Here is a 72,089-nt window from a genome sequence, read left to right on the forward strand (position 1 = left end):
TAGCTTACTGGGTCCAACTCATGTTTAACAAGGAAGTCCATAAAGGTCTTACCTAAAAACATAATTTTGTTGGATTGGATGATAATCCTTCCACTTCATCAATATACCGATGCAGGAATCTGTGTACTAGATGATGCCGACGCATCAATAGGGAATTCATATATAATTCTTAATCTCTATAATAAGTGTGTTCATTTGTGGTACAATTGGTACTAATACCATATTCTCTAACATTATGTTTCTAGGTATATGATTCATAATATGATCCTCCTATAGATAAACAGAAAGTGTAAACAATCAACTTTTATCATTGAGATCATAAAATAATCCATCTTAGTGCCTTTAGAGTAGCCATCACATCAAGTATACCTATGATCTGTTTTCAACTTACTTGTCTATATCAAGCACACATGTACAAGACTACCCCATATGTGCATGTGATTCAAACTAATATTTAGTAAAAAACACAGCTCAAAAAGTATCCTTGAGACAGACTAAGATGAAATGCAATTCATAATATGCATTGATATCATCAAAGCTAAATTCTAAAATGAAAGAGATAATGTAGCATAACAGATCATAGATCTAACCATGTTAAGCGGAATTCTATTATTCCTATTTGACACCTCAATTCAATGAGCGTTAATTGCGGAAAACTGGTACACAACACCCTTATTGATCATATAGTATTTGCACTATCCCAAGAAATACTCATATCCATGATCAGATCGAAGTGTTTTGATAAGTTTACCTAATCTGTGCTCCACCTCAATCTTGACACTCTTGGAATATACCAAAAGTTTAAGACATGTGTCGCATCAGGTAAATTTATCCAAAACATGAGTAATTTTGCTTGGATGTTCAGAAGACTACACATCTCTATGTGTACCAACTCCAATTGTTCTTTATGTCTATTTCATTTGGCTAATTAAAGCCCTTAGGGTTATTTATCATTCAATACAGGATTCACAAGTTGGTTTAGGCTCTCCTGCCTCACTAAGTAATTGTAATACCCCTAATTTTAAAAGGATAGTCTCAGTAGTTTATTTTATGGTTTTATTGTAATTTTTGCATTTTTATGTGTTTATTTGGCTGGTTGCCTATTTGTTTTAATTGTGGTATTTATTTGAATTATTTAATTGCGTATTTGTTTTGATTATTTTCTGTCTTAAATATGTGCTTGCGTGGAAATTTGATTTAATTGTTTCATGGGAATTGTAGTATTTCTTTTATTTAAATGTCTTGATTGTTTTAATTGATTTAATTAGTTTTATTTTTAAATTGTTATTTAGGGTTTTCATATTCATTATAACTCTAGGGTTTTTATTTTCACGGTTTAGCCGATAAGGGTTATATTTAGTTGAGGGTTCTGTATCCTAATATAATAGGGTTTCCTTAAGCTTATATAAATATATCATTGGATGTTGGATTAGGATTGTACACATCAAAAACCCTATTCACGTATATAGTGAGACTGAGAAAAACAGAGGGCAACAGAAGGGTCGGGAACTGTAGGAACCGCCGGGAAATCAAGGAAGACGGCGTAAAGATTTTAATTCACGATCTTACAGGAAAGTTCTAATCCTAACTCTTTTTCTTTGGCTCGTGTTCTTTGCATGTCTAACACAATTCCAGGAATGTTGAAAGATTTAAAAATTAATCTCAATTGTGGTCCGTGATGTTTAAAACTGAATGCGTTCACAAATTTCATAATGTTGCTTTAAATTCTTCCTTACATTAATATTGATGTATATTCATGTAAACTGATGTATAAAGAGTTGAATTAGTTTATAATACTCTGGGAAGCCTTAATATTACTCTGGTTTGCATGATTAATTTACTTAGAACAGTACGTGTTCTTGAATGGTAAACTGCTCGTTCTAACTTCTTGTTGCATAATTCTTGTTTCGATTGTTGCCGGTGAATAACTAAAGCATTAAACTATTTCTGGATCACACTGGGACATAACTTAAACTAGTAGTAGCCTTAGCAATTTAGGACGGATGAACTGGACGTCACCGGAGAGGACGCAGTTGAAGAAAACAAGCAGATAGGAAGAAAGGAGAAAAGAGACGGCTCCATCGAATTATGGAGCCGGCTCTAAATGCCTTAGAGGTGGCTCTAACATGTTTGGAGCCAGCTCCATCTTGTTTGGAGGCGGCTCCAACTTGGTTGGAGTCGGCTCCTTTAGGGTTTTTTAGTTTTTCTTGGTTTTCTACGAGTTTTGGGCTATTGTGGTTGGATTTTTAAAGTTTCATGTTGATAAAAGAGTTGTTCTAGGGGAGTACAGTGATGTCTAAACCCTTATTAAAGCTTCAGAAGGCATGGTAATACGTGAGATACTATAGGAAGCTAATATAGAAAATAGTAGAAAATTCTACAGAAAGTTTGAGTGTTAGCTTGGATGTGAATGATTCAAGTTGCTCATGTTTAAATTAGCAATTGACTTAAGGAATTCATGGTTTAAATCATGTTACAGTGTTATAAAAATAAGCATGCCAATTATGATAATTCTCTATTATGTTTAATGTGATACTCCCTGATTTCGGAACACGTGTTGATCAAGTCCGCGCACAAAATCAGAGGATATCAAAACAATTAAAGTATTTAAACAAGCACAAAATACACAGATGAACAATAAAGAATAAATAAACCGCTAAAGAAACCTAATAAATAAATATTAATTAATAATTCTCCAACAATTACAACTCGGGAATCCTGTAACTCAAGGACCCCTTAAATCATTATCCAATAGTCCAATACTACTTAATAGTACACAAAATGAATAGATGAATGACAGTCTCCCAGCTGCGAATCCTCAACCTTGAGACTGGAACCTCTAATAACCTGAAAAATAAATCGTGGGCTAAACCCTACGAGCAAGTTCTCTCTACCAGACCTTTGAAAACCAATAAACAAATCATCTCTGAGCAAAACCAAACCTAATAAAGTATTAACTTTAATAAAGCACGATATACATATCTATATATAATTATATATACTTTACTAATCACATCCATTAATAGGTTTATTAAATTTCCGTACCTATTAAACAATTATTAAAATAATAATCATTCTTAGACCAATTCCTATTTCTTTTAAAAAGAAATTAACTCCTTTAACCTTAATCTCATCCTAGCCAGTTGTATAATAATTTAAACAATAAATTATAATAAAAGGATATTATATTTAATCCTAAAACACGATAATGATTTTAATTATTTAAATCATATATCCAAAATCTAAGTTTTGACAAATCATCCATGTCTCCACTAATATTATTTTATTAATATGTATAAAATAATACATTAACCTGTAAGTACTAGACTATTCTAAGTTAAGAATATCTAATCCTAATCTAACCTATACATACAATAACCATAGATGATATTTTAATCATCTAACATACAGCAATATAATTATGCTTTGGCAAATCAACCATGCCATTATAAATATATTCATTTATATATTGGCAACTCAACCATGCCTCCTTAAGTATATTTATTTATACTTTAGCAATTCAACCATGCTTCCATAAATATATTTATTTATACATCGGCAAATCAACCATGCCTCCTTAAGTATATATTTATTTATATTTTGGCAATTCAACCATGCCCCCTTTAAGTATATTTGTTTATACATTTAAACTAGAAACTCATTCATGCTTCCTATGTATGTCTTTTATTCATACGAATATTTAGGCAATATATTTACGCTTATGGTAACTCATCCATGCCTACAATTCAACCATGTACCAACTTTAGACCCAACGATAATTAATTCATACATATACATGTCGTGCAGATTATAAGCATATCACTAATTTAATAACCTACCTATCCAGATATATATTACATAAGAATAATAATAATAATCATCTTAAATAATATATATACCTATTCACATATATTATTTAATATAATTATATGTACAACACCTCCCATAATCAACCTTGATTATTTAAAATCATATATATATATAAATATATATATATATATATATACCTCCTTCCATACTTATCGCATACAAACAATTCATATATATATATATATATATATATATATATATATATATATATACGCATCCTTCCATAACCAATTGATTAACTAATTATAATTACACCAATTAAATGCAACTAAATATTGTAGTAGCATCCTACAGTGCTAAAACATCTAAAATAAATCCTTTAATAATTAATTTCAACATTAACAAGTTTGAAATAAATTTTGGGACATCACCGGCACCCACAAAAGCTTTCCGGGACATCACACGCATCTCCACGCGTCGCCACACGCGCCTAGAACACCCACACGCGCTTCCCTTTACTGGCAGGTGCGTTCACGTGCCTACACGCGCTCCCACGCGCCAGCTACACACCCGGCGTGAGGTGGCGTCCTCTGGTTGGTTTATACTCCTCCTTCTGGTGAGCCGCGCTACACTGACTAATAATCCTATTGACTAGACCAAGTCAATGGTTTAGATGCCCATGCGCACCAGATCTCCATGCACTGCACCACACCTAATCAATCCACAATCCATCAACACTACCTACAGTTCAGATTAGCGTGTGCATCCTTTTCCTTTGCACACGCCCACACCAGATCTTCCATTATTCATCAGGACCATGGAATGGTTCTAATCTAAGCACACCGCAAGCTTTGTACACCGCATCACACCGAATCTTCGCCCATAGTGGATGCGCCGATTCACACAGCAGCCTCATATATGTATATATGTATATATATATATATATATATATATATAATACTCCAAAAATAAGAATATAACTCAAATAAATTTCTATAAAATATATATAAAAATACCATAAAATTCTACAAAATTTTAGAAAATTCCCAGAAGTACTATAAACCCTAATTAACCTGTTTGAGTCACAGATCCACCTATAGATTGATTTTAAAATATATATACAACACCTATATATATCAATTAGATTCCAATAATCCAAAAATTAATTATAATAATTTATAATTTTAATTATTCCAATCTAAACATTATTTTAAACAAATAAATTTAATCTACACATTGAAACTCAAGGTGAAATCCTTATGAGTTCTAAGAGGAAAGATAGAAAAAAACTCGCCTGAAGGTTTCGAAACGAACCTGACGCTTCAAGCCTTAATTGTCTCTTCCAATTCCGGCATCCTCTTTCTCAGATTCGGCTTCCTCCTTGTCAGTCCTCTCTTCTTCTCTTTCTCCAGCTCTCTTATTTTTCTAATGTGACAAACTTTTTTTTGATAAAACTTTAAATGTATATTTATACACATTAATACCAAATCCTATACTAATAATGACTACTAAATAAAAGGAAGCTAATAATCCTTAACTAATATATATATCTAGGCACGCATATTTTATATAATATATATATGCATATTTCCTTCCATAATTAATTATTAATTAATTAAATCATATATACATATATATATCCATAGACATATATCTATATATATATTCTTCCATAACACTAATTAATTAATTATATTTATAATTATACAAAAATAATTATTTAAATAATCACAAAATCATGGGCTTTATTAATTAACCCAATAAAGCTTCATTCAAGCCCAAAACCATATCCTTTAGTCCAATTCCCTTAAGCCCAAATCCAATTAATATAAAATAATTAACTTAATTAAATTAAATCTAATAATTACAAATAATTAACAAACAATTCACACAAGCATAAATACACACAATTCAAACAAACAATTCACTCACGTCATCAAAACAAAACACCATATCAATTCAACAGCTAAAATCACAAAATATATAAATTATATAAAAATAAAATGAAATCAATTAAACCCTAATTAAATCAAATAAATCATTTAAAAATAGAATCAAACAAATTATTTAAAAATAGAATCAAACAAATCATTTAAAAATAGAATAAAAGTAATTAATAAATCCCTTAAAATATCGGGGTATTACACTTAATGGGAACTTAGTTGCTAACTATACAGTATTGTATCTTATCAACTTACTGGATATCTGGAATGGTTTAAAGTGAGCATGTTAATTCTGATATTGTTATTATTATGCTCATGGTGGATTGCAGGATGGAGTATACCTATTCTCTGTGTTTTAAAATTATTGGAGAATCATGTATCGGTAGTACAGAACAAGCATATTATATGCATATTCTTATCATACTTGTGATGGATTCTTGTTATATTTGTTATGGACTAGTTGGTATTTACTTTCGTTAGTAGTATTATCAACTACTAGATGTTGGATTACATGCACCGGTATGGGACGGTGGCATGCCTAGGTTTGGATTAATTTCAAAATACTAAATCCTACCTACACAGAATAAAGGAATGGATTCTAAAATAAATCCAACTTATACTTAAGTCAAAGAAGCTGCACAAGCTGAGTGACTAACTCGATTGCTTATTATCTATGTTAAGTCAAAGAAGCTGCACAAGCTGAATGACTAACTGGATTTCTTGTGGATGGATAGGATAGGACTTTAAATATATTTTTATGATACCGCGATATAAGTTTGAGTCTCAGAATCGACGGTTAGGGAGCGTATATGCAGTAGGATGCGTAGTTGGCTATATTGGTTGAGGTATACCCTGTTAGGCTAAGGTAGTTATGCCCACTCAGGTGCGTTTTGCATGTTGCCTTCTACTAAGGTTGAGACCCTCATTATAGTCCAGTGAGAGTCCCATAGTGTGGATATATATATATATATATATATATATATATATATATATATATATATATATATACGGATTATGTAGCTATTGTTGAGTTGGTTAGAATGTACATGCGTATCGAGTCTCTGCTTGGATTGTAGTTGGATAGAACTTGTTCGTGGGCCTAGCCCACTTCTATTTTTCAGGTACTCGTCAGTTTCAGACTTAGACCTGATCGTGCTGAGCAGAGACTACTACTCACTCTTCCGACGACATAGGACACTTCTCTCTATGGTTCCATTTCAGATGTTCTTTTAAGTATTTATACTTCAGTTTGGATTTTAGTATTAGAGGTCCCATGGATGGATTCCCGAGTTGTTTAACTATTGGAGGTTTTGGAATTTTAAGTATTTAATTTTAAGGATTCTCTTTTAGATTTCTTCTAGCTTTTATTTATTTCTTGTTTCATTTTGTATTCCGTGTTCGTCTTAAATATTAATTGTTTGATATTCCCTCGCGTTTGGGCTTGGGCCTGATCAACCCGTGTCTCAGATCCGAGGGGTATCACAGTAATAAACCTTCTTTTACCAATCTTTGAATCTTATTTTGACTGATTATAACCCAACAATAAACACTAAAAATACAATGAGTCAGGAATAACAAATTTTCTCTTAACATTCAATCTAGAAAATGCAACATTAATTTCTACATCATGCAAATATTTAGAGCTTGAGATTATAGTATATTAACCATCTTCAATGCACCAGAAGCAATCGCACATCTATTCAATTTTATAAAAGCAGTTTTACCAAAAGTAACAGCACATTTTTTTATAAACCAAAAGTGAAACAAGAATAAGATTGCATCTAACATCTGTGCATAAAGATAGTTATCTAATACTAATATCCTCATACTCTCTAATTTCAAATGTAATACTCCCACTGACTTAGTTACAACCTTGACATCAGGTCAAAGGACAAATATATATATCTATATCATCAAGACTTCTAGAATCCTGAAATCCTTGCAACGAATTGCAAACACGTTTAGTGGCTCTAGAATTTATCCATCAGAAATTAATAAATACAACCACATAACATGGCTTAATGATGAATATACATTTTCCTATGCCAAATCTTTGCTAGACAGTTCGTCCTTAAGTGTCTTAGTTGGCCGCAAAAGAAACAGTTTCATTTGCCCTCAACATACACGACCTCATTTCCTTTAACCTTTTGGATACCCAGGTTTTGTGCTAGCCTAGTCCTATTATCATCATTCTTCTTTCCTTTACCTATCCACTTGGGTCTAGAAGAAGATTGTATAGACTAGGTTAGATTGATAGGAATGCCCATACTTTTGATTATCCCTTCATATGTTACCAACTCTATAAGAATATCAACGAGTATGAACTCAAACTGGTTCCTTATTTAGTTCAATCTAAAAGAGTCGAACAAGTTTGGTAACAAAACAATAATCATGTCAACTTGAAACTTACCACCTCAGTCAGCCCTATTGACTTCCAGTTAATTTTTAAATAATAAACAATCATTTTCAAAATACAATCTCATATTGGAGTTCCTTAGGCTATCTTGATGGTATTCAAGTCTGACATAGTACTTAGGCATACGCTCTATCTAATCTCACCAAAATATCTTATTGAGATATAATATGATGCTTGAAGCAAATAAAATAATACAAATATTAGCTTTGGAGCGTATTTGAGATAAATTTTAGAATGTTGCACCGAGCCATATCATTTGTCTTATTTCACTTATTAAAAACATTAATGTTCTCTTGGATATCTTAAAGTAAAAGGATTAGGTTTATGAGTAATAAATACATTTTGTACTTCTACGTTGTGAATAAAATATCTAAGTTCATTTTTCAGTCAATATAAATGAGGTCCAACTACATTGAATATGTTAATAAGCAGATTAAAATGGATTAGACATAATATCTGAATATAAATGCATTCATACAATATGCAAGGTGAATTATTTAATACTATCATGCATATGGGTCCCTCAACTCGTAGCATAATAAATCACACAATCAATACGTCAATAACTTATCCTGATGGAGGAGTTCATTATTACTATTGTTGAGATTCATTTGTTATTAGGCGAGCACTTCCATTAAAATAATATGTGGGTCCCTTAACCACTGCGCATAAAAAATCAGATAACCAATACGCTAATAACTTTTTCAGTTGGCAAAGTCCATTGTTGCTATTGGCAGGCAAATCCCATTATTCTCATATCTCTTAGGACAATACCTTATCTATCTATATGAAATGATTCCCGATTATGTTTAGCCTTTCTAAAATCACCTAGTGTAGACCACTCCGTTGGAGAGTTAACACTATTGATTTTAGATTGAATGCATAACGTTATTAATACTCCAACAAAAAATAAAACATTAAATATCCTGTCATTACAATCTAAACTCTTTAAATCATGCGTATGACCTTATTTTTAAAGATCTAATTACAATGAACATTTAATATTTTTATTTTCATGAAACAACCATTCTTGTAATTTTTAGACTCTTTAAATTATGCTTGGGTCCTTATTTTTAAAGATCTAATTACAATGGTTATAATAACGAAGGCCATGGGGTAATGTATAAAAATCCCACTCCTACTCAATTTTTAATTATTTACAATTAGGGTTTTCAATTAATGATTTAATACATGCAAAACGCATTAATTTTAATCCAATTAAATTTAGAAAATATCTGGACTTTTAAATGATTCACTAATATTTAATGTGAGGCGTACTTTAAAAATAATTTACAAAAATAAATTTTCAATTCCCAATAAGTGCCTCTAACTAATTAGTAATCAATTATTCCATGCATCACATAAAAAATTAAATTATAGGCAAAAATAAATAAATAAAATGGCTAATGGATTTAGCTTTTAACATAAAAAAACTAAAATTATTGCGTGAGTGTCCTCCAAAAACTTGTGTACACCTATAAGAGGCTGTAACACAACCCTAAGCCCCATTGGATGCCATTGGACGCCGCTACGCACCATCGAAAGCACCAAAACGCGCTTGTGAAGGTTCCCAGCGCGTGCCACGCGCTCCCACTCGCCTGCACGTGCTGGAGGGTGGTTGCGGCTTGTGCCACGTGCTCCCACTCGCCAGCACGTGTGTGAGGGAGTTGCCAGCGCGTTCCACGCGGCGACTAGCGCCTACTATATTGGCGCATGTGTCTCACGCGTCTCTGGATTGGGTATGCATGAAGCGCACCATTGGCTGCGAAGCACCTGATCCTATCGCCACTTGATCATGATCCAAGGGCTACCAGTGCAAGCGCATGTGGACCGCGCCGCACCAGATCAGTTGCAACCCTTCTGGCGCCTCCTCCACCGCCGCCATCCCTCCGATCGCCGGAAATTCGCCGAAAATTGCAGAAAATTAATAAAAAATTTCTATAAAATTAAATTAAGCCCAAAATATTCTAGAAAAATTCCTAAAGCCTAATTTAACCCTTTTGGACCTTCTTGAAGCTTCATAACATCCTTTGATGAAGATTACATGGCTTTAAAAAATATTTACACTTGAAATACAATGGAAAAAATTAAATTACATCATTGAACTTTCAAATGGCTAAATTAAAGCCTTAATTACATTCATCCAAAGATAAAATTACATTCAACCTATAAGCTTCATCTATGGCCCAAAAAAAAAAAAAAAAAAATTATACATACATCCATTCACAATTATACATACATCATCATCATATATCAATATATATCAACATATTAAATCATACATCAACATACATCAATAAATATATATATGCATATATAATTTGGATCCATGAATGATGATTTTGATAAAAACATGATCTCTAATAATGAATCAAACCATACTTTGATACCACTGTTGGGGAAACGGAAGTTTTTAAAACTTTATGAGGGTTTTTCAAAAAAAGATCTTAATTCATGTATAGAGACAAGTTTTATGCATGAAGAATATAATGATAAATTTAATAAGAGATAGAATACTTACATCAAGGTTTGAATAAACCTTATATCTCCCCTCTAAAGTGAATATTCTCACTTATTGCTGATCCCTTTGCTAGATGCCTTCTCTTTGGATCTCCATCTTCTTGGTAATGGTTTTACCTTTAGCAATCACCCATAAGCCTCCATGAATGACATTGGAAAACTAGGCTTATGGGAGCCTCCATTAGATGAGAACACTAACCATAAAATTCTAGAGAGAGAAAATATTCCTTTTTCTCTTCCAAAAAAATACCTATAAAATATATATGGACCATGTATATATAGGCAACATAAAAATAAGAGAAGGAAATAATAAATTCTTCTCAATCTCTAATTCACATATCTCAAATCTAATAGGATTCCAATATCAAGTTGGGCTATTGGTGAGAATCCTTTGAGCTTATTATTTTCTTAGCTATAATGAATTAATAATTGGTCCGATCCATGAACCCAATTCAATTAATTCATAAATTAATTTATACTCTACTAAAAGAAATTAATTGAACTCCAATTAAATAATAAATAACCTCTAAGTTAATGTTGCACTTTGACCCCTCTATGCATAATTAGTTATCGGATAAATAAAGCCATCAATCCGACTACTTAATTAATATATTTATTTGATACCTTTGATTATTTTCGGCTTGATCACAATAAAACATTTGTTTGACAAAAATAATAATTTAACTAAATAAATATATAATAAATCATTCTGTCTAAAAACACACGAAGGCCTTCGAATTTACTTTGTGATCAACCATAATCAATACAAAATAAATACAAGTAGCAGTGATGCAAATATTGAAAATATAACCTTCTAACTATTAATTACATAATTACCCAAAGTGCCAGTTTAAGGATTCTGAAGATTCCGCCGAACAAATCAAAGTAATTACTAATTAATAAAAGAGTTTATACTTCTCTCATACTTAAAAGTCAAATGTCATGACGGTGATAGGGAGTAATTGCATACGATGGCTCTCGCAATATATCTCAACCTAACGCGGATCCAGTTCAAGTCTTAGTTAATAATGAGTCCATCCATAATTACCGACTATGAACAATTTATGATTACTATTTATATTCATGTATTGATCGTCATCACAGACATATATAAATATCTCTTAAAATCAAGTGGACACTATCAATTCTATAATGAATCGAAGCATAATACATTGAAGTCACCAATTATATAAATCATAAATATTTCAGATATATCAAAAACATATGTCACTATAATCCAAATAAGAATTTGCTATGCCAGGACATATAAATCCCAACAGTGGGAACTATGGTGAGATATAGCAAATTAAAGACCTTTTCAAGGTTAAGAGAAAAATATACCCAAGTGTCATTTTTCTTTTCTCAAGTTACATACATTCTGATATATCATATAAGATCATTATATCTCCTTTTTGAATTTTTGAATTTTCAAAAATAAAAAAAACCAGAGAGTGGATAAGTGTACTTTATAATATATTCTTGGAGTGCCCCAAGTCTTCTCTAATAAAAAAATTTGCTATTTGCATTCTCTAACTTAAAACATTTGGGTTAGGAATGAGATCTATTGAGCTCGTTTTCTTCATAATTCTAATAGGTTAATAATTGACCCAGTTAATCACTATTGACCCAATTCAATTAGTCCCCCATTAACTAATCTTAATTTCGCTAAATTACAATAGTTAAACTACATTTAAAAAATGATTAATCGGTAAGTCAATTTGTATAATGCGCATTTATGTTTAATCAGCAATCGGATAAATAAATGTCATCAATTCAACCACTTTAATTAATTCATTTATTTTTACTTCTTGATTATTTTCTATTTAATCATGTAAAATATTATTTTGACAAAATATTATATATATATATATATATATATCGAAACTCATTTTCTCAAATCACTGAGGCCCTAGAATTTCCGTGATCAAACTAATTAAGTCAAAACAAATAATATATCGCAGATACAACTCTTGAGAGCATGTCCCAATGCTATCAACTAATTAATAGCAATCCAAAGTACCAAATATTAAGTCCTTGAGGTCTCGCTTTCGAACTGCACTCCTGACTTGAATGGTGCGTGTGTTGTGGGGTCGATACATGTGCTTAAAAAAAAAAAAAAAGTACCAATTGTTAAACCCTAAGGCCCACCGAATATATCAAAACAACTACTAATTAATACAAATGTTCATCCACTTTTGCCATAACACTGACAAGGAGCAATTAGTACGACGGCTCTTCCAATCGCCTCAACTTATTGTTGATCCAGTTCCATTCTTTTCAGACAGAGAGAGTCCACCCTCTTTCTTCAAATGTAAACATTTTATAATACATTTTCGGTGTCCCTGTGCATGAACACCCATCACACATATAAATCCCATTATTCCCATGTACAATCAAAGGAACACCCAAGATCCACAAGGGATCATATATAACATTCACCATATATATAGAGCATTTAATAAAGACAGATTCTAATAATAAATGCCAATTACATCACATTTATTGGCTTAAAGGGCACATAATTCATATTTAGTCAAGTCCTTGAAGGAACTATAGTGATGATTGAATTTTGAACAGATTGATTATTCATTCAGCATAGAGTTCTTAGAAAGTAGGTTAGAGAGTAAAGAATGTCTTCAAATCATGGTCCATCATCATTTGCCTAATTGGCCCAACGTATTTATTCACCAACTCACTAAGAATTCAGATGGAAAAAATTGGGCCCATATTAGCTCATAGGAACTTTGCTGGCTTAACTTCTTTACTTTCCATTCTTTACGGAAATTTTAAAATTGATTTTCTTATTATGAAAATAGTTTAAAAAATTAGGAATAAATTACACTTACCTTCCCACTAATTAGAGTTTATTACACTTACCTTCCCATTATTATTATTATTAGGGTTAAGTGCAAAAAAAACCCTTACTATATACAAAATGTACAAATAGGCCCCTGTAGTTTAAAAAACACCCTTACATTTTTCATTTTGAGCAAATAAAGACAGTCTATCGATTTAGTGTTTAAAATATCTAAAATACCCTTACAACAAAATAAAAAAGTTAAAATTAAAATCAATAAAAAAGTAAAATGTCCAAAAAGAACATTCATCACTCCAAATTGCAATTGACTTTTTTTTTTTAAACTCGTCACCACCATATTCATCTTCAGACTTGAATCTTCAAAATTTCTCCACACCATCCTCTCCGACTAGAAATTCCAGTGAACCACCACCACCATAACAATGGTTACTAATTTTACATAACTGAAACATTAGTAATTTAATCACAATTATTACACATATATAACTAATTTTATATTTTATATACATCTTATATTACACAATTTACATTGTGTGTCTTCATCTCCCTTAACTGGAGTACCACCACTCTCCACAGTCCCCTGTTTCTTTACTTGGACCACTACTCTCTCTCTCCAAATCAAGTACTACTTAAAATAAACCACATATACAAAACAAAAAATGAGTAAACTGAATACAAACATAAATTGAGTCTCAATTTCAGACCCATAACGAACAACGCTGCCACCGCCTGCACGATAGGCGAACTAACCACCACCATCCCCTTCCGCCAAAGCAAGATCATCAAGGTCTCTCTCAACACTATCAATGATGACAAAACCCACCAAAATAACGCTACCTCCAAAACCCACATCAGCGATAACCCACCACCATATGGGTCCTATTCGAATATGACCCAAATGGCGACCATGCCAACACACCACCATATGTGATTTGTCCATACCCTCGTCGCTACCTTTAAACTCCACTCGCGAAATTGCCAAGCAAGTTATCGATTCCAAATAGGTTCTTGCCTTCATATAAAAATACATACAAAATACATATATATATATATATATATATATATATATATATAATATTGGAAGCTACCCACACATTTTGTTGAGATTTTTGGGTTTTGATTAATAATCCTTCTTGTCCTTAGGAACTCCTTATTGTTCAAATTCTCTTGTAATTGGAAGCTACCGATGCGTTTTGTTGTGATTTTTGGGTTCTGATTAATGATCCTTCCAGTCCTTCAGAACTTCTTATTGTTCAAATTCTCTAATATATATATATAAGTGAGAAAATAATAAAGAGAGAACGGAGAGAGATTTGTAAAGAGAGAAATAAATATAATGAGAGAGAATGTGTAAATGTTGTTGAGAGAAAAAATAGTAATTGTAAAACATAAAGGCATCCAAACATGTACAACTCTGTGAGGGGTATTACGGTCTTTTAAAAAGGGTATTTTGGGGTTTTAAGAGTATTTTTTGTCAAAATTAGTCGGGGTAATTTGCTCCAAATGTTGATAATATAGGGAGTTATATGCACTTTTTTTCTAGTAAGGGTGTTTCTTGCACATTTTTTATATAACGAGTGTGTTTTTTGCACTTAACCCTTATTATTATTATTTTTAGAAATTCAAGTAAATGCGTACATACCCATAATATTGCTCCCATCGACCTTGAACTCCCAAAGGGAGATGTCATGCCATCTGAGCTCTCAATATTGATTATTGAGAACAAAATAAGTGCAAAAATTTATATAAAGGGAAAACTTACACTACTATTTGAACGAAAAAAAAAATATATATATATATATATATATATAAAGAAAGAAGAATAGAGGTTACACCACCTTATTTCTAAGCATGAATGAGTTTTCTACTTTTTAATCCTGGTATATTTATCATGATGATACTTGACAGAGGTTAGTAATATGAATTCAGCCCTTCAAAATTTAATGCCAAAGTTTATTTAGGTGTGACACTAGATCAAGAATCAAAATTGGTCCTGATACGATTGTAATGGATTAGACAGTCTAACGTTCTGATCAAAAAATTAAATTATTAGGTAGTGCTGATATCCATCAATATATACCGATAATCTTTTTCATTCCTATTTGTTGTGAGGGACCTCAAATGTCTACCAAGGGTTTGTGGTGAAAACTTTCCAAAGCTTGAAACTGATCTAGAACTTGTTTGTATGCATAGACAACTTTATATGTGAATATATATAATGAGTACTATATATATTTATAAGGATTTTAAATCCTTATACCTCTAGAGATTATGTTCAATCCCTACTTCCAATCTTGAAAAATGAAGATGCGTAGAGGTTGAATCTTCAAGATCTCCTTCTCCTTTGTTCTTTGAATTTCTTTGCTCTTTAGAATCATCCTGTGACCCTTGTGATAAAAACCCTAAACTTTGTTTACGGAACCATGATGAGATATAGCACAAGGCCTTTTTTTGGGTTAAGAAAAAAAATATATGCAAGTCATTTTTTTTTTCTTTCTAAAGTTATATATATTCTGATATAGAGTAGTATACTCAAACCGATCGAACATTTGGAGTAAATTGCTTAACTGAATAATTTTTAATTGGCTATTTATACCAAATACAACTAACTGGATGGCTTCACTTTCTTATTTGTTGCATAATTGACCAATTAAAAGAATACGCCTAACAATTCACTGCAACTATATATTTGGTGTAAAAATCATTTTTCTTAGGGTTAAATGCAAAAAAAAAAAAAAAAAAACCCCTAAGCTATTGACATATCTGCAACTAACCCCCCTAAACTACAAAAATTGCAACTAACCCCTTGAAGTATTCAATTTGTTACAGATGAGTCCATCCAGCAGGAATCCGGCAACTTTGACCGTAAAAAATGGCATATGTCATCACGTGATGTAGATTTGTAAAATAAAAGACCAGAAAACCCTTATTCACATAAAAGGACAAAAATGCCCTTACTTGTTACCGTTATAACCAAACGGTCATATGTCAGCCTATATCAGCGTATAACGTTATAACCAAACACAGCCTTCTAATAAAAATCAAGAAATTTGCTTGCCCTAGATTGATAGAACCTTTCTTCCCAAAATCAGTTAAGCTTCATCTGTGGCCTTCGTCTTTGGAAACATCGATCAAGTTCTTGGTAAAGGTTTATATTTATCTCTTTATTTCTTTGAATGTTCATCTGTGGCGGTGGCCTTCGTCTTCGAAATCAAGAAATTTGCTTGCCCTGAACCTCTGTTCCCAAAATCAGTCAAGCTTCATGTCTGGCCTCATCTTTGGAAACACTGATTAGGTTCTTGGTAAGGGTTTGTATTCATCTCTTTATTTCTATGAAAGTTTATGTGTGGCCTTTGTCTTCGAAAAAATCCAGAAATTGCTTGGGCTATGAATGTTCAGTATATATATATATTGTGTGTGTGTCTGTGTGTCTATGTATATATGTGTGTTTGTGTGTGTTTGTGATTATATATATATATATATATATATATATATATATATATGTATTGAGGCATGATTTTTATATTTATGTGATGTTATTTGCAGAGAATGAGTTTTGTATCATCGACCCGTACTTCCCATCGAAGGGGTCCCTTTTGGAACAGAAAATGTTTTTGTGACCAAAGGGCAGGCATATTCATTTCTGAGTCAAAAACAATCAAGTGCAAAGATGAAATCTGTAATTTTTTTGTATGGTGGAATAATCCAATAACTACTACAGCAAATGAAGATAAAGCACATCCAGTTCCTCATCTAGCACCTATGACTGACATCAATTCAATTGCCAAGTTAATGTTTGTTGCAAGCTTGTATTTGTTTGGGTTATCAGTTGTAATTCTAATTGCTTCCCTTTTGTTAAAGTGAATTTTCTGTTTTGAGAGTTCAGCTTGTGTGTTGAAGATGGTGTTGTGGAAGTTAAGGTTGTGTATTGAAGGGTCTATTTTGGGAGCTGGGTTGTGTTGTAACTTTTGTTCAGGGTCTTCAAGTTCTTGTAATATTTTGATGATTAATTTCCTTTGATGTATATGGCTACAAATTGCTTCCCTTTTGTTCTGTTTATGGAATGGACAAAATAATTAAATAAGAGAATGAATGGACAAATTGTTTCCCAATACAATGACATGAAGGACTATGTCTTTGACAATGGAAATTGATAAGGCCGTGTTTACCAGGATTACAATTAGCACTCCCTCTTCAGCTAGAGTAGGATAATTAGACAGACCCATTTTTACTTGGACCTAATTTGAGAAATGAATGGCGTCAACACTCTTGCTAAAATGAAATAGTTTTTACTAAAAATCTGTTATGTATATTTAGGCAAAAGATTCCCACCACAGCTGTTCTATTAGTTCCAATGAGATTTGAAAGAACTTCTTTAAGAACTATTTTAATTCTACAAAAAGTTATTAGGAGAATGGCATGAAAAAGATCACTACAAAAATCTGCTTTCTGAAATAGTTCCATAGTTATAAACAAGATACTTCTTGTTTCATAGTTTAAAAAAAAAAAAAAAAAAAAAAAAAAAAGAAGAAGAAGAGAGATAGAGAAGGGAATGCTCTAACATTTCCCATAGTTCTTGCACACAAACCTACATATAGGTTTTAGAAAAAAGCATTTCTAAAATCAAATCAAATAGCCTAAAATCTACCTGTGTACAAAACCCAAATAACATCACAAATCAGATAACTGAAGCATAAAAAGTGCATCGATTCTACAAGCTAAATATCAGATATATATTTTCTCATGTACTTGTTTGGGTATCATAAACCCACACTCATTAAACATGATAAAGGTAGAATCCATTGCACAAAGTCTTTTACCAGTCTAAATGGGATTTTTTTATAAAATTTTTCAAAGAGTACAATTATAATAGGAGAATAAACTCCAATATAAATCAAAAAAACGACATAACCTTAAGAGAAACAAAGCATATACAAACAATACAAGAGCAACAAAAGAAACAATCCAATCTGCCCTGCTCCACTTGATCTATTCAAGAACCCCAAGGAAAAAACCAAAACATCAGCTTCTCCAAGCCTCAACTATTCTATCAAGACAAACAAAACTGTCAACACAACACAAACAATCCTCAACAAGAAGTCTGCTATCAAACTGCAAAGAACCAGAATATAAACTTGAGAGAGAGAGAACAATTCTGACTGCAAACAAATCTGCTTACAAGACTGCACCTGTCTTCAAACTCTCAAATTACTTCCCCAAAATTGAACAAAATCGTGAACTTTAAAACCTAAACCTGAACTTCAAAACCTAAACCTGGAAGTTACTGCCCTTTCCCTCAAGGGACACCACAAAAATCAATCCAAACAAATGTAACCTCCACTTCAGAAGAAATATTTTAACCTCCAAAAATTATTAAAAAAATCAGCAAGAGTAATATTCAGGTATGTAATTACATCCCAAATAATAGGCTGCACCACTTGAGTTAAATAAAATTCTTAAGATCACATAACACAACACTTAACAACTATAATGATGCAGTGAACAAAATAATAAATAAGTTCTTTAGTCATAGTAGCAGTAGCAACAAGAGAAACTTGAAGATTTTCAGATATAAAAGAAACAAATAAGTTCTTTAATTTCATAGATACTAATCTAATCCCATCTCTAAATTGTTAAGATTTTTAGCAACATGGAAGCATCAACAAAAGCCAAAAAAAGTAAGCTCCTACAGCAACTTAGAACCATCAACACCAGTAAAAAAAAAAAAAAAAACAACCTCCAATAGCAACTGGGAACCATCAACACCAACAAAAAAAGGAACCTCCAACAGCAACTGGGAACCATCAATATCAGCAAAAAAAATAACCTCCAACAGCAACTGGGAACCATCAACATCAGCCAAAAAACCACCTCCAACAGCAAGGGAACCATGAACATAAAAAAATAATAATAATAAAATAAAATATATATATATATATATATTCACCAGAAGCTGTAACCATCAGAATTACCAACATGCATACTCACTACCATCCATCATTGACCTGTCAATACATAGGAATTTATTGTAATTTATAAAAAATCATTATTCGCTTCAACAAAACAAAAATTGCAATACCTAGAAGATGATGCTTGAGTTGATTCTAGCTGGGACATTCTTATATTTTGAACCTAAAAATTGAAAGTCAATAGCAATAGTGAGGTAAATGCAATCCCAAGAAAAAAGAAAAAAAAAAATTGACTTCAAGATATGCTTTATGATTATTAAGTAACTTTACCTCTTGATTTGAAGGTACCATACTTGGAACTTCACTTCCTCTACCCCTTCTTAGTCTTCCTCTGCCTCTTCCCCTTATTGCCACTTCACCATCACCAATACCAACCACTTCTCCCCTTGCTCTTCCTCTTCCTCTTCCTCTGCCAAGAATTGGTTGTCTACCTCCCCTTTTTGGTGGAGGTTTTTCAATGACTAATGTTTCAGGTAACATACAAGTTCTTGAATTGTGACCACTCTCCTTACACTTTGAGCATTTCAGACTTTCCTTGGACCTACTAAAGTTTAGTTGAGCTCTTGGGGTCATCATTTTTCTTATTTCTAGCCTTCTTTGGTCTACCAGTAGGTTTTCTAAAGTAAGGTGGAAGCAAAGGGTTAATAGGGTATGTTTTCATCAAACTTCTCATAGGAATAGGTATGATTAACCCAGCATATGACCTCAAGTAAGTTTCCCTATGATAGAATTGATCAACATATGTTTCAGGTTGGTCTCTCTTGCTAAATATACATGCTACAGCATGTTTGCAAGGGATACCAATCAAACTCCAAACCCTACAGCTACATTTTCTATGGTTAAGGTCCACAGCCTCACTAATTCCATAGCATTGAACCTCATACTTGTTCTCACCAGCGTAATGCACCTTACAAATTCTAGCTGCTTGTTTCACCTTGTTCAATTGCTTCTGTATTTCTAGACATAATAAGCCAGGTTGTGATTCCATCCACTCTCTCTTAACTTGGAACCTTAGCATGAGATGCCTCCGGATCCACTCCAGCATGTACATGATTGGTTTGTCTCTTGCTTTAAGAATAACTGAGTTCCAACTTTCACACATATTATTGATCACCATATCATTTTTTGAAGTAAAATTGAAGGCTGACTTAGACCACAAATGAGGTGGGACATTTCTCAACCAATCATGTGCTTCAACATTTATCTACCTAATATTTCTCATATGTCGTTCAAAATCAGCTTCTGTACATGCCCTTGCAGCCTCCTATAACTCAATTTTCAGCTGTAACTAATTGAACCTGAGCTTGAAGTTTTCATACAGGTGTCTCACACAATACATGTGATCACTCCCTTGCAAGATGTTCTAAAATGTGTCTACTAAACCTTGAATTACAAACAAAACAACAAACATACTAAGTGATAACCATAATTTAAACAAAACATAATTAAATTCCAAGATTGTAAAATATTAACAAATTACTAAGCAAACATATGAAATATACTAACCTTTTGTCTATCAGATATGAATGTGATACCATAGTAAAGCCCTACAACATCCATCAGTTCTCCCACAAACCATTACCAAGAATCCCTTGTCTCAGCCTCCACTACTGCATATGCAACTGGGAACATTTGGTTATTTCCATCTGTAGAGATAGCACTCAAAAGATGGCCACCATATGGTCCCTTAAGGAAGCAACCATCCACACCAATTAGTGGCCTACAACCTTCTTTGAAACCTATTTTCATTGTAGAATAACAGATAAAAACTCTCTGAAATCTCCTAACATTTTCAATAGGAGTGGGATCAGTTGCTATCTTAACAACACTGCCAGGATTGGTTTTAAGAATCAAACTACAGTAATCCCTCATTTTTGCATACTGGTCTGCTTCATTCCCCTCAATCATTTCTAATGCTTTTCTCTTTGCCCTATACATTTTGTGTTTGGACACATTAATGTCCAAATCAACTACAATAGTGGTTCTAAGTGAATCTAAAGGCATTTTGGGGTTCAATCTCAGGTGTTCTAAGTACTTGGTTGCTAAAAAAGAAGATGAGGCTTGTCCATTATTATTAAACCAGAGGCAATTTGTATGTTCTGAGACGTATGTTTTCACTACCAAACAGTTTTCACCATCTGGTTTGCTTGCATGTATCTTCCAACCACAATCAGCCTTACACACTGCACTTACCCTATCTCCATCATTTTTTTTTTGAACTTAATATCAAACTTCTTCTGCAAACATAATTCTCTACGTGCCAATCTGAAGTCTGCAGCTGAACCAAACTTCATACCTAATTCAAGTTCCTTTTCCCCCAGATCCCTTAAAGGATAAAAGTCTTTGTATACAAAACTTGAATCAATTTCTTCACTATCATCAAAGCCACATAGACTGACCAAATCATCAACAGGACCATAATCTGATTGAACAGGAGCAATTGTGTCTATTTCATGTAGTGCATACTCCCACCCTACTTCATCTGAGTTTTCAATCCCTTGCATGAAGTCATCCTCATTTTCTGCACTATTCAATATAGGTGTAACAATGTACAACCTGATTTTATTGGTTACCCTATGGGCTTCATGGTCATAAAACATTCTAAAAACATCTAAGTCACACTTGACTTCTCTAAAGTTTTGCAGCTCATAAGTGTTGGCCTAAGGATTCTATCTAAAGGTCAATCTTATGTTTTGATGATTACAATCCTTTAATGATGTTTATGTACTAATATTTTCATTGAGTGAAGTATAGTTGTTCAATCATTCAACCCTTAATGATGAGCTAGAAGTTCCATTTCAAGCATTCCAAACACTCAAGCAATGATTTCAAAAAAGCATCAAAGTGCAAGAAAATAAAGAAGAACTCGGTCTTCAAAGATCATTCAAGCTTTTCAGCAAATCTTCATCAAGCCTAGACGATCATGATCAAGAAATGAAGAAAAGGGTAGATAGGATGGTGAGATACTAAGGTTCAATGTCAAAGTTTAGTTGAATATATTTTGAAGCTCAAAATTACAATTCATGCATATCATTATCATCTCATCTCTCAAAGAACATAAAATTAGCTTATTAGGTTTTTTTTAACACATTCATATGAGCCTTACAACATACTGGAATTCATTTTAAGCCTCCTACTGAAAGTAGAAAAGGCTCTACAAAAAGTAGAGAAGGCTCTAAAAATCTAGAGAAGGCTCCACTTTTCCATTGAGCCGTCTCCTTTTCAGAAAAAGAGCCTGCTCCACTTTTCTAATGGAGCCACCTCTATTTGAAATTGAGCCGCCCTCCACTTTTGCAAAGAGCCGGCTCCTTCTAGGGTTTTGATCTACAACGGAAACTTTTTCATTTATTATTATCCAACCACCTGCAACAGCTATATCGACCATTGTTTATCTATAAATACAGAGGGTGGTCTACATCAAAAATATACAATCACAGAGAGCATTCTACCATTCCTAAAAAAAAGCATTAAAGAAGCATTCGTTGAGCTTTCATTCCCTTTGCTTTCATTTCCTCTCTTCATTTCATTCTACTGTAGTAATTCTGGGCTTCAGATATATATTCATCTTTACTATAGTCGTGAGCAGAACTGTGTACTTCTATCTTTGAGAGATTTATTGTACAATTCATTTCTTTTCAAGTTATTGTAAAAGGGTTGGTGTGACCCAAAAGAAAGTCTAGGAGAAGGGTGTTCTCTTAGCAAGGAAGAGAAGCAAGGTCTTGCTTAAACTGAAGGTTTGTTCTCCACCATTAAGGAGAAGCTCTAGTGATTTTGGGAAGTCTCAAGGGGGACCTTGAGCCGAGGAGTAGGAGTTTCCGAACCTCGCTAAATCGCCGAGTCATTGTTTGCAATCTCTTATCTCTATCTCTCTTTTACTTGTGCCATACACTGCTTGAATATTTCAGTTTCTCTGTGATTAATAGTCTGTTAGATTTAATATTTTTAAATTGCAAAAATTGGCCCTTGACTCTATTCACCCCCCCTCTAGAGTCAATTAGTGACTAACAATTGGATCAGAGCCTAATCTCTAGAAAAAGATCTAACCATCTTAGAGAACGACCATGGCCAATACAAATTTTCATCAAGAAGGTCAATCTAACAATAAACCTCCTTGGTTTGATCGAAATGACTACAACTACTGGAAGATCAAAATAAGAGCATTTCTAAGAGGTGTTGATATAGATGTCTGGAAAGCCACAGAAAAAGGGGACCACGTTCCAACCAAAATTATAAATGGTGAAACTGTTCCAACACCTGATATTGAATGGACCCTAAATGATCATAGGCTTGTACAATGTAATGTCAAGGCTATCACCAATCTCTATTGTACTTTAAGCAAAGACGAATTCAATAGAATTTCGGATTGCGAAACAGCCAAAGAAATTTGGGATAAACTTGAAGTTACCTATGTAGGGACCAGTCATGTAAAGGAATCCAAAATGAATATGCTTGTCCATAAATATGAACTTTTCACTATGAACAACAGAGAAACTATTAGTGAAATGTATTCTCGTTTTACTAACATTGTGAATCCTTTAAACGCTCTTGGAAGATCATATACATCGTCCGACAATGTGAGAAAAATTCTTAGGTCTCTGCCTAAAAACTGGGAAGCCAAGAAGACCGCCATCCAAGAGGCCAAGGATCTCAATACACTCCCCATAGATGACCTTATTGGCTCATTAATGGCTTATGAGTTAGAGATGAATGATAAAGATGAAGACAAAGAAGCTCAAAAGAAGGATATAGCTCTTCAAGCCTCTGCGAAAGAAGTCACAATTGATAAAGCTCCTAATGATGAAGAAGAAGAAGAAGTTGTTTTCATTACCAAGACAGTGAGAAGAGTTCTTCAAATGAAAAAATTCCAAAAGAGTAACAACTTCAAAAGAAATGGTGCATCAAGTGAGCAAGGAAAAAGAGAAGCACCTACATGTTTTCATTATGGAAAACCGGGACATTTCAAATCCGATTGCTTTGCCTACAAAAATGAAAAGCAAAGGAAAAAGAAAGGCAAAGCCATGTGAGCTACATGGAAAGATGATGATTCAAATGGATCCAAAAGTGACGATGAACTCAATGAATTGGTCAATCTTTGTCTCATGGCCGATGAAGATGAGGTAAATTCTAATCATGACTCATTTGATTTAGAAACTTCATATGATGAATTAGTTGACGCACACAATTATTTGCTAGATGCTTTCAAAGAATTACATGATGAATTAGGCAAAATGGTTCAAAAGTGTGCTAGCCTTAGAAGAGAAAAGCTTATCATTTCTCAAAACCTTGAAAAATCTCAACTTGAAAATGAAACCTTGAAAAAGGAAAAAGAATTAGCTAAAGAAGCAGCCTCAATTGAGTTAATTTCTGAAAATGAATCATTGAAAGTCATTATTGAGGATCAAGTTGAAACCTTAGCCAAATTCACAAAAGGCAGAGAGAATTTAAGCATCATTCTTGGAAAGCAACGAAATACTTATGCTAAGGATGGGCTTGGATTTGATCCTCATAACAAAGATTCATGTTTATTAAAAAGGAAAAAGCCCTTGAACAATTACTTTGTTAAAAATTTCTCCTTTAGTCCAACATGCAATTACTGTAAAAAGATAGGACATAAAATCAATCATTGTCCTATTAGGCCATGTAGGACAAAAGAGGTTTGGGTTGTTAAAGGAACTTATGTGCTTCTTACTAACTCTCATGGACCCAAAAGAAGATTACTCAAATTCATTTTGTAGGTTTGCGTGAAGTCTTCATATTCATCCAAGGACAAATGGTTCCTTGATAGTGGATGCTCAAGACATATGACGGGAGATCAATCAAAATTTCGCTCTATCAAACCTCACAAAGGAGGAAATGTTACATTCGGTGACAACTCAAAAGGCAAGGTCATTGGCATTGGAACTATTGGTATCTCCTCTTCCTTGACTATTGATGACGTTTTACTTGTTAAAGGCTTAAAACACAACTTATTTAGTTTTAGCCAACTATGTGATAAAGGATATGATGTTTTGTTTAAATCGTATAAATGCATTGTCAAAAAGGATAATAATGAAGTTTTTCATGCTCTAAGAAATGGTAATGTGTATACTTTGCTTTTATGTGAATTACATGATCAAGATGTCAAGTGTTTTGTATTTTCAAATGAAAATTGTTGGTTGTGGCATAGAAGGTTAGGTCATGCTAGTATGGATTTAATTTCAAAGCTATCTAGAAATGAATTAGTCAAAGGCCTCCCAAAGACTAATTTTTCTAAAGATAAAACTTGTAGCGCATGCCAAATAGGTAAGCAAATTAAGACATCGTTTAAAAGGAAAAAGGACATAACAACTACAAGGCCACTTGAATTAATTCATATGGACTTATTCGGTCCAGAGAGAACTACTAGTCTTGGTGGAAAACTCTATGCCTTTGTCATCGTTGATGATTACTCTAGATTCTCTTGGGTATTTTTCCTTACACACAAAAATGAGGCTCATGCAATCTTTGCTAAATTTTGTAAGAGAGTCGAGAATGAGAAAGAGTGTAAGATTAAGTCCATTAGAAGTGATAGAGGAAGAGAGTTCGATAACCAAGATGCAGAAAGATTTTATGATGAAAATGGATACAATCATAATCTTTCTGCTCCTAGAACTCCTCAACAAAATGGAGTAGTTGAAAAGAAAAATAGGTCTCTCTAAGAAATGACTAGGACTATGTTAAATGAATATAAATCTCCTAGAACTCTATGGGCCGAAGCCGTTAGTACCTCATGCTATGTTATAAATAGAGTAATCATTAGAAAACTTCTTAATAAGACTCCTTATGAACTTTGGAACAAAAGGAAGCCAAATATTGGATACTTTAAAGTTTTTGGGTGTAAATGCTTCGTGTTAAATGACAAAGATAGTCTAGGAAAATTTGATCCTAAATCGGATGAAGGTATTTTTCTAGGTTATTCAACTTGTAGCAAAGCATTTAGAGTGTTCAACAAAAGAACACTAGTGGTTGTGGAATCTATACACGTCGTATTTGATGAATCACCATTGCCCCCTCTTAGGTGCTCATTGGATGATAATGAAGATGTGATTGAGCTTGAAAAGAACATTGAAAATCTTGATTTAAATGGTTCGTCTATTGAAGATCACTCCAAAGATGTTCCAAAAGATTGTCACTCTCATGAAGATACTCTTCCTAAGGCTTGGAAGCAAGTGTCCAATCATCCAATAAATCAAATTATTGGCGATCCATCTAAAGGTGTAAGTACTAGATCTCAAATAAATAATATTTGCAACTATGTAGCTTTTGTTTCCCAACTTGAACCAAAGAATATTCTTGAAGCCGAAAATGATGAATCTTGGCTCTTGGCCATGCAAGAAGAACTTAATCAATTTGAAAGAAATAATGTTTGGCATTTGGTTCCAAGACCTAAAGATAAAACTGTCATTGGCACAAAGTGGGTGTTTAGAAATAAAAAGGATGAATCGGGAACAATTGTAAGAAATAAGGCAAGGCTTGTTGCTCAAGGTTATAATCAAGAAGAAGGAATTGATTATGAGGAAACTTTTGCCCCCGTAGCTCGACTTGAAGCTATAAGAATGCTCCTTGCATTTGCATCTCATAAAAACTTTAATTTATATCAAATGGATGTAAAAAGCGCTTTCTTAAATGGCTTCATTGAAGAAGAAGTGTATGTTGAGCAACCTCCTGGTTTTGAAAGCTATAGTTGTCCAAACCATGTTTTCAAATTGACAAAAGCATTGTATGGTTTGAAACAAGCTCCAAAAGCTTGGTATGAAAGACTAAGTGATTTTTTACTTGCTAATGGATTCATTCGAGGTAAAATTGACAATACTCTTTTCACTAAAACCATTGACTGCAACTTGTTGGTCATTCAAATTTACGTTAATGATATTATCTTTGGATCAACCAATAGTGTTTTATGTGAAATGCTTGCCTCTTGTATGCAAAATGAATTTGAAATGAGCATGATGGGTGAACTAACCTTCTTCTTAGGGTTGCAAATTAAACAAACACTTGATGGTATTTTTGTCTGCCAATCTAAGTATGTTAAGGATTAACTAAAGAAATTTGGCTTGGAGGAAGTCAAACATGCCATTACTCCAATGAGCTCTTCTTTGAAACTTGACAAGGATGAAAAGGGAGTTAATGTGGATATTAAAAAATATAGAGGCATGATTGGTAGTCCTTATATTTAACCGCTAGCAGACCAGACATCATGTTTAGTGTATGCTTATGTGCTCGTTTTCAATCTTGCCCTAAAGAATCTCATTTATGTGCTGTTAAACGCATCTTTCGCTATTTAAGTTATACTACATTCTTAGGTCTTTGGTATCCTAGACATACATCATTTGAACTTGTTGGTTACTCGGATGCTGACTTTGGAGGATGCAAAGTTGATAGAAAAAGCACTAGCGGGTCTTGTCACTTCATTGGACAATCACTGGTTTCTTGGTCCTGTAAGAAACAAAACTCTGTCGCTCTATCAACGGCGGAAACCGAGTATATTGCAGCCGGTAGTTGTTGTGCTCAAACGCTTTACATTAAGCAACAACTTGAGGACTTTGGATTTCATTTTGATCATATTCCTATAATGTGTGATAATACAAGTGCAATTTGTATTTCAAAAAATCCGATTCAGCATTCTAGGACAAAGCATATAGAAATTAGGTACGACTTTCTTAGGGATCATGTCTCTAAGGGCGACATTGAACTTATGTTTGTCAATACGGAGAAACAATTAGCTGACATTTTTACAAAACCACTCCAAGAAGATAGGTTTTGCTTGCTTAAAAGGGAAATTGGAATGTGCTCAGAAGAAGAAATACAGCAGTAAAGCAAAGCAGCAGCAAAGCCAGCTTCATTCAGAAAAAGAGTCGTCTCTTGGAAGAAATAGAGCCGTCTCTACACAAGGTAGAGTAGTCTCCACAGATGATATCACATTGCTTGCTCTCGGGATCTCAATTTTTTTTAAAAAAAGAGCCTGCTCTATAAAAACAAGAGCCGGCTCCCCAACCTACATACAAATTGAAATAGGAAGAGTCATCTCTAGAAAAAGGTAGAGCCGGCTCCTTTAGTGCTATATTTTTTTTAACTCTCGGGATCTCCTCTGCAGACAATTGAGCCTGCTCTAAAAATTTATTGAGCCGTCTCCAAAAATTTTTTAGAGCCGTCTCCAATTTCTTCCTTGAGCCGGCTGTTATTTTTTTTATTTTTTTTTTCTTCTTTCTTTTCTATTTTTTTTTCTCTGAGCCGTCTCTATATCCTTGAAGAGCCGGCTCCAAGTAACTTTCAAGAGCCGGCTCCTAATTCTCCATGAGCCGGCTCAACATTTCATAAGAGCCGGCTCCAAATCCTTTTACCGAGCCGGCTCCAACTTCTCAATGAGCCGGCTCCTTCATCAATTGCCTTGGTCTCTGCATCTCCTCATTTTGAGGTTATAACAGATTTCCTCCAGAAGCTTTTGGAGACTCCATCATGCTTTGGGCGATTTCCTCTAGTCTTTATTGGGCGCCTCCACTGATAGTAATACTCCATTAATCCCCAACATTGCAATGTCTCAGACTGTCAAGCAATTGAACTGTAGGTTGTTGTAAGCCTCTGCAGTATCTCTTTTGGGCATAAACACTTCATTCCATAGAGCTCTTCGGCTAGGGTACTTCTCCATTCTCTTTGGGCATTGTGTTCTGTAAGTCTCTTCCTCTCAAATTTAATCATTATTGCAAATGATCTCACATTTAATTCATAATTTCAGCTATCCAATTTTTTTTTGGTTCATTTCCTTTAAATTTTCCTTCATGAAACCCTCATATTCACTATTGTTATTTTTTTTTTTTGGGTCAATCATCCTAAGAAAATTGCTTACTATATGTTCTGCTATTCAAATTTTATACTTAAACTATCAGTTTAGCTCTATTTAATCTACTGCTTCATTATTGATCAAATTTTGAGATATTACATAAATTTTGTTATCAAAACCAATTTTTTTTTTCTTTTGTTTTGAATATTTTTTTTTTGTTTTGAATATTTTTTTTCTTTCATGTGATGTCTATAGTTCATTTGGGAAGTACATTTCATAACTTTGTTGAACTCCTACTCTTAAGATGAGTTTATCTTTATCTCAATCCCCTGAGCATGTTATGTATTTTTTTTGGGGTTTATCCAGCACACATTTTAGGATTAGGATTGTTCCATGCACTATCTTGTCAAAATTCCATATCCTTCCATTTAAATTTAAATTTGAATCCTCCATTATGATTCCAGTTTGGTTCTTTATATCTAGATAATTTTTTTTTTTAACTAAATGTGAAACTTTAACTAGGGCCTTTTCCTTGGTTCACTTTGTTTTATTATTTCCAATGTTAATCCTCTGTCTAAACTTATTTGTGATTTGAATTTTTCATTGCCTTTTAAATTGAATCTTTATTCAAAGAATTCCTCTGTTATTTCAGTTTAATTTCTAGAAATGTCCACGGCTTCATCCTCACGTAGAAAGAATCCCTCTCGTGGACAAAAACGGTCTACTCAACATAATGATGAATCAGGCCCTAGTGAACCAAATCCTCCTCCACCTCAAATCTCTGCCACCATGCTATATAAAAATCCTACATACAAAAGCATATATGACAAATTCTTTCAGCATAGAAAAGTGGCCACAGCAATGGTGTTGTCTGACACAATTTTCCATGATCTTCATCTCAACACCTATAGATTGTTTGATGCAATTGGCCTTGGATCATTTGTTGGAATGAATGAAAGTTACTATCCAAAATTAGTGAAGTTATTCTACACTCATCTTGAAGAAATGCCTGGAGAAGAAAAACTTAACTGCTATGTGGCTGGAATATATTTTCACCTTGATACAAACAGCATTGCTCGAATCCTTCATCTTCCGTCTATGGATGGAATTTAATTCTATTCTCATTTCAACTGGTTTAAAGGACAAGGTTTTGATAAACTAGCAGCTATTCGGCAAATGAGTTATGATTCAAATGTAACAAATACCAGAGAAGTCAACACCAAACAATTAACTATGGAAGCTCAGCTGATTCACAAGATCATCATGTACTCTATTCTTCCCAAATCTGGCAGTCGATCCAAAGTTTCCCACATGGACGTCTTTCTTATCTGGTGTGTCTTAAATGGCAAGCACTTTGATCTTGCATACATCATATTTCATCACCTTCTTACATGCAAAAGAAAGAAAAAGGTCTCTCTATATTATCCCATGGTTCTCTCTCACATATTTATGGCTAAAAAGGTTCCGCTTGATAGTCGTGAAGCAGTCAAACCAGGGCTAAGACACATTCGCACTGCCTCAAATCTTGCGTCAATGGGACTCAAAAGGGATTACAATGGAGTGTGGTTTTATCCTAGGCAACGAAGGTTAGAAGAGGCTCGAGCTAGAGGAGAAGAGATTGAGGATGTTGATGATGGGGATGAAGACGACCATGAAAGTGATAATGATGATGAAAATGAGGAAGTTCCAGTTGAAAATAGTACCAATCGTGCTCTCTTGTTGGAAATTCTCAAAGGGGCTCGTCAGAACCAAGCCACTCTTGAAAAACAACAAACTCAACTTGACGAAATGCACATGGCAATCGCTCATCTTAATGAGGATTTTACAGAATTTCGAAACCAATTTGGACCCTCTTCTCCTTAGAACTGTTTTTCTCTATTTCACACCCTCTTTTGTGTGCTCTTATTAGCTTTATTTGCTTTAAAGAAGTCTTTTTTCTGTGTTTTATAAATTATGCCTTTATCTGTCATATGGTACTTGTATTTACAGTCTCTTTCTGTTATCTATAAAATGTTATTTCTGCTTATCTTTTGCCCTTTAATTCATTCTTCTCTGATATTTTCTGAAATGGCCAGTAATTTTTCTTTATCTATTCATTTCACTTTTTTTTGAGATGACAAAGGGGGAGAAAGATGTATTATCATGCTAATGTGCTATTCTATTTTTTTTAAGTAGTATCTTGATAGATGCATATTGATAGGGGGAGTCTTCTAAAAATGTCTGTGAAATTTATATGCTAAAATTATTGCTATTGAACAAGTTTGATATAATTTTCAAAATATGCTCCATGTTGACTATAAACACATCAATGTTTTGTCATCATCAAAAAAGGGGAGATTGTTGGCCTAAGGATTCTATCTAAAGGTCAATCTTATGTTTTGATGATTACAATCCATTAATGATGTTTATGTACTAATATTTTCATTGAGTGAAGTATAGTTGTTCAATCATTCAACCCTTAATGATGAGCTAGAAGTTCCATTTCAAGCATTCCAAACACTCAAGCAATGATTTCAAAAAAGCATCAAAGTGCAAGAAAATAAAGAAGAACTCGGTCTTCAAAGATCATTCAAGCTTTTCAGCAAATCTTCATCAAGCCTAGACGATCATGATCAAGAAATGAAGAAAAGGGTAGATAGGATGGTGAGATACTAAGGTTCAATGTCAAAGTTTAGTTGAATATATTTTGAAGCTCAAAATTACAATTCATGCATATCATTATCATCTCATCTCTCAAAGAATATAAAATTAGCTTATTAGGTTTTTTTTAACACATTCATATGAGCCTTACAACATACTGGAATTCATTTTAAGCCTCCTACTGAAAGTAGAGAAGGCTCTACAAAAAGTAGAGAAGGCTCTAAAAATCTAGAGAAGGCTCCACTTTTCCATTGAGCCGTCTCCTTTTCAGAAAAAGAGCCTGCTCCACTTTTCTAATGGAGCCGCCTCCATTTGAAATTGAGCCGCCCTCCACTTTTGCAAAGAGCCGGCTCCTTCTAGGGTTTTGATCTACAACGGAAACTTTTTCATTTATTATTATCCAACCACCTGCAACAGCTATATCGACCATTGTTTATCTATAAATACAGAGGGTGGTCTGCATCAAAAATATACAATCATAGAGAGCATTCTACCATTCCTAAAAAAAAGCATTAAAGAAGCATTCGTTGAGCTTTCATTCCCTCTGCTTTCATTTCCTCTCTTCATTTCATTCTACTGTAGTAATTTTGGGCTTCAGATATATATTCATCTTTACTATAGTCGTGAGCAGAACTGTGTACTTCTATCTTTGAGAGATTTATTGTACAATTCATTTCTTTTCAAGTTATTGTAAAAGGGTTGGTGTGACCCACAAGAAAGTCTAGGAGAAGGGTGTTCTCTTAGCAAGGAAGAGAAGCAAGGTCTTGCTTAAACTGAAGGTTTGCTCTCCACCATTAAGGAGAAGCTCTAGTGATTTTGGGAAGTCTCAAGGGGGACCTTGAGCCGAGGAGTAGGAGTTTCTGAACCTCGCTAAATCGCTGAGTCATTGTTTGCAATCTCTCATCTCTATCTCTCTTTTACTTGTGCCATACACTGCTTGAATATTTCAGTTTCTCTGTGATTAATAGTCTGATAGATTTAATATTTTTAAATTACAAAAATTGGCCCTTGACTCTATTCACCCCCCCTCTAGAGTCAATTAGTGACTAACAATAAGGTACTTTATAAAAAACTTCTTTAATCACCCCATATCCCAACTTGCTAGCAAAAGCTTGAATCATAATAAGTGACATCTTGTCAGGGTCTACATTGTCAAATTCAGATATACTTCCTCCTAGGTATGTCATAGTATGTGATTTCTCAAAAACACCCCCATGGTGAAGTTCAATGTTGTAAAGGACATTCATCTACAACAATAATTTACAATAACCAATAAAAAAATATATATTTAATTATAAAACAAGAACAGTGATCAAAGAGAACTATTTGACACTTCAATACTAATAATCACCAAATTTAATACACAACAAAGTGTACAAAACATATAAATGACAAACCAGTAAATATAGGGACCACCATTGAAAGAAAACTGACTACAAGTAGTAGCTTTGAATACAGAATAAGGACCACTACAAAATATAATGCTTTAATTAATATAAGGGACCACAATTGAAATATAACAACAAAAAGATAATATATAGGGTCCCAATCATATTTAGTGTTTGATGCAATCGATACAAAAAATAAAAAAATACATACAGCGACTTTTCTATCTTCAAACTTTTAACAGTAAAGAACAAAGCATATAAAGCCACAATATAAAAGGGGTTGGTCGGCCATTCTGAAACATACAACAGAGACCTTCATAAATCATGTATAAAAGTGAAATCGACAAACTTCATTTCATAGATTTAGGTTTTTGGACAACAATGAACTTCTCAACTCATTTATAGAAGTAAAAACACAACAACCAAAACAAATTTGGGTAAAAAAATCAACAAACATAGGTTTTCATTTCTTTCTAAAACAATTTGTCATATCATTCCACAAATGTATAAAACACATTGATGATTATTTAGGGTTGAGAGAATTACTGATGGAAGAACACTTCAAACTTCGTATCCAGATCAACTGAGCAAGAAATGTTAAGTTACCCAGATTATCAGAGCTTGGTGTGAAGAAAATGGCGTGAATGCAGTAGTTGAGAGAATGACTAGCTTTGGTGGGTTATGGCAGAGGTGGGTCAGTACGAAGGGATAGGGTTGGATAAGGGTTAGTGTTGTCACTTGATTATTCGTCGTTGAGATTGCAATCTACCACATCACTCAGCTAACTCAGCATATGACCAATACTACACCGTTTTATTAAGGGCTGTATTGGTCATTTTCTATTTCCGATTAGGTCACATGCCGGAATGGATTAAATTGCAATAAAATGTTAGTTCAGGAGGGTTTTTTTTGTAGTTTAGGGGGGTTAGTTGTAATATGGCAATAGTTTAGGGAGATTTTTTGCATTTAACCCTTTTTCTTATGATATATCATCACTTTGGGTTAGGAATAAAGATTTATTGGGCTCATTTTCTTCATAATTCCAATGGACTAATAATTAACTCAGTCAATCTCTATTGACCTAATCAATCTCTACAGAGTAATTGGCATTACTGTAGTTACTTCTAAGTACTTGATTAAAGTAGGTTATAGAGTAAAGAATGTTTTCAAATCATGGACCATCATTATGGGCCAGAGCAGCCCAATATACTAATTCACGAACTCACTAAGAATTCAGAAGGAAAAAATTGGGCCCATATCAGCCCATAGGAATAGGCACCAACATTCATTTTCATTGAAGACGGAACAGGAATACAAATCTATTAATCACCATGACCCAATTCAGACCCACATAAAAGATACAATAAACTACAAGAGCACTAAGGATGTGGGTTGAATTTCTAGATCATTTGTTCTACATTTTCTTTTGCATGCTCTAAGAAGAGCTATTATTGATATTAACGAGTACAACTACTTAAAACACTTTGTCAGCACAAATGAATTTAACCATTGCTGTGCTTAAAGGAAGGCTTAACAAGATCATATTCTGCCCTTGCCTTTTCGGGACACTAGCCCTCCAATTATAGGGTAACTGAGGGCTATGATGAAGAATGAGAGGAAACATTGTCCAAACATCTCATTGAAACCCCCCTCAAACAACATCTTCCTCACTCCACCCATGAAGCATGCTATGTTCCAAGTGACTAGCATGACCAAAGGAACCATGAAAAGCTCAGCACCACTGAAATCAAATTTCCCATTTTTGTATTTCTCGAGCTTCTGTTTGTCGATCACTTTGTTTGTCAGCCTAAAAACAGTTCCTGTTACGCCAATCCACTTCATAAAAACGTCGAGACATCCAAATAAGGTTGCTGTGACTGATTTTACCATCCAAATTCTCTGTTCATTCCACCATGTCCTCAATGAGCCCCCACTAGAGACCACCTCATATAAATGTTGCAATAGGGAGGACGCCCACACAATCGAAAACACCAAGAACCATGGATCAGTAACCTAAAGGCAACAAGTGAAACAAACAGATATTGTATCAATACTACAACTTACAGATACATATTTTGGATTATACTGATTTTTTCTAAGATTAAATTGCATACTTAATTAAGTGGTGAGCATTGTATTAAAGGCTCAATGAAGAAAGACAAGCAATCACTTTGTTATGGTTTAGTTCCTTAATTTCGCTAATCAAGAGGTACCATATTGAAATCCTGTTATTTATTACCAAAAGAAGCAAGGAAGTAAGGGCCTGCTTGGTTCGAATTTTTTTTCTTTCTTTGAAACGTCAGTCATAAAAAAGTCTTCTTTTAGAGTAGTCTTTTGTAGTTGTTCAAAACTAGTTTTCTGTTTTTTGCTTTTTGAGTTTTAGCCAATTGTTTTCAGAAAATTGAACCAAGCAAGCCCTAATTAATGTTTAACTATATTTCTAAAATCAAACTTTAATGCCTAAAAATTGGTTGTTATATCTTACCTTTGGATAGAGAGAGATGCCTTTGTAGAAGCATAGCTGAGGAACGACACCATAGATCAGAAATGCGAGGGAGAAGAGGGGATGGAATGTGAAGTATCCATAGCACATGCTTTGAATAATAGACATTCTTGACATTGCATAGGTGAGAGGGCTGAATTTTGAGATACCAATTTGGAAGAGACCGGCAGTCCATTTTCTAAGCTGAACCATGGCATCCTTCATGTCAATAGTGGTGCAACCTAAGAAAGATGGTCTCTTGGGGTAACAGTAGACAGAAGTCCATCCTTTGCAGTGCAAAAGATATCCGGTGAATGTACTCTCCAACAAGCACTCATACGAGAAACCTATCTGTAAAAAAAAAAAAAAGATTTATTTAAAACATTGTCAATATGCTGAATATATAATTGCAAGGAAATGATGAGAAATAATTAATTTTTATGTTTAATTAAAACTTGCCTCAGACCCCCATTTCGTGCCTTTTTCAAAAGCACAAGTAGCTAAAAAATGGGCTTCTTTTAGCAGCTCATCTGATGATGATTCACCTTTCTTGAAAATATATTGCCCATTGTTGCCACGCAGCGATGCAATGAACTTATCCGAGATGCCAAAACTCACTTTGGGTTGGAGGAGGAAAGAGTCTGCTCAGGTGATGACAAGCTTGAGAATTAGTATGCTATATTTATATATATACATAGGGTATATACTAAATTTGAGTAGCTTAAAAAGTGTTTAGAAAAACAACTTCAAGTAAATAAAATGCTTTATTTTTGGCGTAGGTTAACTACACACAAAGGCTTGATTAATATTGCATGCATGTTAGTATCAATGTACCTTCTTGTGTTGGACTTGCATACAATGCCATTCTCTTCAAGTAGAATCCAGTGCCACATAGAAGAGGTCCTCTAAGCCCATCCATACCTTGCCATTTAGTCTTGGATTTAATCCGAAATTTCAATTGATTAATTAGTTGACATATAGAAGTACTTAAAGTGCAGGTTATATATGTGTAAAAACATTGGAGCATATATATATTTAGTACGTAGTTTAATACTTTAATCTAATTAGTGTGTGTCTATATAGTTAGGTATATATGTACCTTATAAGCAGATCTTGCTTGGGCATCGTAGATGTCATTCTTGCTTACATTGTAGAAGATTTGTGGGAATTGAACAAAAGCTAATGAGGAAGACTTGTTGGCATCAATGTGGAAACACATTGCTTGCCGAGCCGAAGTTGGATCATTGCAGTACATGTCACAGTCTAGAACCAATATGTATGGAGAATTTGTAAAAACTCCGGACACTCGAAGCTGCAATAAAGGTTTTCAACGATTTAATTACTATCAAACATACATATGTGTGTGTGTGTGTGTGTGTGTGCATATATATATAGAGAGAGAGAGAGAGTTTGTATACAAGGGTGTTGTGCATATATAGAGAGAGAGAGAGTTTGTATACAAGGGTGTTGAGAGCTCCAGCCTTGAAACGATGAGGATAAGATGGTCTTTTTTCACGAGAGACATAAACAAGGAGAGGCAATTTAGCTGCATTATCGTCATCTTCATTCTCCCTACTATCATGAATCACCTGATACAAAATATATATATATATACATACATATATAGTTAGGTATCTTCATTCATCTATCATTGCAAATTTTCTCTATCATAAATATATCCATACCTATCCCAAAAAAAGAAAGAAAGAAAATTTGAATAGAATATATTGTAGGGTATATATATCTTTCTCATATCCATAAAAAAAATGTAATCTTTACCTGTCGCAGGAAAAATAAATAAATAAAAATAATTAAATGAAATGAATAAGAATTGAATTAGCTAGAGTACCCGGATCACCGGGGGACGGCCGTTGACAGAGATTGTGTTGACATTTTCAGTGCAGAAGCCATCATCACCTCCACTCTCCAAACATTTCTTAAACTGCTCGTACCTTGTCTGCATTTAGTGTAACCACATGCAAAAGCATAATTAAATTAAGCAAACTGGTGTCCCAAACGATAATGAGGAGAATAAGAGTGACTGTTTTACACCTTTATTATATTTGCTATCAAACATTTTAGTTAATTTGCATTATATTTCTTCAATTTCACAAGGAATGATATAGATATGCATTACCTATCAAAAAAGAAGGTATTGTATCAATAATGTAGGGTAGGTTGGAAGTCAAACTTTTTTATTCTAATATTTATTTTACTCACTTACTTTAAAAATTAATGCTTTAGCAAGGATGTAACTTAATTCTTAGGCGTGTGATATTTGGGGATAAATGATGATGTGGTTGAAGAATCACGGTGTTAAAGTTGTGAGTCCACGAAAAAGATTTGGTTGGAGAGGATTCAAACTTGATATTTGAACTGAAATGTTAAAAACCTATACATCAACCAAATTATGTGGTTGCTAAAGTGTTCTACATTACGGTAATATATTAATAATCAAGTACGCCATCTTTAATATTTTATTCTTATCTGTTCAGCCTTTCAAAAAAAAATTAAATAAGTTAATTGCGAGAAAGAAAGAACAAAAAAAAAATCTGTGTCCTCATCCGTGAATGAAAATGTCTTATCTAAAATTCACTGAAAACCATGCCTAGGAATAAACAATCTTTTTTTATAAGGTCCAGAAGTTCACACATTTATTGGCCATAAACCAAAAAACAAAGCCATGACATCGCTTCGAAGACATTTGGCATGACATCGCTTCGAAGACATTTGGCTTAAGCACACGAAAATTAGCATGCATGTCTAAGAGCCCTAGATGATGCGCATTTTTGTTGGCATGTATGTCCATATATGCATTTGAATACTTTAAACCGTGATCTCTCACTCTAAACTACTTGATCACTTTTTGTTTTTTAGTTAAGAGCAGTTGGATTTATGCCTGCACCATATATATATATATATATATATATATATATATATAACTTTAATAAAATCTCCTTCGGATAATGAGCCCTACTTAATTGCGAGAAAGAAAATAAAAATAAATATAATAATAATAATAAAAGGTAATTATAAGATAAAAAAATAAAATAAAATAAAAAATTGATCAATACTAGTTGTTTTGATCGATTTGGTAATTAATAAGAAGCATAAATAATTCATTATTGACTGATAGAGGAGTAGTAGTATTTATTTGGTAATTAATAAAAAGCATAAATAATTCATTAATATATATATATACACATATATATATAGAACACTAATATAAAAAAAATTTATTAACCAATAGGAAAAGACTTGTATTTATTCTGTAATTAATATAATACATGAAGCAAATTAATTCACAGAAAAAATTATTTACCTAACATAATAAGATGTGGAGTCTCTTCTTCGATTGGGGCTTCAGACAAAGTCTTAGTTGTCTTATGGTTGAACCGATCCAATCCAGCACATGTCTGTCTTCTTCTTTTTTTATAATAATATTTATTAATATTAACAATTTTTTTTTTTTTTCTAGTTATTTCACTTTTCTTTTTTTTTTTTCTTTGTTCTTTTGGAAAACATTTTTCTACTTATCATTTTCAAGTTGAAGTAAGGAACCTACCTTAATGTTCTCTTCTTCCACTTGAAATTTAGCACCACGTATACTCAAATCATCATCAGCAAACACCGAGAAGTAAGCCTCCGGGCACCTTGTCTTGATACCATACTTGCGGCAGAACGGAACCCACCGCCGTGCAAATGCAGCCGCCTCTTCCATCGCCTTCATCGTCACCCTATCGCCGCCATCATCGGAAAGATAAACGGCTAGCTTCTCCGGCGGGTAGTCCAGCGACATAGCTGATATAACAGTGTTCATCACCTCTAGGGTTGGCTCTTTTTTCCGGTCCGCAGTGCATATGAACACGTCCACTCCGGGCAAGGCTTTGTCTCCGGGGAGTCTTTCCGGTGAGACTGACCTCAAAACCAGTCTCCAACGGAAAGACTGAGTGAAGAGCCATATAAAGGAGATAATAAGCTCGGAAACAAACATGAAAACCCATGCAGTGCTGGGAAAATCATCATCAATTGGGGGGTTGAAGAGTCGGGACAGACGGTAGTAGAGCAGGAAGGAGATGAGAATGGAGTGGAAGAGAATGTGAGCTCTGTTAATGGTGGTTCGGAGTTGTTGTACAGTGGTTGTGTGAAGAAGATGATCAGAAGAGGTGGTTTTGGTCATGGCCATCTATCTTGTCATATAGTACTTCATATGTATGGACACAATAGATGCTATATATAGAGTTGCTATCTAGGCTTAAACATTTGTGGAATAAATTAAGTGGCATATACATTTGCATTTGCATTTGTGATATATTTGTGCTCGGGTGAGAGTCCGGATCGAGTATCATGCATGCTAATTCAATTTTTTTTAAATAGTTCTCAAAATTTTAAAAACTAAAAAATGTGTTCACGAAATAAAAGTTTTCTGACCGGGTCACATTTTAATTTAATTGGCCCTCGAAAAATGGGCATTGTTTTTGAAGATGCACGAAATTTCTCTCTCTATTTTGACAAAATATCTTTACACTTTAAGAATTTTCTCCCATTTTTCCTTCTATTTTCAGCCTATTTATAGACTGTTACAAATTTTCTAAAAGCTTCCTAACTGCTCCACTATGCTGGGCTTAGTCCCCGGGCTTCTCTAGTTATGGGCCTAATTACTTTCAGGAGGCTTTCAGTTTCATTCTTTAACCTTGGGCCTGACTTGCAAGAACTTGGTTCGGACCAAGATTACTTATCTAGCCCGTTTCCCATCGTGTGGGTCGTACCCGGTCTGTGCCGTTTTTGGCATTCTCATCTGCCCCCAGTAATCTCTCCCTAATTAATTAGGGTGAGATTATTAATGTGAACTAATCATGATTTGGTGGCTCAAGGTGATTGCGTGAGGGAACGAACGGTCGGTTCAGGAATCAACGTTTTCGAAATTTGAAATCTCTTTACCTTCCTGACGTCTCAGTTATTAGGTCCACCTTCCTTTTATAAACCCCCAATCCGTATTCTCAACCTTCTTTACTGTTCTATCACATCTCGTTGTCAATCAACTCACTGTTCATCCTTTCCAAGCAAATCAAATCATCCCCGACGAATCCTTGCGAAAGATTCTTCCTTCTCAGCTACCTTGCAGCATCTTTTGCAACCTTCAATCCTCTTAAGGTTAGTTTTGTTTCCCTTTCTCTTTTAAAACTTTATACTCCCTTGGGGATCGTGTTCGTCTTCACCATGCCCATCGATTTAGACATTCTTAGCATGAAACTCCAACTCCCTAGCAACATCCATAGTAGGGAGTGTCCCAAGAATGTAGACATTAGAACTGGTGCCGGCCTTCTTCCTGGTGAAATCTTGTTTTCCCTCCTCCACCTAATCATTATTAGATTCCCTTTGCATCATTTTTCCAGTTACGTCTTTAATAGGTTGAGGCTTTCCCCTCTTCAAGTAAACCCCAATTTTCTTAGGGTTTTATCCGTTCTACTGCTTCTGAACCGTGACAAGGGTTTAGATCTTGATATTATAGATCTTCTTCTCTGTTACAAAGTCAGCAAGATCAGGTTGGATGACATGTATTACCATTTTTACCCTATTGAAAAAAGATCCATCTGTATGGACAAACTCGACACTAAGAAAGGGTGAAAGAAGAACATAATTAGGGTTCGGGGGGCTTGGTTTGCTCCAGTTGCCCAAGGATTACCCTATCCCGAACGCCTTCGGTGAATGCTCTGTTTTTTCCTACAAAAAATTCAAGAACCATAAGAGCGATTGCCCTTTTGAAATTTGCACTCCTCACTTCTGCTCGTTTCTTTGCAATTCTTTGGTTATTCCTCATAATAAACTTAGTTACAACATTTGCAGGGATAGGATCAACCACCTGAAGGAATACGTTCTGGGCAACGTTCCTTCTTGCTCGGAACTCCTTATGTTCGAGAATCTCAGCGATATTTCACTCCTCGGCACTACCATAAGTCAGCTCCAGATCCTTTCTTTCAGCAGAAGGAAATACCCTCCTAAGAGTGTCACCACTCCCGCCCTGGCTTCCTCTCCAACCTCGGTATCCACTTCTACCACTACTTCCAGCACCACGCCGAACATTGTGGTTGCCACAAGCCTAGTTGTCAACGCTTCGCCTATCAATCCGAATACTACTCCAAGGGCCAGTAACCCTTCAAGAGTCATTGCTCATGTCCAAAATAAAGAACGAGGGAAGAGACCTCAGCCTGATAATGAAACCAACCCCGATGACATCCCTCTCTCGAGAAGGATCCGACCCTCTGGGGTGGGTACATCCTCAACTCCCCAAACTATAACTATTAGCGTTCCGGGAACTGGTGGAACTTCTACTTTCCCTCCTGAACTAGTTCCATGGAACTCCCAATTCATCCGAGCAGATGGATCGGTTGTCAACACAAATGACACCATGTTCAAGGATGGCCTAACCGCTATGGCTTATTACAAGAACTTGTGGTCCCCTAAGGACATCGAGGTGACAAAGGCGCTGACCCAGAAGAAAACGTTCAGCCGTTTTCCCCTGGCCGCTATGGAGGTAATTCTCAATCTCTCATCTGGTAAGATTAAGTAAGGCTTCATACACTGACCTCTTTGAATATACGCTCGGCTAAATTAGTACTCGTACATTTGTTTGCAAACTTTATTCAGGATGATGATGATGCAAAAGCATGTCGAGTCATCCAACACTTGAGCGCGTAGGCTTGCTAGTGTGCTTGATACGACCAACAAGGAGAATAAAATCATCAGCACCAAGAACGCCGAACTGATGGTGCAACTGAACAATGTTGAGAAAGAAAGGGATGTTCTGAAGAAGGACGTCGGCTCCCTTCAAGATGAGAAAAACTGTGATGTTTCCAATTTTCAGCATTTTTCATTTTTTTGGAATTTTGTCTCCGCAAGGGCGTTTTCGTCTTTTACCGTTTTGCGTACCGGACACTACGGGGTGTGCCGGTTGTGTTTGAGAGTTGTTTAGGATATTTCATTGAGTCCAAGACTCTTTGAAATGTAAGCGTGACCATTTTTGCATTTTTCGTCTTTCGGGCTGAACGGTTCCGTGTGGGAACCGCTACCAGTATTGTTGTGAACGGGGGATTTTGGTTGGGTCCATTTGCATTTCACACATTTTATTTTATGTGTTTTAAGTGGCATTTTGTGGTGGTGCATTATATATTTAATTGTGGTGTAGAATTGCAAATAAAAGAAAAAGTGAAAAAGTCAAATGGTGGTGGGACCCACCACCCACTCACTTAGTGACTTAGAGACCACATTTGGGTCTCAAATCTCACCTCTCCCATAAGTCTCTCTCTCTTCTCATTTCTTTGCATTTTTTCTTCCATTCTCTCAGTCAAACTTCAAGCTTTGATCCCATCCTCAATGCTTGGAATTTTTAAGTGCCGTTTGAGGCAAAACGGAGAACAAGACGAGCTCTACGCGTGAGTACCAACAATTTCAGCTTCGAGCCTCCCTAGGGATTTCACATTTATTAACCCATTTAAAGGTTTTGCACCAAATCAAGGTAGGGGTTCTTAATCCATGAAGTTCTTGTGCCTTAGTGAGTTAATCTACTTGAATTGTGCCTTAGCATGTTTACTTACTTTGATTATAGTTTAAAATGACTTGATTGAGGATATGTGAATGTGTGTGGATGGGTGTTAATTAGATTGTATGAAAAGCAAGCTTATAAGTTGAGTTTTTATTTCTATTATATTGTTAACATGCTATAAATGATGTATGAAAACATGCTAAACTATGTTGTGAGAAATTTCTTAGTATTATTGAAATTGAAAGCATGAGACACACATACACATCATCGGGTTTGCATGGAAGGAAATCGTTTTGAATTGATAAAAAGGGGATTTTGGGAAGAAGCTTTTGATTAAAGTGTTTTACTGAAAACCCGGTCGCCGCGGGAGTACTAAAGGGTCGGAAGGTTAATATAGCCTAGAGGGAACTAGGGAGATTGCCCTAGCGTGGTTGAGTTTGATGGGTTCATAATGACACCGCGGGGGTACCAAGGGTCAGGGACACTAGCCAATCCTTCTCTCGTGTCGTTGTGGGGTCACCAAAGGACGGGTTATATTAACAGTTTGAAAGCGATGATTTTGAATGTGAAAATAAGGAGCGACATCGACATGCATTGCACTCCCATTTCATCATATTGTGTATCCTTGAGATTGATTGTTGTGTGATATTGTCCCGACATTGTATGATCCCCATTCCCATTGCTCTATTCTATGTTTGGATTCATGGGGACACAAGAGGCGTGTCTTAAATGCCATCTACTGAGCAAATTGCTCACCCCATTATCCTTAACATTTTTCAGGACATGGCAAAGAGTTGGCGGATGACAATCCACCACAGGCTTAAGGAAACTTGAAGGCATTTTGAGAGCATTTTGTAAAGATTTGCACTTATTTTGTATAGCAATATAACGTAAAATGTACTAAGTTCATTTGGCGTGTAAATCTTGTTGTAGTTTGAAGCTCGAAGTAATTTTGTTGTAAATTATGATAATTGCAAGGACCATGTAAAAACTCCATGTAATAGTATCTAATAATGTTGTAATGAGATCATGTAGCGGTGTTTTCGTCTTTGAATTGTAGAACAACTCATTTTCTCGACATTTAGACAAGTTGAGATCAATTGCAAAGTCCCCATTGCAGTTTCTCCTCAGTCCCATAAATGCAGCTTCTCAGCATCAGGTTCCAGGCTCGGCAGAGCCATTTCGGTCAACCGAAATGGTGCATCGGTCGACCGATTCACCTGCATGCTCCCAGGATCTCCTATTTCGGTTGACTGAAATAGGGTTCAGTCGACCGAACCATCTTCTTGCTCTCAGTATCTCACCTTCGGTCGACCGAAGGGTTATTTCGGTCGACCGGTTCTTGAAGGTCTGTTTTGGCCGACCGAAGCTCCACTTCGGTCGACCAAAGTGCACCTGTTCGGCACTCTCTGCTCCTCTTTTCATGTTAATCTACTCTTGACTCTTGGAATTCGTTTAAAGACTTTGTGAAAGCCTTGTGTTAATCCTCAGGACCATGTTTTGAGGCTTGAAATAATGGGTTTGACATAGATGACCTCGGGTTCGAGTAAGAACCTAGCTAACGATTCGGACCTCCGGGTTCGGGTCGTCACAAAAACACTCTTCAAACTAAAAATGACGTCATACTGGCCGAGCGAGAGGCTCTGAAGGCAGAAAAAGAAAATCTACAGCGCTTGCTGGATAACGAATGGTCAACGCAGCTGGCTCTTGAGAAGAGAGCTTGGATGAACGTGAAGCCTTGCTCGGCGTCATAGGCAGGGTTGATGGAGGAATGAGGGCCCTCTATAGTCGTTTATCTTAAATCGGAGCCCTCAAATATGCCGAAAGGTACAAAGACGGCTATACTGACCATTCTCCTCCTGAAGGTCAAACTAACTCCTATGCCAGTCCAGATGACGTTTATAAGGAATTGAAGATCAGCCCACTTGGAGTTTATGCTGACCCTAACCCCACTCCTGCTGAGCATATCTTTGAGGAAAGCTAGGAGATCGTATCTTCTGGGGTCATCCCTATCCCCTCATCTGTCCAACCTCTAGATGTTCCTCCTCTGTCTGCCATAATCCCTCATGCACCTATTGCTAAGGGCGGAACCCAACCAGATGGGGTCATTATCCAGCTTGACTCTCCTCGAGAAGATGGGGTGGCTAACGATGGCGTAGATAATACCGAATGTGGTTAAGAGACTAAAGGAATTGATAGGGCTAGTTAGGACCCTGTAGATGTGCCATTTTTTTTTTTTTTTTACTGTACTCATTTCATCGGGGCATTGCATTCTTGTAATCTATAACTTTATGAAATAAATGTAATGGAACGTTTTTTGCCAATCCTTGTTTTAACTCTTAACACTAGTTGATTTCATTTTTGTGCAAGTGTTTGGCGTTCTGCTCATAGTGCCACTTGCCACTTACTTTCCTAAGTGCCTGGCACTCTGCTAGAATACCACTTGCCACTTTCACTTTTCATTTTTGTGCAAGTGTTTGGTGTTCGGCTAATAGTGCCACTTGCCACTTGCCACTTACTTTGCTAAGTGCTTGGCGCTCGGCTAGAATGCCACTTTTCACTTTCACTTTTTATTTTTTTGCAAGTGTTTGACGTTCGACTCATAGTGCCACTTGCCACTTAGTTTGCTAAGTGCTTATCGCTCGGCTAGAATGCCACTTGCCACTTTCACTTTTTATTTTTGTGTAAATGTTTGGCGTTCAGCTAGAATACCACTTGCCACTTACTTTGTTAAGTGTTTGGCGCTCGGCTAGAATGCCACTTGACACTTTCACTTTTTATTTTTGTGCAAGTGTTTGACGTTCGGCTTATAGTGCCACTTGCCACTTACTTTGCTAAGTATTTGGCGTTTGGCTAGAATACCACTTGCCACTTTCACTTTTTATTTTTGTGCAAGTGTTTGGCGTTCGGCTCATAGTGCCACTTGCCACTTACTTTGCTAAGTACTTGATGCTCTAGAATGCCACTTGCCACTTTCACTTTTTATTTTTGTGCAAGTGTTTGGCGTTCGGCTAAAATGCCATTTGCCACTTATTTTGCTAAGTGTTTGACATTCGGCTAGAATACCACTTGTCACTTTCACTTTTCATTTTTATGCAAGTATTTGGCGTTCGGCTCGTAGTGCCACTTGCCACTTACTTTGCTAAGTGCTTGGCGCTCGGCTAGAATGCCACTTGCCACTTCACTTTTCATTTTTGTGCAAGTGTTTGACGTTCGGCTTATAGTGCCACTTACCACTTACTTTGCTAAGTGCTTGATGCTCGGCTAGAATGCCACTTGCCACTTTCACTTTTCATTTTTGTGGAAGTGTTTGACATTCGGCTCATAGTGCCACTTACCACTTACTTTGCTAAATGTTTAACGCTCGGCTAGAATGCTATTTACTACTTTCACTTTTCATTTTTGTGCAAGTGTTTGGCGTTCAGCTCATAGTGCCACTTGCCACTTACTTGGCTCAATATTCTTTGCTCAGTCAGCTTTTGCTTTCTTATTTTTCTTGAAACAAAATGGCATCTTTTATAGATTTTGGAAATTCCATGCATACATTTGTGAGTACATAACTTGAAGCATCCATTGCTTGAAATGGAATTCAATTTCCTATTGGTAGTACCTTTTCAGGGATGTAGCATTCCATGGTTTATTGACCAACCTTCCAGCCATGGTCTCCAGAACGTATGCCCCCTTTCCTATGACTTCTGCAACTCTATATGGACCTTCCCATGGTGACATCATCTTCTTGACATTTCCCGCCTTCTTCTTCAGAACTAGATCACCAGATGCAAAATCTCTATGCCTCACCTTTTTATTGTGGCTATTCATAAGCGTCTGCTGATAAGCTGCAAGCCTTACTGATGTTGCGTCTCTCTTTTCTTCTAATAAGTCAAGGTTGATGGTGGCTTCCGAGGGTCGCACCCCAAAATCCAACAATTTGTGATACCAAAAGATAACGGTGTAGAGCTATGATGAATGTGGCCAAGTTTTACATTTAGAAATTGCCACTACTACCTTTCACTAAAAATATAGCTAGGGCAAGTAGGGATCGTCCCAAGGGATTGGTGGGTCGTACTAGGTTGAGGAATCAAGATTAGGGTTAGGTCAAGTGATCAAAAGATTGGTTGGTGGTTGAATTACACTAAGATGCAATTTAAACTAAAGTAGGCAATTAAATGTAAATGAGAGAAAATAAGAGAGAAATCTTGGGGTTTAGAGATCACCACTAAGCATAACTTTTCTACACCCTTAATAAATGATCAATGAGGGAAAAACATGTATTGCAACATAGTATGTGTGTGTGTGTGATTGTTTTAACAAGCATGGATGGCAAATTAAGCATACATTATCTAAGTAACATGGTGGATAGCACAACATATCAAATTAAGCCATTAATCCTTTCTTTAAGCTCACAATCCAAACACATCACAAGGTTAAAGATATGTGTTACTTGCTTTCATAAGTATGGAACATCAAACAACAAGCATGGTTTGTCTTCCCATTTAATATCTAAACTACAACTACATTAAGCACTATGTCTTAACAATCTCTAGATCTATAACATTAATACACATAAACATGCATCAATAACACAAGAAATAGAGATAAACACTTGAACATCTATTCTAGCATACATAGACAAATGGATAGAATGAAATAATCAATTGAAAGCATTAAACCATATAAATCATTGAATAAACAAGATTTATATATATATAAATGTCAAAACATATATCACAATACAAATCCCCTCAAAAATACATAAATCAAGATGTAGAAAGCATGTTTAGGGCTAACTCTAGCCCCAAGAGGGTGTCTAGCCACTCATGGATGGTGTCTTCCAACCCTCAAGGGCTAACTCCATGGTAGAAATTGCTCCTCTTCTTGGTTGATGGAAGAACTCCAAGCTTGTGTCTCTAGTCTCCTCCTTTCTTTTCTTTTTCACTAAGATATGAAAATTGTGCTTCTCAAGTATATCAAAAATCTCTCATCTCTCCTCTCAAAAAGTGGCTCATATTCCTTATATAGGTAGGTCAAAAATCACCCCAAATGAGCTAGGCTCGTACACCAATATTCCTCCAATGATTAGATATGAGACAACTTTTTTTGAGCTGGAATTTGGATTTTCTTGTGATTTGGGAAGTTCGATCGATCGAACTTGTGGTCTGATCGATCAAACATGGCTCAGATCTATCGAATTGAAACTGGATCTATCCTCTATGGCGGCTCCTTTTTGGATAAAAACAAATCTAAGATATTTTGAAGATATTTTTGGGAAAAGGACAAAAGTGGTTGGTAGAATGGTACAGCTGGATAAGATCTAGCATGTGGATAAGGACAAGAAAGTTCGATCGATCAGAGAATCAAGTTGGATCGATTGAACTTAGAGATCTTTGAATAAGGACAAACATGGCTCAGATCCATCTTGAAGTGTTGAGATCGATGAAAGTTGGATCGATCGAACTTTTCTTGAGATCGATCGAAGTTGCTGAAATTCCACACTTTGCTTCCTTTTGCTCTACTTTGCTCATTTCTTTGATTCATCCCAGAATTGCTTCATTTCTGCTCTTATTTGGCTAAGTTAGCTTATTTTAGGGATAAGTACCTGAAAATGAAAATAACATGAAATTAATATAAAGCGGGAAAATAAGATAGATAAAGAATCTAGAATACCTAAGCTTAAGGGGTTTAAATGCGTACTTTTTAGCGCTCATCACACCCCCAAACTTAAATATTGCTAGTCCCTAGCAATGAATTATAAAGTAAAGGAATGAAATGAACAACTATACAAGTATGAACTAAAAAGCAAATAAATGGATAATGCCACTTTTGTAGGAAACACGATTGCATTTAGCACATGCAACAAGCCTTTTAAACCCCTAGGTTACCCCTAGAGGACGAGTGAAGTCTCGTGAAGGTTCCAAAAATGATACCCACAAACATTAAGCTCATTCTTTCAATAGAGGCAACAATATTGCAAACAAGTATTGGGAGAAAACTACCTCAAGTATGCAATTTTTCAAACATTTCCAAGCAATCTCCCAAAATCTCAACATCAAGCAAACAAGTATGGTCCTCCACACATCAAGAAAATGATCATGAAAATCAAAACAACTCTAGAATCCTTTTTGAGTGGGCCGGCATCAAGTATGTTGCTATCTTAGCCAACTAAAGAAATGATCACATCCTTACCCTCAAACTAGCACACAAATCTAGTACCGATCATCAAGATAAAAAGTGGACCTTTATTAAAGCTTTATTGTTCTAGGTGCGCTTATTCTTTTCACTCAATTTTTTATTTTTTATTTATTTATTTATTTATTTATTTATTTTATTTTTTTAGGATCAGAGATGGAAGCATAGTGCAATGTGTTGATCTATTAAGTTTTCTAGCGATTTATGAGGTTGAGCATTAGGTCACTGACTCCCAAACCAGATGGCTTTAGGGCACTAGGTGTTCAAACACCCCTAAGGACTTACAGGCTATAAATCAAAATAACCTCTATGTAATCATTTCCTACTTCTCACCTTTTGGGAGAAGTCCTCACTTTTTATTGTTTTTGTAACTTTTCTTTTCTTTTTTCTTTTTCTTTTCTTTTCTTTTCTTTTTTTTTATTTTTTTTTAAACCATTCAATTATTAACCTAGAGTTTGGGCCCTCTACCTTTTGGCACGAGAAGTTCAGTGCTTGATGAGGCTAGAATCCTGGCTACTTAGTGAAAAGAGGTTGTTATCCACCTTTATCAAAAATGAAAGCTTTCAATGCACTACTAGCCCAATTGGGATATAACCAATTCAATAATCAACAAAGCATATACCCCACAAATGAATGCTAGTGTGCACCTGTGCTAATATAGAATACTAGAGTGAATCTTAAAACAATCACAAAACCAGGATGATGTGGACCGCAAGTGCAAGCATGATATCAATCTTTCGAAAAATTTACTCCTAAATGGCATCCACAAGGCATACAAGGAGTATTGGACTCTCAAGTCAAGCAATTTTTAAATTTTAAGCAATATAATCCTCAAAAAATCAAAATCATAGCTAGTTATGGACCAATCGTAGAAAATCCCTCAAATACACAAGTCATGCTCAAAATTTTGAATTTAAAGCAAACACTGCAAATGACATTATTACCCCCAAACTTAAATTCCACAGTGTCCTCAATGTGCAAAGAGAACAAAAGGAAAGAGTATACCAGTGCAACTATAGCAAAGAATAGCCGGAACTGAAGTATCCAAAGTAGGTGGCATAGCCTTCCCAAACTTGGGATTAACTGTGGTCCTGAAAATTTAGCACTTGGATAAAACTCATTAGATAACAAAAGGGATAATAACAGTGCACAGTAGACATGCAAGTGTAAATGGGATAACAACTGAAAATAGAGAGAGGTATAAAGGTGGTCCTGAAAATTTTGGGCAGTACTCTCTCTCACTAAAGTCACTGAGATGCACCTGATGGAGTCAGTCATAAGCAGAAATATCAATAAAAGAATATGACATCCAAAAGATAATGGATAAAATAGAAAAACAGAATAAAGTACAGTACATCCAGTGAGATATTAAGGCCAACAGACTAGCCACAAAAATAATATAACAGTATCAAAAATATACAGATATCACAGATATATAAGAGGAGTAAAAAGATATGGAAATCATGACGAGGAGGTAGGACGGGCAGGGCGCGCTCCGCGGATATCTCTGGATAGATCTCTGAATGCGGTTATGACATCCGTGTGGAGGGAAGCAATGTCAGCTCTAATGGAGATAGTCTCTACACAGATAGATACCATGGCATCCTCCAGAGTCTGAAGTCACTCTCCGAAGTCGGGTATGTGAGCAGGAGCCTCAGGTGTGGCTGGATCGGGAGAATGATGATCCTGAGCCTACTCCTCATCGTGAACGGGTAACCCAACTAGAGAGTGCTGCTCTGGGTCCTCTGTAAGCTATTCCAAATCAATGTCCATGTGTATGGCAATTGGATCGACTGCGACGTCATCCGCTGTCGGGTCTGCTACTGCTGCCATCTCTTCTACCTCTAGATCCTCAGCTGCTTCTACAGCATCATCCTGAAGGCTCTTGATAAGAGCTTTATAACTCTTATTCCAGTCCTTCTTCTAGAACGAGCAGGCCCCAGTCTCAATACGTTCCCGTGGCTGGAAGGGATAGCATTGATCACGTAGAATCTGGGTGATGAGGTGGCCGAATGGGAGGAACTTAGCCCTTTTGGGTCTCTCCTTGCTAATGTATTCATCATAGAGCTTCCTCATCATGCTCCAGATGAGCGCTGGGATAGATAGCCAATGCCCTGTATAGAATGTGTACAGAGTTGTCAAAAAGTCACCTCTCTGCTGTATCTTATGGCCAGCCATAAAGATGTTACGGAACAAGATAGAGACGAAAAACCACAGGTCATCTAGAAGATAGGTGCGGGTGGCGAAAGTCTCGCCATCGGCATAGTGACCTGTGAGAAAAACTGCCATGTTCGCATATGATGGCCTATAGAGAGTGGGATATGTGTCATGTAGCTATGGAGGGCAGACATGTGGACAGTGGCACGATCTGGACAATGTATCCACTATAATAGAGATCAAATGACCATCAATGGTAGTCCTCAACTCCGCCGTGTTACGTGGGGCAGGCCAGAGGTTCTGGAAGAACATCCCTACTAGCCTCGGGTACACCGGGTATGTGACAGGGGCAAGAATGGCTGTAAGGCCCCTCTGTAATATATCATCATATGTTAATCGGGTAAATCCTGATCGCGAAAAGAAGTCTGTATCGAAGACCGACTCGTGCGCTACTGAAAGGCGTGTATATCTGGGCAAAGGCCGGTCTATCTCCTGAACTAGCTGAACTAGTAGAGGTGAAGGAGAGGGTGAATGTACAACCTGAGCCTGAGCCTGTAAAGTAGATGCCCCAGCAACAGAGTGCAGTCTGCTGTTAGATAAGGGAGATTGAGGTGGAGTGGGCTCAGCTGGCTAGTCCTCCTAAATATGTGAGGGCTCTACAGGCTCCTCTGTCCTAGGCCTGATCCACATCTGTGGGCCATATTGCCACTTGGCAACGGTCTTCACTCTAGCCATGGCCTACAAAAAGAAAAAGAAAACATGCAAGGGAAGTCAATGCCGATATAAAGAATTAAAGCACAGTTCATAGAATCATGTATGTCAAATAAGATAGACAAAATAGATAAGGAACATGAATTTATGCAAGTGACAAGGAATGAGTGACATAATGTAAAGCATGCTAAACAGGATAAGTATTTAATGCATCCAAAGTGGAAAACACAGGCATTGGGCATGAATAAGATAGCATGAAACACAAGAGATGATGTGTGAAGTGTGTGATGCAAATCTGCAAAGTTCGATCAATCACAAAAGAGTGTGAGATTGATCTCAGAAATATATTCGATCGATCTTTGAAATGGGTGAGATCAATCTTCGCAGATCGATCTGAGAAAACAAGTTTGATCAATCAAACTGAGCGAAGAACGTGGACAGTCACAGATCTGTGATGTGGATGGCACGGGGCCTTCACGAACATGGTCGTGGGCCCAGCAACATAACAAAGCAATAACATTGGTCACTTGATTCGGCCCGTGACCCCCGAAATCAAATCAAAATTCAAAAACATATAAAACCATATATACATATATATGCATGTATTCAAAGAGATTCGAAGCTTCATCAATGGCGATATGCATCATCAAAACAATTTAGATATAACATTTCAAGCATATATGCGTCAAATCGGCTTGAAATCATAAGAATAGGATTCGGATCTCACCGAAATCAAGAGAGAAGTTGAGATGCAAAAGGAAGAGATGCGAATGAGATCTACGATGGAAGAGAGAGAGGATCGACGCCTGGGATGGTCGCCGGAGTATCGCCGGAGATGGAGAAGATGGGTTGTGCAGCGGTGAAGGGAACGAGGGTTTGAGAGGGTTAGATTGATCTTTTAATCGATTTACAAACCCTTGACTTTTATTTTTAAAAAACTTCCCCGAACTAGTTCAATAGATCGAACTGAGACTTCAGATCGATCAAACTGTAAATCAAAAGAAGTTTTCGGTTTTGACTTTGTTTCGATTTACCAACCATTTTTGTCCTTTTCCCAAAAATATCTTCAAAATATCTCAGATTTGTTTTTATCCAAAACGGCACCGCCATAGAGGATCGATCCAGTTTCAATTCGATAGATCTCAGCCATGTTCGATCAATCAGACCACAAGTTTGATAGATCGAACTTCCTAAATCCCGAGAAAATCCAAATTCCAGCTCATTAAAAGTTGTCTCATATCCAATCATTGGAGGAATATTGGTGTACAAGCCTAGCTCATTTGGGGTGATTTTTAACCTACCTATATAAGGAATATGAGCCACTTTTTAAGAGGAGAGATAAGAGATTTTTGATATACTTGAGAGGCACAATTTTCATATCTTAGTGAAGAAGAAAAGAAAGGAGGAGGCTAGAGACACAAGCTTGGAGGTCTTCCATCAACCAAGAAGAGGAGCAAACTCTACCATGGAGTTAGCCCTTGAGGGTTGGAGGACACCATCCATGAGTGGCTAGACATCCTCTTGGGGCTAGAGTTAGTCCTAAGCATACTTTCTACATCTTGATTTATGCATTTTTGAGGGGATTTGTATTGTGATATATGTTTTGACACTTATATATATATATATATATATATATATATATATATATATATATATATATATATATATCTTGTTTATTTAATGATTTATATGGTTTAATGCTTCCAATTGATTATTTCATTCGATCCATATGTCTATGTATGCTATAATAGATGTTCAAGTGTTTGTCTCTATTTCTTGTGTTATTGATGCTTGTCTATGTGTATTAATGTTATAGATCTAGAGATTGTCAAGACATAGTGGTTAATGGAATGTTCTTGTGGTTTATTTGATGGTTCATACTCATTTCTTGATGGATTGTACCTCTCCTTTAGTTTAATTAGCTTAATTTCATGTCATTAGCTTAATTATAGTGTAGTTGTAGTTTAGATGTTAAATGGGAGGAAAAATCATGCTTATTGTTTGATGTTCCATACTTATGAAAGCAAGTAACACATATCTCTAACCTTGTGATGTGTTTGGATTGTGAGCTTAAAGAAATTATTAATGGCTTAATTTGATATGTTGTGCTATCTACCATATTGCTTAGACAATGTATGTTTAATTTGCCATCCATGCTTGTTGAAACAACCACGCACACACACTTTGTTGCAATACATGTTTTTCCCCTCATTAATCATTTATTAAGGATGTAGAAAAGCTATGCTTAGTGGTGATCTCTAAACCCCAAGATTTCTCTCTTATTTACATTTAATTGCCTACTTTAGTTTAAATTGCATCTTAGTGTAATTCAACCACCAACCAATCTTTTGATCACTCGACCTACTAACCCTAATCTTGATTACTCAACCTAGTACGGCCCACCAATCCCTTGGGACGATCCCTACTTGCCCTAGCTATATTTTTAGTGAAAGGTAGTAGTGACAATTTCTAAATGTAAAACTTGGCCACATTCATCATAACTCTACACCATTATCTTTTGATATTATAAACTGTTGGATTTTAGGGTGCGACCCTCGGAAGCCACCAAGTTTTTGGCACCGTTGCCGGGGATTGATTGAAGGCAACGTCATATTTGTGGAATCAATTAGGAATTAGTACTCTTTTGATTGTATCCTTACTTTGCTTTTTATTTTTCTTTTAATTACTCATTGTGTTTATTCTTGTTTGACTAGGAATATTGAGCTAGGAAGCAAGCAAAGGAGCATTTAAGCAAAGGAGCTAAGCAAAACAAGGAAAAAGCAAAAAATCTAAAAATTTGCAAAGCTAAAATTGGAGTTGAAGTGCTAAAGGAACTTTGTGAGCTTTTCCTTACTCAACCCTTAGTTAAATCGTCAGCCCGCGTGGAGGCTTGTATTTCAATTTTTAGATAAATCGCGAGCCCGCGTGGAGGCATTTTATTATTCTTCGTATATTTTTGAAAGCATGGGAGTATAGGATCATTGCATGTGGAGGAAGTTTGTTGTTGATTGATTTGTTATGAAGGTGAAGTGTTTGTTCATAGCTTGTTGCTTGTTGTGTTTTGTTGTGCATGCATGGTCGTAGGTCATTAAATCTTACTCATGTCCCTCTTAATTTGAATTTAGAATCCATTGTCCGTACACCTAGGGGAAGGGGTAATTTTGATCATTCTACTTCTACAATGGAAGTAAACAATGAGGACCATGTGGAGGACCTTGGTCACATAGACCAACAAGGTATCCTCCATCCCAATATGCATCATGATAACATACAAGTAGCATTAGGCATGCCAAGATCATTCATTCACCAACCACAACAACAAGGCCAAGTTCCATTGGGAATACCAAGGCCAATCTATGCTCCACCACCTCCCATCATTCAAGGCAATCAAGGTGCCCATGTTGCACCTCCAATTGCTAATCCTCCCCTTGCTTTAAGAGATCACTATGTGCCTAATGAATACAATGCACCCACATGCATTCAATTGCCACCATTTAAAGCACACCACTATGAGATCAAACCACAAACCATTCAAATGCTTCTTAACTATCATGGACTTCCAAGTGAAGAACCTTACAAGCATTTAGATGCGTTTCTTGAAGTATGTTCCATCGTAAGATATACGGACATGCCGGAAGAAGTCTTAAGGCTTAAACTTTTTCCATTCACGCTCAAAGACAAGGTAAAATATTGGTTTAAAAATCTTTGACCTTTTTCAATAACTTCTTGGGCAGAAATGCAACAAGAGTTGTTAAAGAAGTACTATCTGGTTTCTAAGACCAATGCCATGAGAACCTCAATTCGAGAATTTTCACATGGGGATGGGGAAACATTTCATGAGGTATGAGAACGCTTTAATGAATTGCTTAGGAAGTGTCCACATCATGACATGCCCAAATGGCAATTAGTTCAATATTTCTTCGAGAGCTTATTGGACAATTACAAGGGCATGGTTGATGCTTCCATGGGTGGCTCTTACATTGATAGGCATGAAGATGACGTGTGACGTCTTTATGAGAGCATGAGTGAAAATTCTTTGCATCGAACTTTATCTTTGAAGAATGGTAAAAATTCTAGTGGTAGGAAGAATGTTGGCTTACATCAAGTCGACCACTCCAATGAAATTGCCGCTGAGATGAAATCATTATCTCAAAGGTTTGATTAATTCTTGATCAACCAAAACTTGGCGAATCAAGTATCTTCCTTCCCCAACCATTCTCATCATGCATCTAATGAGACATGTATGACTTGTTCAAGTGTTTTACATTCTACTTCCAACTGTCCTCATGGACATGCGCAAAGTGAGCATAATGAGCAAGTAAATGCAACATTTGTGAATCAAGGAAACAATCCTTATGGCAATCACTATAATCCTAGTTGGAGAAATCACCTGAACTTCTCTTGGAAAGCCAAGGGGAAGGCTCAAACCCTCCCCAAGGTGGTTTCCAAGGGAAGTACATTCCACCTACACTACAAAGCCAAGGTTCCCAAGGTTTTAGATCATCATACCAATCACAAGGAAACCAATTTTCAAATTCTAATTTTCCCAATCAATCATATTCCCAAGGAAATGTTAAAAGTCTCGCTTTTGAAGAGAAAGTTTTGACCGCTCTAGGCACTATAGAGGCGAACACTCAATTGTTTCATTCCTATTCTCCGTCCATTGCTAAGCTAGAAACCCAAGTAAGGCAAATAGCTAGTACTTTAAATGCTAGAGAGAAAGGGAAAATGCCTTTGAATGCCCCACAAAAGCAACAATGTGTTGTGGAAACTCATTCCTCATCGGAAGGTCACACAATAGAGCATGTCAATGCGGTGACTACCTTAAGAAATGGGATGATTGTGGACAACCAAGTGGGTATGTCCAATGAAGAGAATGAACCGATGCAACCATAAGTTGACACCCGTCCCGTTTCATATCTTATTCCTCCTTCATTGCATGTGCATGACCATATAAATGAGAAAGTTTTGAAAAGTAATCTTGAAAGTGATTTGTTGAAAAGTGATTTGAAACAAAATTATTTGAAAACTTCTTGTGTTGAAGAGACTTCAAAGAAAAATTCTGAAAAAGTTTTTGAGCCAAAAGCTCCATTTTCGGATGCCTTAAAATGATTTATTTCAAATGACAAGCAAAATGCCAAAGCAAATGAAATCATGGAAGTGTTTAGGCAAGTGAAAGTTAATCTTCCGCTTTTGGATGCAATCAAGCAAATTTTGACTTATGCTAAATTCTTGAAAGACTTGTGCACCCATAAGAGGAAGAACAAAAGCCAAGCACCTAGAAAAGTGGTCTTAACCGAGCAAGTGAGCTCAATTTTGCAACATAACACTCTTCTAAAGTTTAAGGACCCCAGTTCACCTACCACTTCATGCATCATTGGTGATCATATCATTAATAGGGCTCTCCTTGACCTAGGAGCAAGTGTTAATCTCCTTCCATACTCGGTGTACATCAAATTAGGCTTAGGAGACTTGAAACCGACGTCGGTAATTTTACAACTTGCCGACCGATCAATCAAAAAGCCTAGGGGTACCATTGAGGATGTCTTGATTAAAATTGATAAATTCTTCTTTCCCGTTGATTTCGTTGTCATTGACACGGAACCGGTCCTAAATCCTAAGAGCCAAATTTCGTTATCCTTGGCTGTCCTTTCTTAGCAACCGCGAATGCCAACATTAATTGTAGGACAGGAAAAATGAAAATCTCATTTGGCCACATGAAGGTGAAGTTGAATATTTTCAATCCAACCCCCAACTCATTTGACAAGCATGAAGAGGCTAATGTTGTAGAAGGATGTCATGACCTAAAAAGTGAAGGAATAGAGTTTTGAGTGAAACCAAAGTTTCAAAAGATTCATCTTCAACACTGCATTCTAAGAAAATTGTTTCAAATTCTTGTTGTGAAATGGCATGGAAGCCCAAAGATTACATTGACCAAGGACCGAAAACTTCTTTTGAGCTTAATCCAACAAGTTCTCTAGGGAACTATTCGTTGGGTAGAGTTCAACATACTTATCACCCCAACAAGGAGGGGATGCATTACAAGATTTTTTATTCGGGCTAAAAGAGCCCAACGTCTTGCTAGAGACGTTAAAGACTAGCAAAAACATTTCGTAGGGTGTCACAACCCTATTTCTCCTTCATTTCTATCTTAAATTTCATTTCTTGCGAAGTCTAGATATTGGCTTTGGGTTCATATGCATTGCTAGGAACTGTGATTAAGGTTGCATGAGCTTTCATGTTGGAATTGAGCATTTTGCATAAATTCGATCGATATCCTAGGAGGATTCGATTGATCGAACTTCTACCTACATCCAACACTTAGAAAAATTTTCGACCTGCATTCAACCTGTATCCAAATCACCTCTCTGTCCCATCGATCAAATTTTTTCATATCGATCAGAAGTCCTTAGATCGATCCAAATTTCAAGTTTGATTGATATTCAGTTCCAACACTTAGATAAATTTTGAACCTGCACAAACCTGCATATTTTTGCTCTCTGTCAGATCAATCGAACATTTTTGTTCAGATCGATCTCTGTTCTTCATCTCACTATCTTTGACTTTGTTTTGACTTCAAATTTCAAAAATTCTAAAAAGAAGTTTTCGGTTTACAGTTTGTTTGATCGAACTGAGACTTCAGATTGAACTTGACTTTTATTTGTTTTAACTTTGTTGGGGTGATAAGTATGTTGAACTCTACCCAACAAATGGTTCCCTAGAGAACTTGTTGGATTAGGCTCAAAAGAAGTTTTCAGTCCTTGGTTAATGCAATCTTTGGGCTTCCATGCCATTTCACAACAAGAATTTGAAACAATTTTCTTAGAATGCAGGGTTGAAGATGAATCTTTTGAAACTTTGGTTTCACTCAAAAACTCTATTCCTTCACTTTTTAGGTCATGACATCCTTCTACAACATTAACCTCTTCATGCTTGTCAAATGAGTTGGGGGTTGGATTGAAAATATTCAACTTCACCTTCATGTGGCCAAATGAGATTTTCATTTTTCCCGTCCTACAATTAATGTTGGCATTCGCGGTTGCCAAGAAAGGACGGCCAAGGATAACGGGAATTTGGCTCTTAGGATTTAGGACCGGTTCCGTGTCAATGACAACGAAATCAACGGGAAAGAAGAATTTATCAATTTTAATCAAGACATCCTCAATGGTACCCCTAGGCTTTTTGATTGATCGGTCGGCAAGTTGTAAAATTACCGACGTCGGTTTCAAGTCTCCTAAGCCTAATTTGACGTACACCGAGTGTGGAAGGAGATTAACACTTGCTCCTAGGTCAAGGAGAGCCCGATTAATGATATGATCACCAATGATGCATGAAGTGGTAGGTGAACCGGGGTCCTTAAACTTTGGAAGAGTGTTATGTTGCAAAATTGAGCTCACTTGCTCGGTTAAGACCACTTTTCTAGGTGCTTAGCTTTTGTTCTTCCTCTTTTGGGTGCACAAGTCTTTCAAAAATTTGGTATAAGCCGGAATTTGCTTGATTGCATCCAAAAGCGGAAGATTAACTTTCACTTGCCTAAACACTTCCATGATTTCATTTGCTTTGGCCTTTTGCTTGTCATTTGAAATGGATCCTTTTAAGGCATCCGAAAATGGAGCTTTTGGCTCAAAAACTTTTTCAGAATTTTTCTTTGAAGTCTCTTCAACACAAGAAGTTTTCAAATAATTTTGTTTCAAATCACTTTTCAACAAATCACTTTCAAGATTACTTTTCAAAACTTTCTCATTTATATGGTCATGCACATGTAATGAAGGAGGAATAAGATATGAAACGGGACGGGTGTCAACTTATGGTTGCACCGGTTCACTCTCTTCATTGGACATACCCACTTGGTTGTCCACAATCTTCCCATTTCTTAAGGTAGTCACCCAATTGACATGCTCTATTATGTGACCTTCCGATAAGGAATGAGTCTCCACAACACATTGTTGCTTTTGTGGGGCATTCAAAGGCATTTTCCCTTTCTCTCTAGCATTTAAAGTACTAGCTATTTGCCTTACTTGGGTTTCTAGCTTAGCAATGGATTGAGAATGGGAATGAAGCAATTGAGTGTTCGCCTCTATAGTGCCTAGAGCGGTCAAAACTTTCTCTTCAAAAGCGAGACTTCTAACATTTCCTTGGGAATATGATTGATTGGGAAAATGAGAATTTGAAAACTGGTTTCCTTGTGAATCGTATGATGATCTAAAACCTTGGGAACCTTGGCTTTGTAGTGTAGGTGGAATGTACTTCCCTTGGAAACCACCTTGGGGAGGGTTTGAGCCTTCCCCTTGGCTTTTCCAAGAGAAGTTTGGGTGATTTCTCCAACTAGGATTATAGTGATTGCCATAAGGATTGTTTCCTTGATTCACAAATGTTGCATTTACTTGCTCATTATGCTCACTTTGCGCATGTCCATGAGGACAATTGGAAGTAGAATGTAAAACACTTGAACAAGTCATACATGTCTCATTAGATGCATGATGAGAATGGTTGGGGAATGAAGATACTTGATTCGCCAAGTTTTGGTTGATCAAGAATTAATCAAACCTTTGAGATAATGATTTCATCTCGGCGGCAATTTCATTGGAGTGGTCGACTTGATGTAAGCCAATATTCTTCCTACCACTAGAATTTTTACCATTCTTCAAAGATAAAGTTCGATGCAAAGAATTTTCACTCATGCTCTCATAAAGACGCCACACGTCATCCTCATGCCTATCAATGTAAGAGCCACCCATGGAAGCATCAACCATGCCCTTGTAATTGCCCGATAAGTTCTCGAAGAAATATTGAACTAATTGCCATTTGGGCATGTCATGATGTGGACACTTCCTAAGCAATTCATTAAAGCATTCTCATGCCTCATGAAATGTTTCCCAATCCCCATGTGAAAATTCTCGAATTGAGGTTCTCATGGCATTGGTCTTAGAAACCAGATAGTACTTCTTCAACAACTCTTGTTGCATTTCTGCCCAAGAAGTTATTGAAAAAGGTCAAAGATTGTTAAACCAATATTTTACCTTGTCTTTGAGGGTGAATGGAAAAAGTTTAAGCCTTAAGACTTCTTCCGGCATGTCCGTATATCTTACAATAGAACATACTTCAAGAAACTCATCTAAATGCTTGTAAGGTTCTTCACTTGGAAGTCCATGATAGTTAAGAAGCATTTGAATGGTTTGCGGTTTGATCTCATAGTGGTGTGCTTTAAATGGTGGCAATTGAATGCATGTGGGTGCATTGTATTCATTAGGCATATAGTGATCTCTTAAAGCAAGGGGAGGATTAGCAATTGGAGGTGCAACATGGGCACCTTGATTGCCTTGAATGATGGGAGGTGGTGGAGCATAGATTGGCCTTGGTATTCCCAATGGAACTTGGCCTTGTTGTTGTGGTTGGTGAATGAATGATCTTAGCATGCCTAATGCTACTTGTATGTTATCATAATGCACATTGGGATGGAGGATACCTTGTTGGTCTATGTGACCAAGGTCCTCCACATGTTCCTCATTGTTTACTTCCATTGTAAAAGTAGAATGATCAAAATTACCCCTTCCCCTAGGTGTACGGATAATGGATTCTAAATTCAAATTAAGAGGGACAAGAGTACGATTTAATGACCTACGACCATGCATGCACAACAAAACACAACAAGCAACAAGCTATGAACAAACACTTCACCTTCATAACAAATCAATCAACAACAAACTTCCTCCACATGCAATGATCCTATACTCCCATGCTTTCAAAAATATGTAAAGAACAATAAAATGCCTCCACGCGGGCTCACGATTTATCTAGGAATTGAAATACAAGCCTCCACGCGGGCTGATGATTTAACTAAGGGTTAAGTAAGGAAAAGCTCACAAAGTTCCTTTAGCACTTCAACTCCAATTTTAGCTTTGCAAATTTTTAGATTTTTAGCTTTTTCCTTGTTTTGCTTAGCTCCTTTGCTTAAATGCTCCTTTGCTTGCTTCCTAGCTCAATATTCCTAGTCAGACAAGAACAAACACAATGAGTAATTAAAAGAAAAATAAAAACCAAAGTAAGGATACAATCAAAAGAGTACTAATTCCTAATTGATTCCACAAATACGACGTTGCCTTCAATCAATCCCCGGCAACGGTGCCAAAAACTTGGTGGCTTCCGAGGGTTGCACCCCAAAATCCAACAGTTTATGATACCAAAAGATAATGGTGTAGAGTTATGATGAATGTGGCCAAGTTTTACATTTAGAAATTGTCACTACTACCTTTCACTAAAAATATAGCTAGGGCAAGTAGGGATCGTCCCAAGGGATTGGTGGGCCGTACTAGGTTGAGTAATCAAGATTAGGGTTAGTAGGTCGAGTGATCAAAAGATTGGTTGGTGGTTGAATTACACTAAGATGCAATTTAAACTAAAGTAGGCAATTAAATGTAAATAAGAGAGAAATCTTGGGGTTTAGAGATCACCACTAAACATAGCTTTTCTACACCCTTAATAAATGATTAATGAGGGGAAAAACATGTATTGCAACAAAGTGTGTGTGTGTGGTTGTTTTAACAAGCATGGATGGCAAATTAAACATACATTGTCTAAGCAATATGGTAGATAGCACAACATATCAAATTAAGCCATTAATCATTTCTTTAAGCTCACAATCCAAACACATCACAAGGTTAGAGATATGTGTTACTTGCTTTCATAAGTATGGAACATCAAACAACAAGCATGATTTTTCCTCCCATTTAACATCTAAACTACAACTACACTACAATTAAGCTAATGACATGAAATTAAACTAATTAAACTAAAGGAGAGGTACAATCCATCAAGAAATGAGTATGAACCATCAAATAAACCACAAGAACATTCCATTAACCACTATGTCTTGACAATCTCTAGATCTATAACATTAATACACATAGACATGCATCAATAACATAAGAAATAGAGACAAACACTTGAACATCTATTATAGCATACATAGACATATGGATCGAATGAAATAATCAATTGGAAGCATTAAACCATATAAATCATTAAATAAACAAGATATATATATATATATATATATATATATATATATATATATATATATAAGTGTCAAAACATATATCACAATACAAATCCCCTAAAAAATGCATAAATCAAGATGTAGAAAGTATGCTTAGGACTAACTCTAGCCCCAAGAGGATGTCTAGCCACTCATGGATGGTGTCCTCCAACCCTCAAGGGCTAACTCCATGGTAGAGTTTGCTCCTCTTCTTGGTTGATGGAAGACCTCTAAGCTTGTGTCTCTAGCCTCTTCCTTTCTTTTCTTCTTCACTAAGATATGAAAATTGTGCCTCTCAAGTATATCAAAAATCTCTCATCTCTCCTCTTAAAAAGTGGCTCATATTCCTTATATGGATAGGTTAAAAATCACCCCAAATGAGCTAGGCTCGTACACCAATATTCCTCCAATGATTGGATATGAGACAACTTTTAATGAGCTGGAATTTGGATTTTCTCGGGATTTGGGAAGTTCGATCTATCGAACTTATGGTCTGATCGATCGAACATGGCTGAGATCTATCGAATTGAAACTAGATCGATCCTCTATGGCGGCGCCATTTTGGATAAAAACAAATCTGAGATATTTTGAAGATATTTTTGGGAAAAGGACAAAAATGGTTGGTAGGGTGGTACAGCTGGATAAGATCTAGCATGTGGATAAGGACAAGAAAGTTCGATCGATCAAAGAATCAAGTTGGATCGATCGAACTTTGAGATCTTTGAATAGGGACAAATATGGCTCAGATCCATCTTGAAGTGCTGAGATTGATGAAAGTTGGATCGATTGAACTTTTCTTGAGATCGATCGAAGTTGCTAAAATTCCACACTTTGCTTCCTTTCGTTCTACTTTGCTCCTTTCTTTGAATAATCCCAGAATTGCTTCATTTCTGCTCTTATTTAGCTAAGTTAGCTTATTTTAGGGATAAGTACCTGAAAATGGAAATAACACAAAATCAATGTAAAGCAGGAAAATAAGATAGATAAAGGTTCTAGAATACCTAAGCTTAAGGGGTTTAAATGCGCACTTTTCAGAGCTCATCAGTTGAGTCTCAACATGTTACCGTTCTGCTCTTGATTCCATGCTAAGCTCCAAATAGTCAGAACTAAATGCTCGACCAGTATTACTGCCTCAGTGCCGTATGCCATAACGAATGGGTTTTTTCCGATCGGTCTTCTCGAAGTTGTTCTGTAAGCCCACAGGATGTTTGGGAGCTCATCCAACCACTTCCCTTTTTCTTCCTCAAGCTTCTTCTTTATACAAGTAAAGATTATTCTGCTCGTGATCTAAGCTTGACCATTTGCCTGTGGGTGGCTGATCACTGCTAACTTTTGATTGATTCCATACCCTTCCAATAATTCCCTCACTTGCTTGCTGTCAAGATTAGTCCCATTGTACATAATAATAGACCTTGGCACACCAAATCGATAAATGATATTACTCCAAATAAAGCGTCTCACTTGTGTTTAAGTCACACTGGGATATGGTTCTGCCTCCACCTATTTGGTAAAGTAATCTGTTGCAAGCAGAATATACTTATTCTGCGATCTGACAGTCAATAGCGGGCCACTACATCCATCCCCCATTGCACGAAAGGCCATGGTTTGGCCATTACGTGCAAGTCTTCAGGTGGTTGGTGGATTAATGGTCCGAACCTTTGGCACTTATCGCATCTTCTAAAGAATTCCTTCGCATCTTGCAACATGTTCGATCAAAAATATCCCTGCGTCATCGTTTTGTGTACTAGAGACCTTCCCCCTAAATGATTACCACATACACCTTTATAAATAGTTCACAATATCTGCCTAGCTTCTGTGGGGGTAACACACTTCAGTAAGGCCCTAAGTAAGACCTCCTATACAACTGGTTATGCACTATGGCATACTTTGCGGCATTCGATCTGATCTTCCTTGCTTCATCCCTTTGCTCGGGCAGAACACCATCTCGTATATAAGTCATAATTGGATCTATCCAGCTTGGCTTATATGGTATGACATTCACTTGCCAAGGACCCGAGCTCGATGGTTCTTCAAAGATAGATGGCTGGCATAACACACTAACCGGAATCACCTTGCCAGTGTTTCTCCAGAACTTGACGCACTTCATGCTAACCAATCAGCATCCTCATTACACTCATTCGGTAATTGAATGAACTTGATTTGATCATAACTCTTAGCCTTACGTATAACGGCAGAACGGTATCCCTCTATTGTTTCATCCTTGGCTACGTATTCCCCAGTCACCTGCCAAACAATCAGCTACGAATCGCTAAAAGCAACTAAACTTTTGACCTTTAGTTCCATAGCCAGCCTTAATCCAACCAGCAATGCCTCATATTCTACTTCATTATTGGTCGCCCTGAACTTAAGTCTGATCGTTTGACTCAACGTGGTGCCTTCCGGCGTCTGCAACTTAATCCAAATTCCTGCCCCCATCTGATTCGAAGAACCATCAACGAAAAGCTTCCATGAAGATTCTCCAGGATTTTCCTCCAAGTCCGCTACATCACACTCCAATAGGAAATCAGCCACCGCTTATCCTTTAATGGCCGTTTGGGGTTCATACGTTATGTAGAAAAAGCTCAGCTCTATTGCCCAGTTCGTCATTCTCCCAAAAAAATATAGCTTATGCAGAATCACCCTTATTGGAAAAGTGGTCAGAACGACTATAGGATGGGATTTGAAGTAGTGCCTGAGTTTCCTCTTTGCACTTACCAGAGAAAAAATCACTCGTTTGGCCTTTGAGTACCTATTATCCGGCTCGGACATTGTTTTGCTAACATAGAACACTGGGAACTGTTTACCCTCTTCACATCGTATCAGAACGGCGCTTATTGTAATGCTGGAGACTCCAAGGTACAGGAAACGTTTTTCACCTAGTTTTAGAGCAATTAAGACTAGTAGGTTTCGTATGTATTCTTTCAACCTAGTCAATGCTTGCCTTTGCTCATCCCCCCAAGATTACTTTCCGTAACTCCTTATTATATCGAAGAATGGTTTGCATCGGTCTGACAACTTCGAAATGAATTGACTTAGTGCCGCTATGCATCCGGTGAGGGCTTATACTTCCTTGATTGTGCTTGGTTCTGCATTTTTCAGTAGAGCCTCTGCTTGGGCTGGGCTAACTTCGATCCCTCTGTTGTTGACTACGTGGCAAAGGAATTGCCCGGAACCTACACCGAACAAGCACTTGGTCAGGTACAACTTCATACCATACCTTCTCAGTACTCCAAACACCTCTTGCAAGTGTTGTAAATGAAAGTCCTTCTTTCTGCTCTTTACTACCATGTCATAAATTGTAATACCCCTAGTCCGGGGGTATCACATAAATATAAGCCTCTACAGTCTTACCCATTTAATTCTTAAAAATCTTACTGACCAGCCTTTGGTACGTGGCTCTGATATTCTTCAGTCCAAACGGCATGACCTTGTAATAGTAGATCCCTCGTTCAGTAACAAAAGAGGTCTTTTCCTCATCGTTCGGATCCATAGGGATTTGATTGTAGCCTGGATAAGCATCTAGAAAGGTTAGCTGTTCGTACCTAGTTGTTGCATCCACTATCTGATCAATCTTTGGAAGTGGAAAGTTATCCTTTAGGCAGGCTTTCTTCAGGTTGGTGAAGTCAATGCAAACTCTCCACTTTCCATTCTTCTTTTGCACTACAACCACGTTCGACAGCCAGGATGGATATTGGACCTCTCCAATAAACTCAGCCTCTAACAACCTATCAATTTCATCGGCAATGATCTGGTTGCGCTCCTGGGTGAACCTCCTCTGCTTCTATTGTACAGGCTTAACGCTCGGATCTACGTTAAGGGAATGACAAGAGACAGAAGGGTCGATCCCTGACATGTCCAAATGGCTCTAAGCGAACACATCTACATCTGAGAAAAGAAATCAACTAATTGGCGGTTTTCTTCCTCTGTAAGCCCTGAGCCTACTCTCATGGTTCAATCTGCCCTCAAATGATCAATTTAAAACTTCAACCAGAGGTTCTTCGGTTAACACCGGAGGCTCCTCTTCCCCGTTCGTGCTGAGGGGAGGTTCCTATAATTGTTATCTTGGGCTAGTAGTGCGGACGGGAGCTTTTCCCTTCCTAGCTGCTTTCAGAGTTACCGAGTAACACTCCTTGGCTGCAACCTAGTCCCCATGGATATTAATCACCTTATTCCCATCCGGGCTTAGACATCTCATTACCTGGTGCAGGGTCGATGGGACTCCCTAGACCCTATGTATCCACCCTCTCCCCATCAATAGATTGTAAGATGGATGGATCTCAACTACTACAAAGTTTTCAACCAGTTCCCTCTCGGCAGCTCGGACAAGCAATTCTACCATGCCAATCGGTTCTACTCGCTTTCCATCGAGTCCCAACAACAAATTTCCAGTAGGTTTAAGTTCCTCAAGCTTGATCTTGAGCTGATCAAACGTGACCCTTAGCATGACGTTCGCACTGCTCCCTGGATCAATCAGCACCCTTCGCACTAGGCAATCTACCACCGTCAAACTAACGACCAAAGGATCTTCATGAGGAATATGAACTCGCAACAAGTCTGTTCTGTCAAACTTTATCTGTATTGAGGCATTCTGTTGGTGCAGAGCGTTTACACTGCCTATTCTTCTCTTCATCTATGCTTGACGGAGACGCATTCGGAGTAACTCTTCTAACTCTTCAGTTTGTTTAGGTCGGCCATGAATTGCGTTTATAATCCGAACGGGTTGGGTGTTATAGTGGCTCGACTTCTGATTTCTTTTAACCTATTTAGCCAGTCGGTTTTGCTCCATTGGTGGCCCCTATACACATCCCGCGAACTCCCCCATGGATATCAGCATCTCCACTTGCCTCCTTAGGTTCCTGCATTCATTAGTTAGGTGACTGAAATCACTATGAAAAGCACAGTGTTTGAATTGATCCCTCTATTCGAGAGGTTGTCTAATTGGTAGGGGAGAGCGAAACTTATCTTTGTTTTCTTGGAACAACCTAGCCAAGGCGACCTTGAGTAGAGTGACCAGTTCTTCTTCCCTCGGCCTCTTTTCTGCCTTCTAGGAGGTTTAATGCTGCAGCGGAGCTTGTTTTTGCCGGATCTTGGCTTTAGACCTCTCCTCTATTGATATAATCGATGTCTTTCTCGCATTAGCTACCTCTTCTTCTTTTAAACGCACGAATCCGTTAGCTCATCCATGGTCTTCGGCGTATTCACCACCAGGCTTGTGTGGAACAGTGTCCCTCAGTTCATGGCCAGCTTGAATACTTGAACCGCCGTGGACGGATGATATTCCATTACCATGCTTTTGACAAGGTTAAACCTGGTGAGGAAAGCTTGGAGCTTCTCATCTTCGTACTACTTCATTGTAAAAAGGCTTGAGACATCTTTGGCCGGGCGCTTATTCCCATAATATTGGCTTATGAACTTGTCGCACAAATCTTGGAAGCTAGCGATTGAGCCTTAGGCCAAATTCTTGAACCAATTAAGCGCTAGCTCAGCCAAACTTGTAGGGAAGCACTTACAAATTAAAGGATCATTCTCCATGTTTAGAGCCATTTTCAGCTGAATGTGGTAAATGTGATCGATCGTATCAGTCGTTCCGTCTCTTAATTCTGCATTCTCCCTTCTCAGGACCTCGATCATGCTCATCAGTTCATCAAGCTTCGACTGCTGGCCATTCTCCAATGGATTTGAGCTCTCACCTCCTATCATCATTCCTGATCAGAACAAAGTCATTAACTGCAAGTTCCGGATCAGATTTGAGCTTTACTGATGCAAACATACTAGATCTAGACTCAAACCAGCTAAATTCTGATCTCCTTTGGCCATATCTGAATTTCTCCTACAATGAACTTGTCAGATCTAGCCTCACTAAACAAATCACAATTATGTAGATCCAATGCGAATCTCTCACCACTAGCCAGAATTGAAACTCTGTAAGATAAATTTCGATCGCACCGATTTGGATTCAACTTTCAGAGATCAAGCTTTTTCTTCATGAACTAGTCTTGATTAAATTAATCTTGATCGATTCAATCTTCATCGATTCAATCTTCATCGCTTCCCCAGACGGCGCCATTGAAGATGCAAGAAATTTCTCTCTCTATTTTGACAGAATATCTTTACACTTCAATAATTTTCTCCCCTTTTTCCATCTATTTTCAGCCTATTTATAGAGTGTTACAAATTTCCTAGAAGCTTCCTAACTGATTCACTACGCTAGGCTTAGTCCCCGGGCTTCTCCAGTTATGGGCCTGATTATTTTCAGGAGACCTTCATTTTCATTCTTTAACCTTGGGCCTGACTTGCGAGAACTTGGTTCTGACCAAGATTACTTATCCAACCCGTTTCCCATCGTGTGGGCCATACCAGCCCGCGCCGTTTTTGGCATCCTTAGTTTTTTATCTAATATATATATATATATTTTGCATGTTGTGGGTCCGATTTTAGGACTCTTATGTAATCTTGTAGGGAAAGCTTTATGGTTTAGAGATATATATATAGGATTTGGAAGCGGTCTTATGCTTTTTTTAATAGTAAAATCTTTTGTGAATTTTTTTTTTTTTTTCTTGTTGGTACTCACACACACATGTCTCTTCTGAGATTTGAACTCCTGACCTCCTTTTGGGAAGTTAGAGGCCGATATCGCTAGGCCACTGACCCATTGGCCTTTTGTGAAATTGTTGAGAGAAGAAAAATAAAGAGAGGTAATTATAAGATAAAATTGGTATTTAAAAAAAATTATAAGATAAAATGAAAAGAAACCACCAATGCAAAAGTACAGAGTTAGTATTTATTTGGTAATTAATAAGAAAAATAAATAATCTATTATAATATATATATATATATATATATATATATATATATATATATATATATATAAAACTTGTATTTGACTAATAGAAGAGCAAATGTATTTATTTTTAATTAATATAATACACGAAGCAAATTAATTCATTAAAATATATAAATACCTAACATAATAAGATATATAGTTTCTTTTCCTATTGGGGGCTTCAAGCAACCATCTTAACTGCTTTATGACCTAACATAATAAGATATAGAGTCTCTTCACCTATGGGGGGCTTCAAGCAACCATCTTGATTGCTTTATGATTGAGCCGATCGAGTATATGTTCTATGGTTTTATTTTTTGTCATAATAATATTTATTAAAATTCATGGCGTTTGTTGTTGATGATTTGAGTATTGGTGGTGAATTTCAAGTGTAAGAATATTAATAATGAAATCTTTACTCAAAATCATGTAATTTTTTTATGTTGGTGCATATTTATTGTTCTATCACTTTCTTGAATTTTTTTTTTTTTTTTGCTTCGTGGTGTTTATCGTAACATTTTTGTATTCTAATTTTCAGTTATATGAAAGTAAAAAACAATTTTTTTGATTTTATGTTAGGGATATTAATTTCTAAAGGGAGGTTAGGGGTTCAAGAATTAGTGGAGGGGTGACAATTTTTACAGCCACGCCCCGTCCCACCCCGTTAATAACAGATATAGGAACAACTTTTATACCGTTGGGATGGGTATGGATATAAATTTTGTACTCATCGCGGGTCACGGGACGGGTAAGGGTTCTTATACATATCCGCCGGGACCCCGCCCCGCCCATCCCGCTAAGTATATAACTATATTTAATATATATATATATATATATATATATATATATATATATATATATATAATATTAATAACTTATTTGACCGGTTTACCCAGTTACCCATTTCCCTCGACCTCAATCCCTCTCTCCCTTGCCAATCTCTATTTCTCTTTCTCACGCAGGTAGATCCACGCACTCACGCAAGTAGATCTATTCTTCTTCAGCTCTTCTTCTCCCGTTTTTATACTTACATATATATATTATATCACTTATTTTATAATTTATTTGATCTATTCTTCTTAGGCAGAAGTAGAGGGATTGATCTATTCTTGGTTTTCTTCTGTTTGGGTTATTCAACCAAGAAAATTGTAGAAGACAGAGGGGGACACTAGATCAATTTCTGAGTCAAGAAAATTGTGAAAAAAAAAAATTATTAGCGGGGCTGGCACGGGACACAATATTTCCCAACGGGACGGGGATGAATATGAAAATCCAACCCATCGCAGGGCACGGGACAGGCATAGACTTGCCAAAAATTATAAGCAGCTCTTGCTTGGGCATCGTAGATGTCATTCTTGCTTACATTGTAGAAGATTTGTGGGAATTGAACAAAAGCTAATGAGGGAGACTTGTTGGGATCAAAGTGGAAACACATTGCTTGTCCAGCCGATGTTGGATCATTGCTGTACGTGTCTCAGTCTAGAACCAATATGTATGGGGAATTTGTAAAAACTCCGGACACTTGAAGCTGCAATAAAGGTATTCAACGATTTAATTACTATATACATCATACATATATATGCTTATGTGTATATATATATATAGAGAGAGAGAGAGAGTATGTATACAAGGGTGTTGAGAGCTCCAGCCTTGAAACGATGAGGAGAAGATGGTCTTTTTTCACGAGAGACATAAACAAGGAGAGGCAATTTAGCTGCATTAATGTCATCTTCATTCTCCCTACTATCATGAATCACCTACTACAAAATATATATATATATACACACACACACACACACATATATAGTTAGGTATCTTCATTCATCTATCATTGCAAATTTTCTCTATCATA

General features: G+C 36.2%; 1 protein-coding gene and 1 long non-coding RNA gene across 2 annotated transcripts; one reads left to right on the forward strand and one right to left on the reverse strand.

Moving 5' to 3' along the window:
- The first annotated feature begins 16,055 nt into the window (after positions 1-16,055).
- Positions 16,056-17,531, forward strand: LOC132306830 (uncharacterized). Its single transcript, XR_009482111.1, has 2 exons — positions 16,056-16,809; positions 17,054-17,531. It is a non-coding gene; the product is annotated as an uncharacterized LOC132306830 (long non-coding RNA).
- Positions 17,532-28,546: 11,015 nt separating this feature from the next.
- Positions 28,547-39,968, reverse strand: LOC132309471 (cellulose synthase-like protein G1). The gene is made up of 9 exons (XM_059807776.1): positions 39,348-39,968; positions 37,632-37,739; positions 37,243-37,371; positions 36,882-37,094; positions 36,617-36,716; positions 36,242-36,423; positions 35,786-36,133; positions 34,868-35,313; positions 28,547-28,718 (listed from the first exon to the last, which is right to left on the reverse strand). Exons 1-9 carry the CDS (start codon positions 39,966-39,968, stop codon positions 28,682-28,684), a joined length of 2,184 nt encoding a protein of 727 aa, XP_059663759.1. The 3' UTR covers positions 28,547-28,681.
- Positions 39,969-72,089: the final 32,121 nt, after the last annotated feature.

The sequence above is a fragment of the Cornus florida genome, unplaced genomic scaffold (assembly GCF_030987335.1).
Source record: "Cornus florida cultivar Cherokee Brave unplaced genomic scaffold, ASM3098733v1 CherokeeBrave_3.0.0_Hap2_Chr05, whole genome shotgun sequence".
Classification (NCBI taxonomy): Eukaryota; Viridiplantae; Streptophyta; class Magnoliopsida; order Cornales; family Cornaceae; genus Cornus; species Cornus florida.

Coding starts and splice junctions, on each gene's coding strand:
- LOC132309471 (XM_059807776.1), bottom strand. CDS start 39,968: ATGGCCATGACCAAAACCACCTCTTCTGATCATCTTCTTCACACAACC. Junction 36,134..36,241: donor GCACGAAATGGGGGTCTGAG/GCAAGTTTTAAT, acceptor TTTTTTTTACAG/ATAGGTTTCTCGTATGAGTG. Junction 35,314..35,785: donor GCATCTCTCTCTATCCAAAG/GTAAGATATAAC, acceptor TGTTGCCTTTAG/GTTACTGATCCATGGTTCTT.